The sequence below is a fragment of the Zingiber officinale genome, unplaced genomic scaffold (assembly GCF_018446385.1).
Source record: "Zingiber officinale cultivar Zhangliang unplaced genomic scaffold, Zo_v1.1 ctg131, whole genome shotgun sequence".
NCBI classification, from domain to species: domain Eukaryota; kingdom Viridiplantae; phylum Streptophyta; class Magnoliopsida; order Zingiberales; family Zingiberaceae; genus Zingiber; species Zingiber officinale.
This window is the reverse complement of record NW_024589827.1, coordinates 199,635-271,723: the sequence shown is the minus strand read 5'-3', so window position 1 is coordinate 271,723 and position 72,089 is coordinate 199,635. Positions and strand designations below refer to the sequence as shown.

Sequence of the window (72,089 nt, the reverse complement as noted above, 5' to 3'; positions counted from 1 at the left end):
CCGACATGATGATAAGGTTGAGTGATACTACTCTTGGACTAAGATATTAATTAAAGAGAGTTGTCAGTAACTCATTTAATTAGTGGACATTTAACATTTTAAACACAGGGAGATTAACACACTCATAATAAGATGTAGCCCAAAATGTAATTTGGGATTGGTGCAGTAGTTCAATAATAATTTTTTAGTGGTATGAATTATTATTAATGAAATTAAGTTGGGTGTTCGGGGCGAACACTGGAAGCTTAATTTCATCGGGAGACCAAAACCAATTCCTCCTCTCGGTCCCTATCGTAGCCTCTTGTATATAGAGAATTATACCCACCGCATACCCATCTTTTTACCTACCTTGAGGTGGTCGACCAAGTTAGCTTGGAGCCCAAGCTAGGGCCGACCAAGACCAAAAGGTGGAGTCAAGTAGGTGGCTGGCCAATGCTTGGAGCTCAAGCATGGTGTGGCCGGCCCTAATCAAATTAAAAGGATTTTTATTTTAAAATCTTTTCTTATGTAGAAGCATGGTTTTAAAAGAGAGTTTAAAATTTAAATCTTTCCTTTTATAGCTTTCTATAAAAGATTAAGTGAAAATTTTGATATCTTTCCTTATATGTAGTTGAAAGGAAGATTTTAATTTTTTGATAAAACTTTCCTTTTTTGTAACCATGTTCATGATTTAAAAAGAGAGTTTTAAAATTAAATATTTCCTTTTATAAGTTTCTACAAAAGATTAAGAAAAGATTTTATATCTTTCCTTATTTGTAGATTGAAAGGAAGATTTTAATTTTAGAGAAAACTTTCCTTTTTGGAAATCATCCACATGTTTTAATATAGAGATTTTAATTTATAAAATTTCCTTTTATAACCAACCATGAAGGGAAAAATTATTAGAGAAATTTTTATTTTAAAATTTCCGGAAACAAATTAGAAAGTTTTAATTTTGTTGTTTAAACTTTCCTTGTTTGGAGCTTTAAGGTGGCCGACCATATGATTTAAGAAAAGGAATTTGATTTTAATTAATTAAATATTCATTTTCATGGCAAAGAAATTAAGGAAGGTTTTATTTAAATTTTCCTTATTTGCCAAGACCAAGGATTATAAAAGAGAGGGTAGGGGTGCCTTCATGGCTAATAACTCTATTCTATTTTCCTCTCCTCTCTTCTTCCTTAGTGTGGCCGGCCATATCCTCCTCTTCTCTTCTTCTTTAGTGGCCGGTTCATCTATCTTTTGGAGCTCTTGTTGGTGGCCGGTTCTAGCTAGGAGAAGAAGGAGAGAAAGGAGGCTTTGCTCTTGCATCCCATGGAGCTTGAAGGTTGGTGGCCGGACCTCTACATCCTTAGAGGAGCTTTGGTGGCCGAAACTTGGTGAAGAAGAAAGAAGGGCTTGGGTGGTTCTCATCTCGGAAGATCGTTGCCCACACAATGTCCGAGATTAGAAGAGGAATACGGTAGAAGATCAAGAGGTTGTTTACTTGCAAAGAAAGGTATAACTAGTAATTATTTTCCGTATCATACTAGTTTTTCTTTGTATGAATTCCAAACACAAGAGGCTAGTGATTCTAGATTTTTGGATTAGATATTTGATGTTGTGTTTCTTTTGTTTTATTTTTCGATCTTGTGATTTGATTGTTCCTTTTGATTAAACCTAGAGTTATATAAGGAAATTAAATATTAAATTTCTTTAAAAGGCTTTGTCTATGAAGTGGTAGTTTCTCCCATATCCAAGAAGGCCTAGTGCCTCGCCATGTTTAACCTAGAAGCTGATTTCTGAAATTAATATTTAATTGAATTTATAACGTAGGTGGATTTGGATCAATAATGTTAAGCATCGTTTGCGATCCAAGTCTAAACCATTAAGAACAGATAAGTTAAATTTGGAATCAATAATGTTAAGTTCCATTTGCGATTCCTAATTTAATTTCTAAAAAACATAATAGGTTGTTAGGAAAGGTTCGACACTTGTATAAAATTTTTGTACAGTGGAACCGGTACGATCTTCCTAGGATCAACCAACAATTGGTATCAGAGCGAGGTTCCGATCCTTATACTATAATGTTATCATTTCCTTATAAATTATAAACAATAGCTCACGACTGAGATGGAAAGGAACAAACCATTGGAATAGTTGTAGTATAATTAGGTATTAGTTTATCTTGACTGATAAATTACACTAGTACACTCTGAGTGTATTGAGCAGGACCATTTAAGGTAAGTTCTTTTTATACTGACTTAATAAAAGAACAAGACCTTTGTTATTATGGAAGTGTGTGCTCTTAATCTCGATATAATAACAATCACGTGTACTTAGTATTTATTTCTTTGACTTATCAAAGGGTGAGATTTAGCTCGATAAATCAAAAGACCTGATAAGTTAGGAAATGATATTATTTATAGTGTGTGTTGTTGATTATAGAAGGAAACTGTGTCCTAGTAATCTAGGTTGATAATGTCCCCAAGGGGAGCTCATAAGGATTGTTATGTAAACCCTGCAGGTGGACTTAGTCCGGCATGACGATAAGGTTGAGTGGTACTACTCTTGGACTAAGATATTAATTAAAGAGAGTTGTCAGTAACTCATTTAATTAGTGGATATTTAACATCTTAACATAGGGAGATTAACATACTTATGATAAGAAGGAGCTCAAAATGTAATTTGTGATTGGTGCGGTAGTTCAATAATAATTCTTTAGTGGTATGAATTATTATTGATGAAATTAAGTTGGATGTTCGGAGCGAACACGGGAAGCTTAATTTTATCGGGAGACCAAAACCAATTCCTCCTCTTGGTCCCTATCGTAGCCTCTTAATTATAAAGTGTTATACCCACCTATACTCACTTTCCTACCCAACCTTAGGTGGTCGGCCAAGAAAGCTTGGAGTCTAAGCTTGGGTCGGCCAAGCCAAAGGTTGAGCCAAGTTAAGGTGGCCGGCCCTAGCTTGGAGCCCAAGCTTGGTGTGACCGACCACAAAAAGAATAAAAGGGATTTTATTTAAAATCTTTCCATATGTGGATACCATAGTTTTAAAAGAGAGTTTAAAATTTAAATATTTCCTTTTATAGCTTTCTACAAAAGATTAAGTGAAAGGTTTGATATCTTTCCTTATTTGTAGTTAAAAGGAATATTTTAATTTTTGATAAAACTTTCCTTTTTTGTAACCATCTTGATGATATAAAAAAGAGTTTTAAAATTAAATCTTTTATATTATAGTTTCTACAAAGATTAAGAAAAGATTTGATATCTTTCCTTATTTGTAGATTGAGAGAAAGATTTTAATTTTAAAGATAACTTTCCGTTTTGGAAATCATCCACATGTTTTAATAGAGATATTTTAATTTATAAAATTACCTTTTATAACCAACCATGAAGGGAAAAATTATTAGAGAAATTTTTATTTTAAAAATTTCTGGAAACAAATAAGGAAGTTTTAATTTTGTGTTTAAAATTTCCCTTATTTGGAGCACATGAGGTAGCCGGCCATGTAAAGGGTTACGTTAAAAGGAATTTTTAATTAAATTTTCCTTATTAACCAATGACAAGGAGAATAAGAGAATTTTAATTATAATTAAATTTCCTTATATGCTAAGACTAAGGAATATAAAAGAGGGGGTAGAGGTGTCTCACCTCACAACATATCTTCTATAGTTTCTCCTCTCTTACTTGGTGTGTGGTCGGCCCTATTCTTTTCTCTTCTTCTTTAGTGGCCGGTGCATCCCCTTCTTGGAGTTCTTGTGGTGGTCGGTTCTTGCTAGGAGAAGAAAGGGAGAAAGGAGACTTTGCTCTTGCATCCCTTGGAGCTTGGTTGGTGACCGAGACTTGCTATCTCTTTGAGAAAGGTGCTTGGCCGAAACTTGGAAGAAGGAAGAAGGAGGCTTGGTGGATTCTCATCTTGGTAGATCGTTGCTCATACAACGTGCGAGATAAGAAAAAGAAAACGATAGAAGAACAAGAGGTTGTTGCTTACAAAGAAAGGTATAACTAGTAATTATTTTCCGCATCATACTAGTTTTCTTTGTATGAATTCCAAATACAAGAGGCTAGTGATTCTAGGTTTCGGATTTGTTTCGAATTTGTGTTTTCTTTGTTTTTCGATCTTGTGATTCGATTATTTTTTTTGGTTAAACCTAGAGTTACTAAAAGGAAATTAAATATTAAATTTCGTTGAAAGACTTTGTCTAGAAAGTGGTGGTTACTCCCATATACAAGAAGGCCTAGTGTCTCGCCATGTTTAACCTGGAAGTCGATATCTGAAATTAATATTTAATTGAATTTATAACATGGGTGGATTTGGATCAATAATGTTAAGTTCCGTTTGTGATCCAAGTCTAAACCTAAAACAACATATAAGTTAAATTTGAAATCAATAATGTTAAGTTTCGTTTGCGATTCCGAATTTAATTTCTAAAGAACACAATAGGTTGTTAGGAAATGCTCGACATTTGTATAAAATTTTTGTACAATGGAACCAGTACGATATTCCGAGTAGCAACCAACATACGTGTCTAGGAACACAAGAGGAAAAAAGTAGAATGAACAAAATACCTTATGCTTCAACTATAGGGTCCATAATATATGCTATGATATGCACACAACTAGATGTCTCATATGCATTAAACATGACGAGTAGATATCAGTCAGATCCTGGAGAGAGTCATTGAACTACGGTAAAAACTATCCTCAAGTATCTTAGAAGAACAAAGAATATGTTCTTAGTTTTCGGAGGAGACGAGGAATTAGTCATCAGAGGATATACTGACGCAAGTTTTTAGATAGATCAGGATGATCTGAAATCGTAGCAAGGATATGTGTTTTATTTGAATGGTGTAATTGTTTGCTGGAGGAGTTCCAAGCAGAAGACAGTTGCAGATTCAACAGCTGAGTCCGAGTACATAGCAGCTTTAAAGGCAGCAAAGGAAACTGTGTGGATCAAGAATTTTATAGCAGAGCCTGAAGTGGTTCCTAGCATTGTTAATCCAGTTGTGTCATACTGTGATAATAATGTGGTCATTGCACATGCAAAGGAGCCAAGGTCTCACCAACGATCCAAGCATGTACTGAGAAAGTATCACCTCCTTAAAGAGATTATTTAGAGGGGTGATGTGTTGGCAAGAACATCGTAAACCCACTCACAAAGGTCTTACCTCTACAGAAACATGAGACACATGTGAGGAGCCTAGGACCGAAAGTCCATAGTATTTGGCAATAGTGCAAGTGGGAGATTGTTAGTGCGTGCACTTATGTGCCAAGACACTCCTTATGTATTTTATGGATAATTATTTTATAAAGGCAAGTATTTATCATTAATTATTTATTTTTCTGTACGTATATGATTAATGATAAAGTTCCACATATTAATGAATATATTAATTTGAAAATAATCCTTGATCGTCTAGATCAATGCTGAGTATGACTAGGTCGAGATAGACCGAGGGATGGATATCCAAGTTGTACTGGGATGTGCCTTGAGTTTAGAGTACACTGGACACGACCCGCTTAAAAGGAAACCACATATTAAGAATCATTGGTCATTCCTCTTATGAATGAGTGTAACTGATCTTTTGACTTAAGACCTTCATTTATTCTATGCGTGGAGTTATGTGCTTTGATGTCATCAAAAGCAGTCTTTAATCGGATTGTGATTAATACAGTAGTTGGGTGTATGGCAAAACATAGAAAGAATAGTGTTGAGTCAATAGAGGATTCATCGCTCTCTTGGATTAGGAGTTAACATCTTGGCCGCTTGATAGATATATTAGTGACTTAAAATCCATGGTCATAGGAGGAATGATTTATCATTCAAGAGGAGTCTATTATATCTTGAAAATCAAGTAAAATAATTAATTTGGTAATGATGCATAATGTACCGAATTAATTGGGATGTAGACTTAGATGAAGAGATTGAATTACACAGTAATCGGTTCATGGTGGTTTACAGTTTATGACTGATATTAATTTTATCACGTTGGATAGCTAAAAACTGTTGCTAGACAATTACTTTAGTTTGCGTATGGATTTACACTACCTTCGTGTATAAAACCTAGAGGGTCGCACGCATAGCATGTAGACATGAATAATGATATCGGAAGCTAGTCGAGATCAAGATTAAATATGGATTTATTTGATACAAAGAAGAGAGAATTCGAATTACCATAATCATAATGATTAATGAAGAATTCGAAGAGTTATCATAATAATAATTAATGGAGAAGTTGAAGAGTCATCATAATGAAAGTCATAAGTGAAGAATTTATAGAGACTATAACTCTTCATCTTCCTAATTAATGAAAACTATAAATGATGAATTAATTGAGACCTTAACTCTTTGTATTCCTTAGAGGCTATAAGTAGTCATCCTAGGAAAGATTCAAGATGAGAATTCCTTCTCTCGATTTCTCCCTTGTCAACTTCTTCTTCGCTTTGTTCCATCGGAAAAGATCGGTAGTGCTTCCAAGACTTTGTCGATCAAAGATGCTAGCACCTAACGGATCGTACCAAGTCCATGATCTAGTGCGCGTGGATATCGCGAGAGGAGTCACACGTGAGACTTTTCTGTAATATCATTCAAGCCTATCGAGGACTCGAGGTATGTTTTTATGTTATTATACATATATTAAATCATGGATATTATATATATATATATATATATATATATATATATATATATATATATATATATATATATATATATATATATATATATACCATGAAAATATCCATTATTTAATATATGTCTTCCGCTGTGCTCCGAATCTAACAATTTATCTCATAATTAGTGTTTTTAAATATTAATTCATGGATTGTGAATCTTTCAATTTTTTATTTTTTATTAATATTATTAATTTATTTTTAATTGGGTTAGTGAACCAAAATCTATGTCAGACGAAAAAGTAAGTAGTAAGTTTTGTTAGGGATTTGACATATTGCTTGCACTTTTCTTTAGTATAGTGTTTCAATTTTAGTAAATCGATAATTATTTGTATTTATTTTGTATTATATTATTATGTTATTGTAGTATTTATAAATTTTTGAGCTTTTAGGTTCCTGTAGAAACAAAATCATTCTTATAATTATCTTTCTTATTAGCTTTAATATGTTTTGTTTCTTTGTTTTGATGCAGGAAATTAAAAGAAGATTGGAGGGAGAAGACAGGTTTTGTGGAAGAAGAAGATGAGTTGATGCTTATGTAGTTTCTTTTAATTAATTAATTTTTCATAGTGTTGGATATTTTTAGATATAATGACTTGTATACATTTGTTATGTTTCTCTTGACTTTTTTTGTATGATTATATTTTGACAACTTTAGACTTGTATTATTATAGATTTGATTTCAAATATTAATAGGATGGGTATATATGTTAAATAAGATGTATAATATGATATGTGATAATATTAATTATGATGTGTAATAAGATGTGATAATATTACATAGGATGTGTTGGATCTATATGATGTGTTATTTGAATTTATCGTAAACAGGTTTATTATAAATGTATTGGATTGGACTATATTAACACGATAAATTCTAGAAATGAATTGGTTATGTTATTTTTATTATCTAGGGATAAATTTGATGACAAAAATAATTCGTCGTCAAATTATCATAAATTACTGTATATCGATAATCTTGCGACGAAAAATTTTTGTCCCATGTTTCGTCCCAAAATCTGGGACGAATCTACATATTCATCTCAAATTTTGGGACGAAACTGATTCGTTGCAAATAAGCAGATTAGCGACAAATTCGTATTCATTTCCAAATTTGGCCATCTCGACCAATATATTTTCATTGCCAAATCTACGACAAAAATCATTTTCGTCGTCAAATTTGAGATGAAATCTAAATTTCGTCGCAAAGTTGTTTATGAGAATTTTGCAATGATCTTTTTTTTTTTTTTGTAGAATTGGCAATGGAAATCTAATTCGTCGTCAAATTTGGCAATGAATGTGAATTTTTTTGTCGCAAAAGGAATTTTGGGACGAAAAATATTTCGTCGCAAAATTCGTCTAAAAAATTTTTTGCGATGATTTTTTTTTTAAAAAAAATCATTCCAGAATGACTGTTTTTTTAGTGAGGACTCATTGTTGATTTAGTGATGAATTAAGATTCGTCGCTGATTATTCGTCGCTAATTTAATGACAATTTCGTAATTCATCACAAAATTTATGAATTGAGACCGGGTTGAAATTTAAATTGTCAATGAACTCAAAATTTGTCATTGAATTTCGCTGCTAATTTGCAACGAACTCAAAATTAATCATAAAATAGTGACGAATTAAAAATTCATCACAAAATTTACGATGAATTCAAAATTCATCATAAAAATTTTTTTGTGTATAATTTTATGATGAAAATTTTTTTATTACTAATTTCGTTACTATTTTATAATATTTTTTTAGCTATTTTTATTATTGATTTGTGATGAATTATTTTCAAACCGATTTGTTCATTTCTTTTAAGATTAATAAAAAACTGGCCACGATCGGTCCAGCCATTTCCTTTCCTGAGCACGCTAAAGTTAATTTTATGTCTTAGGAACTAGTTCGTTAGAATGTACACACTTATAAAATTAGAATATATGACACTCATTAATTTACACTTATATAGATAGAGAAGAAAATCTACAGAAAATATTTATTCATTTCAAATCAACATCTGAAAGTACCAGTTAATTTCACTAATTTATATTCACAATTAGGTTGGGCTACTGTTTACAATTTAAAACACTATAAAAAAAAACTCCATTGGAGTCGCTTTAAAAGTATTAACTCAACACCTAACTTCATTGTTAAACAAACCGAAGGCAAAGAAGATAATAAAAACATCTATAATGCTGTTCATACCTTAATCATTAATGTTAATGTGACATGTTTTTTTGTTATTGTATCATTAACGCATTTAATTCTTTAAACACATTAATGAGTACAGATTAAAAAAATAAAAAATAAAAAAACAACATGTTGCCATTAATGCATGAACGGGCTAATGGCAATGCGGATGCTCTTGGGTTATTAATGAACCAAGCCGCTCGTGAGCTATTTGAAACTCGATTCGATAAAAGTATGTTTAATAAAATTCGTTAAAGTTATGTTTACTCTCAAGCGCAGATAAAGAAAGGAAAGAAATCTATGGTGGAAAATTATTCTCGAAGGAAAAGAAGATAAAGGGTAAAGAAATCTTTTCCTTTGTATTCTTGTTTATCTTCATTGAGGAAGATGGATACATGCAACGTAATTTTATAAACAAAAAAGGGTATACACGTCCAGAGACAAAGGGAGGTTAGGGCTATCCTAGGCTATAGCCCACTCCAATTTTTTAAAGTTTTATTAAATATTAAAATTTTGTTAAATAGAAAACTTAATTCAAATAGCGAGTTTGTCAATTTCTCACTGTGAGGCCCACAACACCAAGTCCAAACATAGTGATGGTGGATCCTAGGTAACATTTGTGGTGTTTCATGCTGCATCAACTCATGTATTTATGGAAAAAAAATAATCAAGTATGTGCAACTCCTCTGTTTTGTTAAATATTAATTTTTTTTATTAAAATAAATTATTGAATTAAAATTAAATTGAGGTCGAACAAAATCTAGAAACTGATATTGATTTAATTTGATCATATTATTACCGAATCAAATTTAATTATATTAAATCGGTTCAATCAATTCAAAAAGTCAGAGAGTTTTTTTAAAAATATATTCTCTCATCTCTTTTCTTTTTTATTTTTCCGGCTCCCACCGCCTTGCCTCCATACGTCGACTTAGCTTCTTCTTCTTATGTTCTTTTGTTTCTTGTATTTTTCTTCCCATGTCCTTTCCCTATCGCCACTCGTGGTCACGACCACTCTCTTCATGGCCAAGCCCTCGCCTACAGAGATGTAGTCGTCGACATGGTCATCCTCGGTCCCAATTACCACGACCGGATCAACGTGTCCTCCATATTAGCATACCCTTATACCTATGCCAACGCAAGAGGCGAGCAACTATATATTGAGGTCTTAAATGAGATATAATGCTCAAGAATGTTCACATGACAAGCTCGTGGACTGACTACTTCTACTTCACCGTCGACGACACGCTCTAGCATCAACAACTAGGTCTTCCGCCATGGCGTCCAAATTTTCAACGTCTACAAATTAGATATTAAATTTTAAAAAAAAATCATTCAATAAAAATTTAAAATTTGGTGAAAATATTAGGGGAAATGAGTTGGTAGTGTGCTCATGCAAAGTGAAGTTGGACCTCTTCTATAGTGAACTAGACCAACTCAGGATTAGCACAGCCCACTTCTAATTTCTGGATCCGTCCCTGCACACGTCATTTTTTTGGTACATGGTGTTATTCTGTAAGTTAAAAAGGGTACATGCATCATTATTTTTTGGTATATGGTGTAATTTTGTGAACAACAAGGAGTACACGCGTCATTTTTTTTCCATCCGCTGCTTTCTGTCCAATTTTAAGGTGATAGATTTTGGCTCCAAAACCATCCGTGGATGGATTACGTTTTTCTTCCATTTGAAAATTTCAATGAAATAAACGGTGGGAACTTTTCTACTGCAGAAACTTTTTCTTAGTTTTATTTTCCACTTTTCAAAGTAAACAGAGCATAACATAAATAAATCAAGCTCAAGTTTCACAATACTCAGCTCGTTAATTCGTGAACATGTTCGTTAGTAAGCTTATCAATAAACTTTTAAATAAAAAAATAATAATTTTGATATTAAATTTATCGATTTTACACTTTATTTATGAAAAATATAGACAAATATATTATATTTATTTATTAGAATAAAATTATAAATTTTAATAAGAATATTATAATTTTCTAGTTTTAATGAATATTTAAATTTATAATTTATATTTATTAGACTCATTCAATCTCGATAAAAGTTTGAATAAGCTCGCGAGCCATGAATATATTCGTTAAATAAAGCTTAAACTCAGCTCGATTATAAATGAGCCAAACTCAAACATTCAAAAGTTTGACTTATCTTGACTTAATTACACCCCTAGATATCGCTATATATATATCCTATTTATCTTATGAGAGCTGCTCCGTGTCAACGCACACCCCCTCCACCTCCCCTCTCTCTCCCTGCCAAAAGACGCATGTAGCCTCCTATTTGATTTTTTTTATTTCATTTAATTCTCATTTAGTTTTAATTTTTTTAATTAATTTTATTTAAAAATAACTCTCATACAATTATATTTTTAATTTTATTTAGTTTTATTTTTTAATTAATTTAATTTATTATTTTTTATCAATACTTTATTTTTCAATTTTATATAAATTTTATTTAATTTTTATTTTTTAATTAATTTAATTAATTATTTTTTTTCATAATACTTATATTTTTTCAATTGATTTTTTTAAATTTTATTTTTTTATTAATTTTTTTAATCAATTTCTTTATCAATTTTTTATTAGTTTTATTTTTTTCAATAATTTTTTTATATGTTTATAATCTTTTATTTATTTTTAGTTTATATTTAAAACTAAAAAAAATACTACCAATTAATAATGAACACATTCATAACTTAGGAACAAACATATTTTTTCCAAATGAAAAGTACATGTAATAATACAAAAAAAAACATAAAAACATATAAAAATATAAATCTTAATCAATATTGCCTCCAAATTCTGCTCCCGATGCATTTGGTGGTGGTGCACCTATTACTTCGTACCACAAATGAGCGCGTGTCCTGTAACGAGTGACCCATCCTTTAGCTTCATACGATGAATGTTGCCACTACCAAGTTGGAATGGGTGGTACAGGATAATGAGGATATAAGAAAACTTGTATGAAGTGATTGCCAATATGAACAATAGCTATTTCTCGACGCTCTTGGTTTGGAACTGGAGGAGTTCTTAATGGCAAGTGAGTAAAGCAACTCCCAATATTCTCACCAAATGTATGAAGTACAAGATTGTACCTTGATGCGATGACAATTCCCAAAGGCATAGCGTCCATCCAATATATTTCTGGTGCCCACTGCTCGAAATAATTTAATGAGAATAATAGATTGGTTACCAAATTTGGATCTGGATAAAGTTGATCATATAGATCCTTATTTTGTTGAATCTCTTCTATAAGCTCAAATCGTACTTGAACCCAACCTTCTTCACCATACCCAATTAGTGCAGCTATTGCCCTGAATCCACAATGACCATCAGGTTGAACATCAACAGTGTGAGAAATATAACGCTGCAGAGGCACAGGTAATTTCTCAATATAAGTATCACGGATGGGTGGAACTGGAGAGTGATCATGGGTCGTTTGAGTATTGCGAACCTTCGACCCTCTTCCACGTCTTCCTCTCCCTTGAGATGTTGCAATCGGTTGAGAGACCCTAGATCCTGAAGTGGATGCTTCTCCGAAAGAAGATATGCGGCGTCCACTTTGCTCATCTCTACCCGTAGGTCGACCTCTATGTTCTGTGTTGTATGAAGGAGCTCGCAATGTACTTTGAGATGGATCAATCATATCAAGAAACTTGTTTATCATATGCTCTCGCATATATGGATCCATCCCATCTAATATCTCAACAACGTGGGATGTCCTGTTAGGTTCTGCTCCCTCGTCATTAAACTGATGTGCGTGCATCGACAATCTCCTCCAATGAGCGTTGATACTCTGAAGCGGAATTGGAATGGAAAAGTAATGGTAATGTGCAAGATCATGCTCGCATGGCAATCCGTATACAATTTTGATAGAACAGTTGCATCTACCGGATAGCTGGTGAGATGCTTCCTCAATACATTTTAGCTGACCAGAAATCAACTTCATTGCCTCTAATGAAATCCGACACCTTATTTGACTGAAAATATCATCATGTAAATGTTGATAGCGTGGAATGTTCAGAGATTTTTCGAACGACTTCTTAATATCTCCGAACTGAATTCTCAACATCTTATGTATTTTTTCAAAAGATGTCTGTAGGGATGACATGATATCTCCCAAATATAACTTCAATCTCGCATGTGCAGATTCTGCCTTGTAATAAAAAAAATGCATTGTGTTTAAATACTGAAAAGAATTAAAATACTACAATAATAAACAAAATTTAAATAATAAAACTATAAAATGAATATATCTTTGATTTGAATTGCTCCCGAGGTGCATACATGTATCAACCTATGCTGAAACAAACCGCTCTTTGTAAGGGTGTAACAATGTATCCCAAAGATAATTTAGAGCACCCTCGAATCGTTGATACTCTTTGCGCATGACATCCCACTTATGCTGATAAAACCATTGTGTCGATGAATTAATGAGTGAGTGTCATGATGTATAAAAATGTTGCCACTCCAGACCAAGCATAGGGGCGCAATTCTTCATTACGCACTGGTTTATGTGCCAAATACAAAGGATGTGGCGTGCATTGGGAAAACATGTTTCAATTGCATTAATAAGCGACAAATTCCGATATGAAACAAATATCAATGGCAACGATGCCTTCTTTTCAACCATCCACTTCTTTAAGGTACCTAATGCCCATGCTTGTCTTCTCATTACTAAGATATGCAAACATAAGTGAGTAAGTTCGCATTGTGGATGTGATACCCACAACCTCCAATAGTGGTATCCGATACTCATTGGTCTTGTATGTGACATCAATGATCAACACAGATGAAAAGTTGACAGACAGCTCTAGACTTTTTGGATGAATCCAAATAATATCTGTGATTTCGTTGGTGTCTGGATTTGTACGGTATTTATGGAGGTATTCTTTCTTGATTAATTGGTCCAAGACATACTGAATAGAATTTAGGCCGCCCCGTTTAGCGGATTTATTTATGAAAATAGCATTATAAATGGTTTTGATCCCCGTAGTATTTGATGAGTCTCTTTCCTTCAAAATACTAAGAATTTCACGAGGTGTGGTGCTGTTGGCCATGTCAAGAACAAATTCTTTTTCTTTTGGTTTTAACCTACTCGGGTACTCATGTCCATCAATATATTCTGCTAATTGATGATTATGAAAACCACAAACAACCCTTAAACCCCACATCACACCATCTGGAGGTATTGGTATACCTCGCAACTCAAATGGGCATTCACATTTTTTAGTCCCAATATTTCTTTTTAAGGATTGCCCATCAACTAGATATCGTGGCGGTTTATACTTTCCACCTCTTTCACACATAAGATGGCACTTTGGTAGCTTGCCACCTTTTAAATTAGCAGAATTTTTAATAACCACTACAATACCATTCTTCAAACCAACTGTCTTTACCCAATTTATCATATCTTCTCTACTTTTAAATATCTATATAAAAAAATATAACAAAGATGTATAAGTATGACATTACCAATCTTAATATAGTTTCTCTACTTATAAAATAAATAATGAATATACATAAAACAATGATAATAACTAACCTGATCTGTGGTAAATTCGATTGTATAATCGCGACTGTTGTTGGAGATATATTGACTAGGAACATCATTCTCAATTGACCAACTATCTGAAAATAAACCCAAATAGTCATCCATATTTTCAGGAAGAGAGAAGGAGAGGCTGAGAGGGAGATAGCAGTGAAGGGAGGTGTGAATGAAGAGTGACTAAAAATGAAGTGTGAGAGGAGGATTTAAAGGGAGAGGTTTTGACACGTGTCAAGAGTTGAAGGGTGGGTAATTTAAGGGGAGGGGAGGTTCTGACATGTGTTAAGAGTTTAAGGGTGAGTAATTTAAGGGGAGGGGAGGTTCTGACATGTGTCAAGAGTTTAAGGGTGGGTAATTTAAGAGGAGGGGAGGTTCTGACATGTGTCAAGAATTGAATGATGAGTAATTTAAAGAAAGTGAGAAGTTCTGACATGTGTCAAGAGTTGGAAGTGGAGTAATTTAAAGGGATGAGAGATTTTAACATATGTCAAGGGTTGAAAGGGGGGTCATTTAAAGTGATGAGAGATTTTGACATGTGTCAAGGGTTGGAAGGGGGTTATTTAAAGGGATAAAAGATTTTGACATATGTCAAGGGTTAGAAGTATGGTAATTTAAAGGGAGGGGAGGTTCTGACATATGTCAAGCATTGAAGAGGGTAATTTAAAGGGAGGGGGGTGTTTTGACAGGTGTCAATGGTTGGAGAATGACGAATTTAAATGGAGGGAGTGTTTTGACAGGTATCAATGGTTGGAGGATCGGTATTTTAAAGAGGGTGAGAGATTCTGACATGTGTTATATGTCAATGGTTGGAGGAAGGGATGATTTAAAGGGAGAGAAGATTATGACATGTGTTAATAGTTGGATGCGGGTAATTTAAAGGAAGGGAGTAATTTAAAAATTATATAAAATAAAATTTTTTTAAAAAATTGATAAAAAAATAATAAACAAAATTGATTAAAGAAATAAAACTAAATAAATATTAAAAAATTTAAAAAATAATAAATAAATTAAATTAAAAATAAAACTAAATAAAAATTATATAAAATAAAAAAAATTAAAAAATTTGATAAAAAATAATAAACAAAATTGATTAAAGAAATAAAACTACATAAATATTAAAAAATTAAAAAAATAATAAATAAAATTAATTAAAAATAAAATTAAATAAGAATTAAATAAAATTTAAAAAATATAAGTATTAATGAAAAAATAATAAACAAAATTAATTAAAAAATAAAACTAAATAAAATTAAAAATATATATAAGTATTAATGAAAAATAATAAATAAAATTGATTAAAAAATTAAACTAAATAAAAATTTTAAAATATATAAACTAAATAAAATTTTTAAAATATTTAAGTATGAATGAAAAAAATTAAAAATAAAATTAATTTTAAAAATTAAACTAAATAAAATTAAACTATATAAAAATTTAAAATATATAAGTATGAATAAAAAAAATTAAAAATAAAATTAATTTAAAAAAATTAAAATTAATTAAAAATAAAAAATAAAAATTAAAAATATATAAGTATGAATTAAAAAAATTTAAAAAAAAACAAAAAGAGATAGAGGGTAGAATGGTCATTTGCAGGGGGGCGGGGAGGGGGAAAGCAATTTGCTTATCTTATAATGCAAGTATATTTTTTTTTCTTTATTGTTTTAGGGCTTAGAATTTATAGTTTAGATTTTAATCTTCCATCTCCTCGATGCCGTCCTCGCCCCTCGCCGCGACACTGTCCTCTCCTCGAGACCAAAGCCAATGTCCTCTCCGTGAGGCCAAAGCCAACGTCAACGCCACTCTATCCTAACTTCTGCTTTATATGAGTGCAGATATCCTGAGTCCTCCACTCCCGTCGGCGGTGCTGCCCAGCTGGAGGAACACCCGCGGAGGAAGTTCTGATACGTACCGGTAACTGCTCCTTTTCTTCCTTGAATTACTATTGGGTTCTTTCCAAGATACGAGCAGTAATTCTCGTTTCAAGTCCCCTCTTTCTATTGACTGTGAACTTTGATTCATATATCAAGTTTGGTTCTTTCTCGAATTGTTCTCTAAAGTCAAGGATCATTTCATGTCGGTAAAGAAATTTATTCTGATTTTCTTCCTGTTCTCTCAACTCAAAGAAGTTAGTTGATGACGCTCATTCAGTGCGGGTTTTATACAAGTTTCGGACCTTAATCAACCTGTATGGCGGGTCATTCCAACTTTCACCTTTTTAATTTGCCTGTTTTGGCGTTGACCGAGTTCTCATATGCATTATTTATGTGTTTGAGATGCCTCCAACTGCAGTTGCTCACCACATTAATGCCTACCCACTGACTATACAGGACTACAATGGGTATATGATCATGTCCGGAATCTGAATTAGACGAAGGTCGGCTGAGGTGTTATCGGAGAGGCAACTCGGGGACACTTGATGTATGTGCACCGAAAAATAGACTCCTACGTGGAACTGAAGGACGGCGGTGAACTACCCGGCGGTACTTAGGCTCTGCGCACACTCAGACAAGCACCCGAAACGTTAGAGACCAGAAATCAGGGAAAAAGTCCCCGACGCAGACCCTCCGACGCTCAAGTCTGGTACATTTTTCCCATAAGAACAGTGTACGAAGGAAAAGAACTGTAGAAGACAAGTGCAAATGTGTGAGAGAGTGTATCTGCTCAAGAGAGAGGACACCCCTTTTTATATGACCGTGCGTACCTCTGGAGACTGATCGATGTCAGAGAATGTCGGGTGTCAGGGGTTGTCGGGTGATGGAGGACGCGTGACACCCTCTTATAGATTGAAAATAGGTTTTATTCACAAATGACAACATACCATTGGAATATTCTCTGACATATGACAGTTATTCTCTGACAGACGGTTACGATTCCATGATATTGTTGTCACCTAGTGCCTTCTGTTCCGCCCAAGTTTAGTTATGGGTCGCTTAGGATGGCTATTAGGATGTGATGCCTGGCTCGAGTCTTGCTGAAGGAGATAAGCTGCGATTAGGGCCCCCCCCCCCCCCCACGCTTGGAGTACGGGAAGGTCGGCTGGGGGTTATCTTACCGAAAGTACCAGGCCTGTCTCTATACAGATCGGGTTGAGAAAACTAGACCAGTCGAGGAAGGTCAGGCCTTACTTCAGGCTGTATCTCATGTCTCTGATCTGGGATCCTGATCTGTCAATACCCGATCGGGAATTATGTAGTTAATGACGTCAGACGGTCTAACTCCTTCTCCCTAACTTCTGACTGCCACATCCCCTTGACTTCCGACCGTCGCATCCCCTTGACTTTTGACTACCACGTCCTCTTGACTTCTGACTGTCATGTTCCCTTGACTTCTGACAACCATGCCCCCTTGACTTCCTACTACATGACCTTATCAGACCCCATCATTATGCACCGTATCACAAGCCTCCCCTCCAAGTCTAGTTGAAGGAGACCCAGGTCCAACTAACTAGACCCAAGCCCTGATTTCATTTACTTCACCATCATGACTATAAATAATGCTCCTTTTCCCAGACCCTCGGCATTGTAACATGTTTAATTGCTCAATCAACTTTGGGGAAAGGATCACTTTAACTTCTGCATGAGTTGCCTTTTCTTCCTCCTCCCCTTTAAAAGGGGCTAATCTCCAGCCATGGAGATGTACTCTCCTTCAACTGACATCCCTAAATCATGGATTCAAATTCCAAATTAGATGGATTGCAACACCTCCGTCAACAGTTTGATCATGTGACTCAGCTGCTTACCCAGAAGATTACGGCCTTAGATGAGATAACGTAAGAGAGAGACCTTCAATCTTCCCTTCGTATGGAAATGGAAGAACTTTAGCTAACTACTAAATCGCGAGCCCGGGCTAAAGTAGAGCTAAAATAGAAAGCTTATTCAGACCTGGAAAGTCAAGCCCAATTCCTAATTTATTTGAAAGAGAAACATGCCTATTCCATATCCCTTCTTCAAGAAGAAGCCCAGATCAAAGAGGAAACCATTGCTCAACAATGACATATCTTTCAGTCGACTAAGGCTGAGCTGACACAGGCTCGAATCCATCTGGAGCAGGTAGGTCACGCGGAACACTTTTGCCCAATTTGCCAATCGGCGGCTGGTACTGAGAGAGAACTTTGATCGCTTAGATATCCTATTTGCCTTTACAGATGTGAAAATGAGATTTTGAGGGATGCCCCCTATACTTTATTAAATAAATGTGGATCTAATTGGGTTTCAGTCTTTATTCATGTCTCTTTCTCCCTTTCCCCTCTGTCACTTTCTTACTTTGTGCACACTCGGAGAGGTAGTTGATGAAGACTCTGCTTGTTGATAACTCGCGCGCGAGCGAGAGTGTAGAAAGCTGACCTATGGGTCGTTGAATGCAAGAGTATGCTCGCTTACAACTCGCACTGGGGCGAGAGTTTGGAGTCCCAACTGAGAGGTCGTTGGTCGTGAGAGCATGCTCACTTATAACTCATGTTGGGGCGAGAGTCTGGAGCTCTACCAAGAGGTCGTTGGTCGTGAGAGCATGTTCACTTATAACTCACGCTGGGTGAGAGTCTGGAGCTCGATCTAGAGGTCATTGGTCGTGAGAGCATGCTCATTTATAACTCGCGCTGGGGCGAGAGTCTGGAATTCGATCGAGAGGTCGTTGGTCACGAGAACATGCTCACTTATAACTCATGCTAGGGTGAGAGTCTGGAGCCCGACCGAGAGGTCGTTGGTAGTGAGAGCATACTCACTTATAACTCGCGTTGAGGCGAGAGTCTCCAGCCCGACAGGGAGGTCGTTGGTCGTGAGAGCATGCTTACTTATAAATTACGTTGGGACGAGAGTCTGGAATCCTGACCGAGAGGTCGTTGGTCGTGAGAGCATGCCCACTTATAACTCGTGCTAGGGCGAGAATCTGAAATCCCTACCGAGATGTCGTTGGTCGTAAGAGCATGCTCACTTATAACTCGCGCTGGCGCGAGAGTTTGCCATCTCGACTGAGAGATCGTTGGTCGTGAGAGCATGCTCACTTATAACTCGTGTTGGGGCGAGAGTCTGGAGCTTGACCGAGAGGTCGTTGGTCGTGAGAGCATGCTCACTTATAACTAGCGTTGGGGCGAGAGTCTGGAGCTCAATCGAGAGGTCGTTGGTCGTGAGAGCATGCTCACTTATATCTCATGCTGGAGCGAGAGTCTGAAATCCCGACCGAGAGGTCGTTGGTCGTGAGAGCATGCTCACTTATAACTCGCGCTGGGACGAGATTCTGACATCCTGACCGAGAGGTCGTGAGAGCATGCTCACTTATAACTCGTGCTAGGGCGAGAGTTTGGAATTCCGATCTAAAATTGGTCCAGAGGCCCGACTGGGAGGTTGTCTGGAAGGGAAGCGGTTGTGGATTGAAGGAGCTGTGCCCCGGGGACTTAGCCTAATCCACCTGCGATCATGAACCACATTACATAAGGCTTTAGTCCAATTTGAACCTTACTTTGATGCCGAGGATAGGTAGCTACGCCAATTTGAATCTTCTACCCATCTTCTACTTCATTTCCCGAGGCAGCCGCATGAAATTTTTGGTCCTCGAGGCATGGTCTTCGTGAGGTAGGGTGCTACTGTTTGCATATCACCTCCATGAATTTTCTATCATTTCCATCATAAATGCCCTTTTATAAGGAGCTGAAACGTGCCCCACGAACTTTCCTTATTATGATGTCTTGACGCACACTTTCTGCACGTGACCCTAGGGCGCCACTATCTCTTGATCTGATGGTCATTGTGTGCTCTGCCGTTTCGATTGTCCAGTTCGAATCCCGATACTCCTTAAGGGTTTTAGTTTAAAAACCCTAAAGGCCTCTAACAATTGTTCATCAGCGCTTCGCCTTCCTCCGACCTTCCTTCCTTTGCTTATTTTTGCTCGCTCATCTTCCCTTTCGCATAAGTCATTTTCCTTCTTCATCCTTTATACCTTTGTTTGCTGATTAGATAATGACCAGAGAGACGGTGGTGCCCTGGTATGCATACTTTCGCTCAGATTTTGATAGGAGTGACCTTAAGTCTGTACGATCCAGCTAATGAATGCCAGCTACCTGCCCTAACTAAGTTACCCTAATTTGTTATGTGTTCACCCAAGTGTTTTTATAAGTTAATTTGTTTTTACTTGACTCAGTTGCCCTAATATGTTCACCATGTTGAAATGGAATTTGTTATACCCAAATACCAAGTTTTAGTTTGGAATATAATTCTTATTTGAAACAGAATTTATAGGTTTCTATTAAATATTATTAGTTTTTTTGGACTTTTAACTTTCTTGTTCTATCTCCTATTTTGAGATTTTCCACCTTACTAATTTACTATTTGGTTCATTGCCCTATTTATATGATAGGCTGATATGGCTCGATTAGGTAAGACAGGATATAAAGCTAATTTTTGTACTCATTATGCGCATGAAGATGATAAAAAACAAGTTATTTATACTTTTATTGTTGACAATTGTCTTAGCTATCAAGAAAAGGAGTACTATGTTCGGGAAGAGCATATCATATGCTTATCATGCATTGTATAAACATAATATTAGGTCTATAAACTTAAATGAGATGATTTTTCATAATATTGATAACTATAGGATTGATAGAAGGTCTTTAGGCAAACTATATTGTTTGCTAACGACTCATGGAAAATCGAAAGAAAACAGAGATATATTAGTTAGTGAACTTGTAATATTTTTTCTTCACATTATTGCACATAATGTGAAAAGTAGAATTACACGAATGATAGGTGGAATAAGGGTAAAAAAGGATAAAAACTAACCAAACATTAGTTCTAACTTTCTCTCACATCTAATTTTTTCTCTTATTTTCCTTTAAGGGTAAAAAAGGAAACTTTGATTTATTCCGATAGAAGATATACAACTAACCAAACATTGCTTTTAAGAGTGATATCCATGCTCATACCCATTCTCATTCCAAATACAATGATTCCCATTCCGATTCCTATTCATAGGAAAGAACCAAACTTTGCATGAAGTCTTTATGTTAAAAAAACTATTTTCATTCCCTAACCAAACGTAATGGACACTAATTTACCTAATTACCACTTACATTTTTTAGGACAAAAAATTTAAAATAAAATATAATTTCTCCTAAATTCAGCACATTAGAATCTAGTATATTTTTCACAAATTGAGCATGACTTAGGTGAAAAAAGGGTCGTATTCAATTGATAGAAAATATAATAGATTCTCTTTAAATGATGCTCAATTGGATGAAAAATATATTAGATTATTTTTAAATGATGTTGAATTTAGGATGAATTATATTAAGTGAAAAAAAATCGTATTTAATTTGATAAAAAATATATTAGATTTGAATTTGAATGGGCTAAATTTAGAATAAATCATACTGTCGTCTAAATTTAATTAAAAACTGAAGATTTATTTTAATTAAAAAAATTATAGATAGAATATTATTTTAATAAATTTAAAAGACAGGTTCAATGATATGAATAAAAATAACGTTCTTTTGATTTTCTAACATATTTTTTTATTGGTGTCTAAATAAAAACAACTCGGGAGATCAAACCCAGATTTTTTAATTCCAAGTTCCAACCCTAGGCCGCGCTGCCCACCTCCCCTGTGTATCTTCCCCTCGTCCCAACGTCATCACGAGGACCCTTTTCTTGTCGCGTCAATCCTTCAACCGTGGTCGACTTCTCCAATTGCGAGGACCACCCGTTCGCTGTGTACCGCGCCGGCGGGCATCCTCTTGCCAATCGCTAGAAGCGAAATCGCTTCCTGCTTCTCTTCGGGCACCGAGAGACGCCTTCTTATCCTCTTCACCGCGACATCCCACAATTTTTGCTCGCGTAACCTTGGTAACCATCGAGAGCGGGTATTAACAACAGTACGGATTCTCAGCTACGACTTCACCAACAGGTAGATTGCTAGTTTTCCTTGGTTGGAGTTTCTTCCTTAAGGTGAAGTTGCCACTATGTCAGATATCAAATCTTTTATGTAAAACACATCAAAAAGAGGTAGATCACTTCCTATCGCAGAACTCTTCGTCATTCAAAAAGGTGAAAGAGACTGTTTAAGACATACAGATGTAAACTAAATAGACTCACAAAGTTGAGAGCACATTATTTCGAGCTCCATAGTTATCAGCCACAAGTTCAACACCTATTAGTAATACATAGGATTTTAATTTCATTGCGATCATAGCTTGATTATGCACTAGATATAATGACAATTTTACATTAGATGATTGGTAATGAAGATCTTTAACCCAATTGCTATGGTAAATTAGCAAATTTTATCAAGTTAAATTTCATGCTTTTTCTGATTTACATTATTCATACCTTATTACACTAAGTCATATTGAAGCTTATTCTTTTCTCACGTTTGTGCAGATTATTGTTCATTTTAGCTCGATGGCTTGGAGAGTACTTAGGAAAAAGGTTTATCAACAAGTACGCATCAGACATGTTATTTTAAAATATTTTTTATTTCTTTTAGCATTGCATAGCAGAGTTTTACTTTTATTATTATTATTATTATTATTATTATTAGAAACTTTAGTGATTAATTTCTTCTGTTTATCCCCCGTGTGGTTCTTTCTTCAGAAATTGGTTTATTTTTCTGAAAAATAATTCAGACAAATGACTTTACCTAGTAACCATACCAGTCAAATATCTAAGCGTATCGAGTCTGTGTGCATCATGTTGGACATCGATCTGAAACCATCTTTAGCAAACATTTGATTATGCGCAATACATATTGGCCCAATACATGAAAATTATTTGTTCAATTTTGGTATTCATAGCAAATATATTTTATATACTCTGCAATGTAGGCTATTGATATTGATCTTGTATTGTTTATTTTTTTGCTTCTGATATATGCTTAATCTGTGACCTTTTTTTTTGTAGGGTCTCAATGCTAGCTTTTTAAATGCATTTGTATCTAAACATTCAAAAAGTGGTGTACATTTTTTCTTTGGCTCACACGGACGGATGCTAGGTAATCTTAGTGGTTTTAGTTGATTCATGTTGTTCTTTTAACTTGATAAGTCAAAGACTGCATTTATTTATACTCAGCCGAAGAAAAAATCTATGTTATACCTTTCCCATGAGTTATCTTCCAAGAAGGATGATTTTAATGCATCATGCATGGAAAAGATAATTTGATTTACTGGGCACGCTAAATTCGGCGATACAACATCAACATTCCGGGAGAGATAGGCTAGACTAGCTTGATTAGACTGCATATACTGATTCTTTCTATATGAGTTGATGCACTCTTTTTTGTTTTGTTTTCATCCTTGCCAAATTGTTTCAAAGGTTTAGGTGATTATTTATTATTGGCACTTGAAAGCTTGATTATTTATTGTTTTGTTGTCCACTTGGTTGTAATTAGCTTCTTATGCTGCTATACTTGTCATCCATGACTTTTGATAATCATCGAATTTGCTGGTGACTTCCTGATCTTCTCTCTTCCTCTTCTTCCTTCTTCTATGCTCACATAAATCATATGGTTGGAATGGTGATTCAAAATCATCATGAATTTAGTTGTCAACATTTGGGACCATTTGTGTACCCATTAGGCTGTGTTATGGTGTCAAATTTTGATAAAGATCATGAATAATATTGTTGGTCTCATTTCTCACATGTTAAATGAAGGTATATAAGTAAATATGAATCCTAAATATCAACTTAAGGAGTTTAGAAGACTTTCTTGGTGTCTCTTTCGAGATTGAGCATTCTCATCTTGCAAGGGGACTTCTTGGGGAAAAAGGAATAGTAGAGAGTAGAGACTACTTTTAGAATCTCTTTGGGGCTTGACAAAGTTTTTGCATGTTGTGCTCTCTTCTGTTCTCTTAGATTCTAGGATTCTAACCTTGACAATTGGGGTGTTTTAATGTTTGAGCTTCTTTCAAGCATTATTTTTAGAGAAATTTGCCTTTACTTTGGACTATTTTAAATTGCTGAATAGTGGACTCTTTTTCTCCTTAGACATGACTCATTCTGTTGAACCACATAAAACTTGTGTACGTGGTTACTCGACTTTGTCTATTTTCTTCTCAATTTGCATAAGGTCTTGGGATCTTTTTTGTGTTGTTTTAGCTTGATAAAGGTGTTGCTATTGGTTTTTTCTGAACAGATACAACATAGCTCATATATATTATTATCTTTCACTATAATAGACCCTTATAATTATTTATGTAATAATATTTAGAGACTTATGGAGTTATCTTGGTGTATATCTATAATTTTTTATATGGATTTATCTCTATAAATTAATTGGGATAGACACAGCTTGACGATTATGTCTATAAACAATTTGTGAAATAACAAATGGTAAGACACTAGTGACTGCTTTAAATAATGTTGGTGTAATTTCCCTGATCAAGGTTGGCTAGTTTGACTAAGCTTGAGTTGACTCAAGTTTGAGTCTTGATGTTTGAGTTTTGATATTTGACAATGTATGAAGATTGCAGGTGTAATTGTCTGTTTGAGGAGATTGTTGGTCTAATTTTCCTCTGGTCAAAGTTTGACTAGTTTGATGTGAAGAAGAGTGTAGATGAAAATCCAAGTGGGTTGACGGGACACTTGGTGTGGAAAGCCCCGGTGAGTGAAGCCGGGTAGATGGAAATTCTAGTGAATGAAGTTAGGTGCTGAAAATCCTGGTGAGTGAACCTAGGTGAAAAGTCCTGGTAAGTGAAGCCAGGCAGTGGAAATCCAGGTGGGTGAAAGTTGATCGGACACCTGATGTTTGGAAGTCTAAGTGGGTAATGGAGGACCGGACACTTGACATGAGACGTTAAGTCCAAGTGAGTCAAGGTTGACTGGACACTTGGTATGAGGGGAAAAGTCCAAGTGGGTTAAAGGATTGACCGGACACTTAGCACGAGGAGAAAAGATCAAGTGGGTCAAAGGATTGATCGGACACTTGGTGACGAAGTCCCAGTAGGTCAATGTTGACCAGATGCTAGGTATTAGGGGGTCTCAATAGGTCACGCTTGAGCATAGTGTGCTTCCCAAGTGATTAGCTGATCGATTGGGCTGCTCCAATTGATCAGGCAATTGATTGAGGATTATTTTCTCGCATGAGGAAACCAGAATCGATTGGTCAATCGATTCCAAGGTCTTCTATGAGAACACAGAAGCGCATTGGATCGATCAACTGATCGATCTAGATGCTCCAAATCGATTAGTCGATCGATTGGGAGATGATCATTACACAGGTTGTGACTTTTGGACAGTTGGGATTGCTCAGATCTTATATGATAATCGATTGGGAGTAAGCTCAATCGAGTGAAAACCCTAGATCGCATATTATAAAGGCGACGACATGGTTCAAACGCAACAGCGCTTACACAAATACACAATTTCTTCTCCACTACTATTCGCTGGACTTTGAGCTTAGAAGATAAGTGTTGTTGCACTTTCCAACTGATCGAGACATCTTCATCAACAAGAGATCAAGTAAGAAGAGGTTTTTCGTTTGTATTCCTGTATTTACTTCTTGTTTCGAGTTGTGTCTTGTTGTTTGAGTTGTACGAGGTTTCTCCACCGCCGGATTGTTCCGAGAAGGAGTGTTTTTAATAGTGGAGAGTGTGCTCGTGTGTGGATCCTTGGATTAGTCACCTTATCTTGAGATGGATACCAAGTAAATCATCTTGTTAGCATTGGGAGCTTGCTTGGAGTTTATTTGCTGCAAAATCAACATCTATGAAGCAAACGAGCGAGCGAGACAAGCTATTCACCCCCCTCTAGCTCCGGAGTGTCCCAACAAATGGTGTCAGAGCGAGATCACTCTTCACCAGACTCAGCGTCAGAAGGGCAAAGAGCTAGAGGAAGAAGAAGTTGAACCCCTAAAGTCAAAGACTTCATCAAAAGGGAGCTCAACTTTAAGATGGATTTCCGAGATGGACTCGGATATGATACAAGGGCACCTCCACCATTTATAGCATCAAGCTTCGATTCTTGGAAGTCAAGGATCGAAAATTTTTTCATGATGGAGATAAAGTAATGGTTTGCTCTAATGTGAGGCTCCAACAGATATAAAGGCAAAATTCTCAAGAAAAGTAAATTGTGCAAAGAGCAAATCTAAAGATGCGAGACAAATGATAAGGTAACCAAAATTTTGGTTAATTTATTGCCAAGCACAATCATGTGCAAAATTATAGACTATAATGTTAAGGAGCTTTGGAGCAAATTGACAAAACTCCATGAGGATCTCTCCACTACACTAAATCAATAAGAATCTAAAGAGGGCAATTCATTGGATCAAGAGGAAGAGGACTCCGAGGTTGAGAGGTGCTCAACATCAAACGAAGAGGAGATTCAAGAAGATTTATCCTCAATGGAGTGCAATGGTAAAGGCAAAGAGGGAGCATACTCTTTGTTTTATGTGCATGAGGATGAAGATAAAGATGCCTCCACCTCTAGGATTGAGGGGGAGCGTCATTCGTTGACAGCGGAGCAAGAAGAGGCTTCTACCTCCAGGTTAAATAGAGAGGAAGATGGTGCCACCTCCATAAGTCAAGAAAAATTAAATGGAGGATCATGAGCTACCCCTACAAGTAAAGGTATAATTGTAAATAATAAAACTCATATTATTTGCTTTGAGTATAGGGAGCATGGACATTGTAAGAGTAAGTGTCGTAAGTTGACCGAGAAGAAGGGACAAGTGACACTCAAGGCTAAAGAGAAGCCAAAGGAGGTCGGTCCCGTGATACGCAAAGGCAAAGAGCACATTGTGTGCTTCTCTTGCAATCAAAGAGGACATTATCAGAGCCAATGTCCAAAGGGGAAGAATCCGGCCAAGAACAAAAGAGGAAGCTCAAGTCAAGGGGAGCCTCCAAGAATAACACTAAGGTACCATTAGGAATGATACTTATGTAATTCATGATAAAAAGCATACTAGTTCAAATTTATATCACTTTAATGTTATTTATCATGAAAATAGGAAGCATGATAGAGTTAAAAAAAAACTTGTAGCGTATCATGCTAAAACTATCGTACTTAAGGCTAGGAAGGTAGATAATAAATTAGGCAATAACTCTAAGGACTTTAGATATATGTCTAAGAAAAAGAAAATTCAAGGATTTAAGGAAAAATCTAAATGTTAGGACTTATGGAAGGAAAATCAAGTCTTAAGGTCAAGACTTGAAAAATTGAAGAGGACCCTAGAAAAATTGACAATTAGTGCCAAAGGATCAAAGGAGTCAAACCTAGGTTTAGCGAAGCAAGAGCCATTCAATGATCATAGAGGTTTGGAATATAAACCTAAAGTCAAGAAGGATGTGACTTCATATAATAGGGTTCCATATTATTATGGAAGTAGCCCTAGGTCTAGGGGTCAAGCCAAGGTTATAAAGGAGGTTATCCCTAGAACTAATCTTGCAAAGACCAATGTGACTAAGGATTCAAAGAAGTCTAAGAAAGCCACTAGGAAGGTCACAAGGGAAGCTATCTCTAGAGTTGACCTAGAGGAATTGAGCGTGACCAATGCTTCTAAGAAGCCTAGGAAGGTCATTAGGAAGGTATCAAGGGAAGTTATCCCTATTGAATACCTAGAATACTTAAGGAGCACCAATCGGTTTTGGGTTCCTAGGAATGTGTTCTTTACACCCTATATGGGTTTAGAGAGTGTCAACTCTAATTGAAAGGGTAGTTAAACTACCTTGGTGAAGTTGACACTTGGAGGCATTTTCAAGGTTTTGTTAACTTTGAAAATGTAGGTTTATTTGTTTACTCTTTGGAAGAGTAAAACATGCCAAAATTTGAGGAATTGAACTTAATTAAAATTGATACAAATAGGAAGAGTAAAGGAAATGCTAAGTTGGGATTTTGGCTTTTTCTTGGGAGAAGGGCAATTTAGAATTATTTTTTTGGCTTAGCGAATGATTTAAGGATAGAAACACTTAGATAGATAATCTAAGTATTTTATTTATGCTAAATTGTCATGATTGTTTGCCCATCATATGTCATGACATCATATGTTGCATTCATTTTTGTTATGAAAAACAAAATAAAAATACCATATAATGACATACATACATCATATACTAGAGTATGTTTTCTTTTGAAACTTATTCATTTTAATGTATGCCATAAATCATTATGTATTACTGTAAATTCCTTGTAATTAAGGACAATACATTAATCAACAAGTGATATCCTAGGTGGATGATTAATTTTTAATATGCCTTGATAGATATGCATGGACTCTTTGATTTGGGAAAACCAATATCTACATCTCACAAAGACCGTAAGTTGACTTGTATGTGTTTTAGTATACATTAGATACAAGTGAGATGTTAGGAGGATGAACAAAACTCAAGATGTTGATTTAGTGCATTTATTTGAGTTCTAGCTTCATCAAAACACATAGATTATGTGTTATCCAATCATTGGGAAAGCTAGTGTACACATCATGTGTATTTAGCCTAAAAAACATGATTGAAAATTAATTTTGAAAATCATTTCAAAATACTCTCAGAAAACTTTGTTAAAGATTATCTTTTGAAAAATATTGAAATTTTTAATGGTTTTGAGTTTTGTGTTAATCTTTGAAATAGGGGTTATTTTCTTAGAAAATTATTTTTTTCATGATAGTATGACATATATAATGTCTACATGAATTTTTGTAACTTTTGAAATTTTGTAGAATTATTTATGTATTTTTGAATTTCGGCTGAAATTGATTTCAGAGAAATCAGAAACTCCAATCGATCAGTTGATCGATCGGGGAGTTCAATCGATCGGTTGATCGATTGAAATGAGTTTTTCCGTGAGCAGAAGCTCACGGAATTGATTAGTTGATCGATTCAACCCTTGTCTGGATCGATCAGTTGATCGATTCAAGTGCTTTTCTGCGAACAGAGCCTTGCTGGATCAGTTGATCGATTGGAAGACTTCAATTGATTGAGTCCCAACTTCAATCTATTGGAAAAATTGACTTTAGTTGTAAATGTCTAATTTCATTCATTTAAGCCACTTTTAGTCATGTTAACCATTCTTCACCCTATGAAACTCATTTACAAATTTTTAAGGGTAGTTTTCTGGATGAAAACAAGAAGGGAATAGTTAAGAAGACTAAGTTGAAGTTTTAGGATGAGGTTAGTTTTAAAGTTGAATTTTGAATCTCAAAATTTCAAATTTTGGGTTTCCTAAAGTTTTAGGAATTTCAAGTCATTGTTGATGCAATGATAGAAATTTGGAGCATGTTTTGAGGTGAAGCTACTCCTTAAAGACATGGTTTCAATTTTATTTGTCAAAACAACAAAACAATGGAAAGTTGGAAACTTTTATTGTGATGAATGCTCAAGATTGAGCATTAGAAAACACTGGAAGATTGGATATCTTCAGGAGTGTGAATGCTCTGGGATGAGCATTGTATGATGGAAATATGATTTAGGATGGGCATGTGGGTACAATGAAGGGTATGAGACTTTGTTGTAATGTTGTGAACAATAAGTGAGCATTGGAGACAATGAAGGGTTTGAGACCTTCATTGTGCTATAGGGAACAACATCTGGATAACTCTTCAGGGGGAGAGTTTTTGATGCATGCCACAGGAGAGAATGTAGGGTTTAAGTTAGGCCTTCATTACCAAAAGGTGAGGTTACTCTTGGAAAGGGGGAGAATAAAGGAAATCCTCATTTATGTTTTGACATGAAGAAGTTGAGGCTATGAGATTAGCCTAACTTAAATGTATTGTCAAACATCAAAAAGAGAGAGATTGTTGGTGCAATTTTCTCGGGTTAATCAGTTTGACTAAGCTTGAGTTGGCTCAAGCTTGAGTCTTAATGTTTGGATTTTGATGTTTGACAATGTATGGAGATTGCAGGTGCAATTGTCCGTTTGGGGAGATTGTTGGTGAAATTCCTCTCTGATCAAGGTTTGACCAGTTTGATGGGAAGAAGAGTCAAATAGGTCAAGGTTGACCAAATATTTGATTGGAAAGTTCTAACTGTTGGTCCCTTTGGAGGCCGGCAAGAGGGGAGGGGTGAATTGCCCTACAAAGTAAAACTCGAACCTTTCTCGGATTTCAACTATATAATGAACACTTGTAATAAATAAATAAAAGAGACTAAGTAAAGAAAAACAGACACCAGATTTTTACTTGGTTTGCAATCAGGGGATTGCTAATCCAAGGAATGTAAGCGCACTATCTGATTTTCCTCTGGGCGGAGTAGCCTCTTTACAACGTTGACAGCACAAATGAAAAGAACAGAATTGGAAGCACAGAAAGAATTGATTACAAGTGAGTTGTTCTGAATGTGCAGACCAGTACTATATTTATAGTACTGGTCCGGACGCCTCCCTGGAGGGGATAAAATTCTATCCCCAACGATCGGATCGCGTTGACGCGATCTTGTCAATCCACTCCCGGACCTCGATAGCGCCAGGCGCCGGACCTCAATGGCGCCAGGCGCCGGACCTCTTAAGTCAACTTTGTTGACTTTTGGGTCCGGTTCCACCGCTCCGGTTTAGCTCGTTTCGGTCCGGGTCCGCTCTGGCTCAGTTAGCTTGGGTGATCTCGGCCTTCCGGAATAGGGCCCAACTCCGGTCTTCTCCTCGAGCAGCCTTCCTTCCCGGTTTCTCGTCCCTCGAACGCCGCGCACGTTCTTCTCGTCCACCGGTGTACTCTTCCGCGGACACCTCGTCTCTCGGACGCACCGAGCCCGTCGGCTCTCTCCCGTGCCGTCCTTCTCATTAGCCGCGTCTTCCGCTCGACTTCCTGTGTTCCTAAGCTCCTGCACACTTAGACACAAGGGTTAAACAAACGCAGGACCTAACTTAGCTTGCTTGATCACATCAAAACACCTTGGGGTTCCAACAATCTCCCCCTTTTTGATGTGAACAACCCAAGTTAAGTTAGGGTAAACATATGCAATAAAAACAATTTATATTCAAATAAGTCCAAGTATTTTTCAAATGAAAAATTATATTACCTCCCCCTAGACTTAACATATATTTCTCCCCCTTTGATCACATAAAAAATTGGGGTTATAAACAAGTCTAAGGTAAAAAAAACTTTGAGTGTAAAAAAAATGTCTAAGTCAGTTTAAAGACACTCTTCAGAATTTTTCTTTCGAGAAAAATTTAAGTAAAACATTTTTCAGGTAAAAACAGTCATAAGTGTTAAAAAAAATTAAGTTTGAAACTTATCTCAGCATTCAAAAAAAATTTGTAATTAAAAAATTTTAAGTTAATATTCATAAGAAACAATTTTAAGTCAATTTTAAGAAAAATGATAAGGCAATAAAAAAAATTCTAAGTTAATTTTCATAAAAATTTCTAAAAAAAATTTCTAAGTAGTTAAAATTTTTAAATATTTTCTAACACAAATTGAATAACTCTTTTAAGGTATTAAATTAATACTTTTTCAGTTAGTCAATTAAACTTTTCATATCGATACTTGGCTTCCAGGTCGTGGCGAGGCACTAGGCCTTCTTGGTTATTGGAGCAACAACCGCTTCCTTAGACAAAGCTTCATAAAGAAATTAGTTGTTTAATTTCCTTGCTGAAAATGCTAAGTCTGACTTTAATTTTAAGTTAAACAGGTTTTTGGAACCCAGTAGAGGTTCCTACCTACAGGATTAACTAAGTATTTTTCTAGGTATATAGATTTTTGATATATTTCTAATTTGACTTTGATGAAATCTATAATACCAATTTAAAACTCTATAATTTCTAAAAGTAGGAATATTTGAACCATTAGATTTTTTCAATCTTTCTATTTCTTCTTTTAGTTTTTCATTTTCAATTTTTAATTTTTCAAAATCCTCTATAAAACATGATTTTGCCAAAATTCTCTTTGTTTCTAAAATTTCATTTTCTAATTTGGCATTTTTATTTTCTAATTTATACATGGATTTAGTCATAGCTTTGATACCAAAGTAAAGTTCATCAGGAGGTAAGAGGCATACCTCACTTACCATATCAGACTTGAAGCTGCTTCGCTACTTCCATCCGAGGTCGCTCCCCTTCATCAATGCTAGGTTCCGATGTACTTTGTCCTTCGTAGCTTGCCATCGTGCTATCCGTATTCTTGAGCTTCGATTCGGATGAAGAAGTGTCGTCCCAAGTCGCTTTTAGGTCAGGTTTCTTAGGTGCCTTCATTTGACCTTCTTGAGTTCGGGCACTCTTCCCTTAGTGTCCCTCCTTCCGACCGTAGCACCGTACCTTTCTTCTACCTTTTGATTCTTTTGATTCTGCATTTTAAATTTATTAGATCTAAAAACTTTTAAAATTTCTTACCACGTATGCTTCTTGATCGTCTTGAGTCCGATTCGAGTTCATCCTTCCGGGTTGCGTTCACGCCATAGTCCGGGTCAGTATCCTTTGTCGTTCCTGCACACCTGGTTTCATGCAATTCAAGAGTAGAAACAACTCTTCTAAAGTATTTACCTCCGGTCTTTTGAGATGTAGTAGGCGTCGACGATTGATGTCCACTCCGGAGTTCTTGACGCGTTGAGCGCGTAGCGTATAGTGTCCCGGTTTATTACTGTTTCACCAAGGTTTTCGAGACAAGTAACTAGTTCTTTTACCTTCGTAGACCAGCTACTTTCTCACCTTTATCCAGACGGATGTTCATCAGTTTGTTGCGGAGGATGTCCCTTCTAGCGAGTTTTGCTTCGGACGTGCCTTCGTGGAGTTCCAAGAACTTCTCCCAAAGTTCTTTAGCAGATAAATAGTTTCCGATGCGGTTGACCTCTTGAGGCGGTAACACGCTCAGCAGGTGATGTTCCGCACGGCTGTTTGCTACCGACTCATTCTGCTCCTTCTTTGTCCAATCGCTCTCTTCTTTTTCTTTTCCATCTTTATCTATTGGAGCTACAAAACCATATTTCATAATAAACCAAATTTCAAAATCTGTTTTTAGGAATACCTCCATACGACGCTTCCAGTCTGCGAAGTTCCCCTCGAATTTTGGTGGAACAATGCTTGGTCCGGCCATCTTTGTTGCTTCGATCGGCGGTTAGTCCTCCTGAAGCGCCTTGCTCTGATACCACTTGTTGGTCCCTTTGGAGGCCGGCAAGAGGGGAGGGGTGAATTGCCCTACAAAATAAAACTCGAACCTTTCTCGGATTTCAACTATATAATGAACACTTGTAATAAATAAATAAAAGAGACTAAGTAAAGAAAAGCAGACACCAGAGTTTTACTTGGTTTGCAATCAGGGGATTGCTAATCCAAGGAATGTAAGCGCACTATCTGATTCTCCTCTGGGCGGAGTAGCCTCTTTACAACGTTGACAGCACAAATGAAAGCACAGAAGGAATTGATTACAAGTGAGTTGTTCTGAATGTGCAGACCAGTACTATATTTATAGTACTGGTCCGGGCGCCTGGAAGGAGTTCCGGGCGCCCTGGAGGGGATAAAATTCTATCCCCAACGATCAGATCGCGTTTGACGCGATCCTGGTCAAAATCCAGCTCCGGGCGCCCGGACCCTCAATAGCGCCCAGGGCGCCCGGACCTCTTAAGTCAACTTTGTTGACTTTTTGTGGTCCGGTTCCACTGCTCCGGTTTAGCTCGTTTCGGTCCGGGTCTGTTCGCTCCGGCTCCGTTAGCTTGGGTGATCTCGGCCTTCCGGAATAGGGCTCACCCGAACCCATGTTCCGGCCTTCTCCTCGAGCAGCCTTCCTTCCCGGTTTCTCGTCCCTCGAACGCCGCGCACGTTCTTCTCGTCCACCGGTGTACTCTTCCGCGGACACCTCGTCCCTCGGACGCACCGAGCCCGTCGGCTCTCTCCCGTGCAGTCCTTCTCGCTAGCCGCGTCTTCCGCTCGACTTCCTGTGTTCCTAAGCTCCTGCACACTTAGACACAATGGTTAAACAAACGCAGGACCTAACTTAGCTTGCTTGATCACATCAAAACACCTTGGGGTTCCAACACTAACTAGAGGTGAGGCAAGGCAAGTCCAATGTGAAGGTTCGTAGAAGATGAAAATTCAAGTGGGTGAATGTTGACCGGAATCTTGGTGTGGAAAGACCGTGTGAGTGAAGCCGGGCAGATGGAAAATCCTAGTGAGTGAAGTTAGGTGTTGGAAATCTTGGTGAGTGAAGCCAAGTAAAAAGTCCTAGTGAGTGAAGCCGGGTAGTGGAAATTCAGGTAGGTCAAGGTTGACCAGACACCTGGTGTTTGGAAGTCCAAGTGGATCACCTGGTGTTTAGAAGTCTAAGTGTGGAGGACCAGACACTTGACACGAGATGGTAAATCCAAGTGGGTCAAGGTTGATCGTACACTTGGCACGAGGAGAAAAGTCCAAGTGAGTCAAAGGATTGTTCGGACGTTTGGTGACAAAATCCCAGCAGGTCAAGGTTGATCAGATACTAGGTATTAGGGGGTCCCACCAGGTATGTTGGGATTCGAAACCCTAACTTGAGTTTAGGGTTGGTCAATCGATCAGTCGATCGATTGAACCAGAGTCCAATCGATCAGTTGATCGATTGGGAGGTTTGCGCGAGCAATAATAGCCTAATCGATTAACTTGGGCTATGCCAATCGATCAACTGATCGATTGGTGGCCATTTGTGCAAAGAGCATCATTGGCTACTCCAATTGATCAGACGATCGATTAGGATTGGTTTTCTTATGATAACGCGAGGAAGTCAGAATCGATTTCGGGGTCTTCTAATCAGTCGATTGATCCAGATGCTCCCAATCGATTGATTGGGAGATGACTATTATACAGGTTGCGAATTTTGGGCAGCTGGGATTGCTCAGATCTTACATGGCAATCACCCAATCGATTGGGAATCCTAGATCGGGGAGTATAAAGGCGACGACGAGGTTCAAACGCAACAGTGCTTACACGATTTCTTCTCCACTACTGTTCGCCGGACTTCGAGCTTGGAAGATAAGTGTTGTTGCACTTTCCAACTAGTCCAGAGGTATCTTCATCAACAAGAGATCAAGCAAGAAGAGGTTTTTCATTTGTATTCCTGTATTTACTTCTTGTTTCAAGTTGTGTCTTGTTGTTTGAGTTGTACGAGGTTTCTCCACCTTCGGATTGTTCCGAGAAGGAGTGTTTTTGATAGTGGAGAGTGTGCTCGTGTGTGGATCCTTGGATTAGTCACCTCATCTTGAGGTGGATACCAAGTAAATCCTCTTGTTAGCATTGGGAGCTTGCTTGGAATTTATTCGCTGCAAAATCAACATCTATGAAGCAAATGAGCGAGCGAGCGAGACGAGCTATTCATCCTCCTCTAGCTCTGGAGTGTTCCAACAAATAAAAGGAAAGTGATTGCATATATCTCATTTATATTAGTGAGATGTAGAAAAGGAAGAGGAACAAGGAGAGAGTAATGAAGAGTGGTTTAAGAAATCACTCGAGTATTGAAGAAAATATGTAAATTCAAGTTAAAATCTTGAGCTTTGTAGTGTTTCAGTCTTTGAATGGAATGATACCACGAATTATTATAAAATCTTGCGCACCATCTGTTGTGCATTGGTTCCATATGATATCAACCCTATAGTTTTTTAAGACTTAAATTAAATTATTCTCCAAGACATGATACTAATATTAAGTTCTTTTCCTATCCATCAAATATGTCTTGCTTCACTTTTGGGAATTGGAGTTGGATTTGTATCATTGGAATTGGTATAGGCACAAAATTCGGATACATATGTATGATGCATTAGAGTTATAATAAGAAGTCTAAGACTATAATTACCTTGATAAGAACTAATCTCATTTAAACTCTCCCATATATCTTGATACACCTTTATATCAAGTTTATTGTTATTGGCTCTTAATAGGTCTAGCGCTATGGTCATCATCTTTGATAGTTTGTGTAATCTTTCTCATATTATTCTTATTGGCTCTTAATAGGTCTAGCGCTATGGTGATCATCTTGGATAGTTTGTGTAACCTTTCTCATTTTTTTTAGGGCGCAAGTGTTGAATTTGATGGAATGTATATTTCACCACCACCCGGTATATCTCTACTATCAGTGTTGAATTTGATGGAATGTATATTTCACCACCACCCGGTATATCTGTACTATCATTACCTTTATTAGTAGTTCTATTGTTATTGATATTGTTATTATCATTTCGAACTTCTCTCACATTCTATTATCAGAGAAGTTGGTGATGTTTCTTGACTCTCATCAACCTCTGTGACCAATTATCAATTTATCCTTTTTCTTATTAGTTTTTGTAGGATAGATTTGGTAGATTTATCCTTCTCTTTATTAGAGATTGTAGGAGCTCTCCCTTCCTCGTTACCTGTGTTGGGGTTGTTTAAGAATGGTGCGGTTGAGATTTAGATAATAAAAAGTCTTAGTCAAAGTAGCATTATCATTATCTTCCTTAACAACTTCTCCTTTAGTTTGTGCTTTTTCTATTTATTGGGTAAAAGACTGAGATAGCCGTTGTGGATCACCTTCTTTATCAAGAAATAATTTTCTTGACCTCTGCAACATTCCATTGATCCATTATTATATTGTATTTATTTCGGATGAAGTCAATATTAGATGAGTTTACATTCACATAACTGTTCACTCAAATTCTATTATCATTGAAATCAATATTGCGATATCATTTCGAACTTCTCTCAGATTCTATTATTAGAGAAGTTGATGATACTTTGTAACTCTCATCCAGTTCTTACTCATTGGTTGCTTAGAGTGGATTGTGACCAATTATCAATGTCCTTTTTCTTATTAGTTTTTGTAGGATGGATTTGGTAGATTTATCTCTCTATTAGAGATTGCAGGAGCTTTGCCTTTCTCTTTAGTTGTGTCTGGGGTTGAGATGTTTAAGAACGGTTAGGTTGAGATTTAGATAATAAAATATCTTAGTCAAAAGTAACATTATCATTATCTTCCATACCAACATCTCCTTTAGTTTGTGCTTTTCCTGTTTATTGGGTAAAAGATTGAGATAGTTGTTGTGGATTCCCTTCTTTATCAAGAAATAAATTTCTCCACCTCTACAACATTCCATCAATCTATGATCAGATTGTCCTTATTTGGATGAAATCAATATTAAATGAGTTTATATCCACTGAACTGAACTCTTGTTTTTCCTTCTCTTTTATTTTGTCTTTTCTGTTATGAGTTCTAATTGAAGACCTATATTATGATGAACATAGACCACTATCTTCTCTCTAAATGATGACAAGAAAGGTGATTTCACACTTAAATATAAATAAGTGCACTGATTTCTTTCAGAGTTACTTAAAGACGTTTTCTCCAAAAACATTTATACCCTAATCTTATCTAGGGTCTATCCTCCTCCATATTGTAATCATCACCCAACCATAAGATACATAAGTAAATAGAATTAAAATACTTTTTATAATAATAGAAAATGACTATTAACAGATTATTTATGTTTACCACAATATCTAGTTTATATCTCTATCTCACTGTGAATCAACAAAAGAGATATATGCTTTTCAAATTCCATATTCTGTTGTAGTCTTGATATTCACTTTTGTGGGTCACTAGGAGAGAATCATTTATGGCTAAGGTATATCAATATTAATATGGCTGAATAAGATAAAAAATGACAGCCTAGTGCACAAAGCTTCCGGTAATACGGGTCCCGAGGAAGGGCCATACTACATTGGGTCTATTGTACGCAACTTTACCATGCATTGTAAGAGGTCGATTTCATGACTCGAACTCGTGACCACAAGGTCACACGATGATAACTTTACCATTATACTAAGGTTCCCTTTCAATATGCCTTAATAAGATAGCAACCTAAAATAATCAAATGTATAATTTTATCATTATCAATTGACAATACAATTTATTTATTATTTAAAATTTATATAGCTGCTAAATTGAATATCTTTTATCATTTGATTGCACTATCTTTTGATGATTAATATTTGGTTGGCAATTATAAGAGAGCGTTTGATTTTTATTTTCATTTTTTGAAAAACGCACGTTTTTTTCTTTTATTAGAAAATGACTTTTAGACCTTCTCTATTTTCTTACAAAATGATATCTTTTTTTCTAGGAAACAAATGTGGAAATTACCTACCAAACAATGTTTCTTATTTTCTCATAAAATGAAAATAGAAAATTTACAAACCAAATGCGGCTTAAGTTTGTCTTGATTTTCTTAGTTACTTCGTGAATGAAGTGCTTGTCCATGTTGATCTTGTGCCAAATAATGTACAAGGGTTATATTGCTATAAGAATATTTTCAATATAGTTTCAAAATTAGTAGATATCTACTGATTTTTTATTTTTTTTTATATTTTGATTCCCTTAGTAATTCAAGTACAAACACACTTCTTAACACGACCTTCAACCAAACTTTTTTTCACAATGACTTCAATAGGAAGAATTGAGTAGCAAATCTAATTGCTTCTAGTCTTAGGAATTTCTTGTCAATAAATTTCCTCAACTCATGAACTTATGATCATTGTAAAGGAATCGACTGACTCTTTTCATTACTTTCTTTTGTACATCATCGCCGTCCATTATCATCAATGGATATAGTGTGTATGGTATCTGGAACAATGATAGATAGTCTTGCTTTAATAGCTTTCCAACCTTCTTAAAGTTGACACCATTGTTGACAACTATATGTTTTACACTTATCTGTCAAATTATATTATCCATTAAATGATATATGTAATATGCATTATGCTATTGTATAGTTATATCTGTACATTTGTGAAACATTGCTATTGTAGTATAGTTGGAAGTTAGTGATGCTATCCTGTCCAACTATCACACATTAGCGTAATCCTATATATGCCCCATTGTTGTTTACATGACAAAAATCATGTCTTGGAATCCTTCACTTACTCGTATAGGTGTGGACCAATAGTTTCATATATAGTAGGAGGTTGAATATCGGGATTAGACTTTTAGATGTTAGATAATGCTCTGAGCATATGTATTATTTACTATAGTAGTTGGAATTTAATTGAGGTGAAAAAATTGGTAATGCTTTGATTGATAAATTTCTTCTCGTTTATGTAGGTATTATCAATCCTAGTATACTTGTTAGTCTGGTCTGGGAAGAATCAATATCAACTATATTTTATCACATGCCTTCATCTCATGCAATGAAAAAAATGACCAAAGCAACCATGTGATGAATGAACACTTGCACTTACCTCTAACGTTGGTATAGTGGTTGACTCACTTTCACTAGTACTAGTTGAATCCCTTCCACTAGCACTAGTCGGGACACAAACTGTATTTGTTGCTCAGTCATATTCTACTTGGGAGGCATGAAGAGTAGCTAAAAATTCTGAGTCATTTGAGCTCGTATATCAAACTCTTCATATTATTGTTTGTATTTGCTATTGTTTTGCAATCAAGAAGGATTCCTTCTTTATTGCATGACAGATTTCTCATGGAGCTCTCGAGCACTTTAAAACTCTACTAACAAAATGTTGCTTGAGGCATGTGACCTCACAATCATGTTCAATCATATCAGTGTAAACACTGCTAGTGGAATTGGCTTTTCTCTAATCAATTTGTGTCTCAAAGCAAGATTATCTATTTGTTGTTTTAGCATTATTAAAAAAAAGTTAGATAATTATCAAATAAACACAAATACAATATTAAATATGGAATTATTTAATTAATGATCAAAATACAAAGTTATGTATTGCATTAATTAATTGATAATATGTAAATAATTAATATGTTTAATATACAATATTATTACAATATATAATTAATATTGTATTAATACAGTATGTATAATATACAACATTAATAACTAATTCTATTGAGACAATATTAGCTTTAAAAATATACATGTAAATACATACTATAATCATACTATAATAGTTGATAATTTTGTGCAGGGTTGCCCCTCCATCACCGTTGCTTTGCTTGCGACTCGTGACAGCTAAATCAGGAGACCTTACTTGGGTTCTATGTGACAAGATTCTATGGTCGATCTACCAGGAGCCTTCCTCTTTTATCGAGGCTTCTTCAATTCTTTTTTATATGCTTTCTCCTCTTTAGTTCGAGTCTATTTATAACCTCTTGATCTTGTCTTCTTGGTGACCAACAAAATCCTTCCTCGCTTCATAGGTTGAATCCATGTTAATTGAGATAAAGCTTGGTACCATATAGTTCTACACAACGCGGGTGACATTGTTATGGCATAGACAGCTTGGTGTTTTGACCCTATGCCAACCTTTAGATGGAATGATACATTTCAATCGTGCTAGGTGGCATGACATAATTTTAATCCATGCATGTCTACCTTTATTCTTGGCTAACTTATCTTTTTTTTTGTTAATAAGATAAACCCTGAGTACTTAACTTCAAAAAGCTGACACATATTTCATGTAATTTGGTACAAATATGGATGTTGAAGATCAATAGGACTTGAAGTCTTGGTGAAAATTTAAGATTTAGGCTTTTTTTTCCATGTGGAGGAGAGGTAATGGAATGAAGGGGTTTTTTTAGAAGGAAAAAAATATAGAAGAGAAAGAGAAAATTTTCTCACACTTTCCTCCATTTGGCTTCAGCCCAAATTAGATAGAAACTCACTACAATTTATAAAGGCTAAAATTTTAAATTATTGTTAATAGTTATTTTCATATTATCATTATTTATTTTTTAATTAGAAAACATGATTACTAAAATCACTTTCTTTACTCTAAGGCGTGGGAATCTAAATTGTCGAAACTTTTCCTTGTAATAATGATTTTCATTGTTAATTTCATCAAAATATTAGGCGGGATGGCAAAAGTGATCAATTAATGGATGATTTTGAATCGGAAATCTGTCATTGGCAAATTAGGCAGGGGAAGGAAGGAGTTGGTACGAAAATGGTGCAAAACTACTTCACTAATTGTAAAATTACTCCCATTTTATCTCTCTCTCTTTTGTCCCTTTAGTTGCGAGCTTTGATCCCTCCGATCCCAACCTTGTCAGCCGCACAACTCTCCGAAGCTGACAAGCAAAGTCCTTCAGTAGGGTGTTGTGGGTTCTTTGACAGAAGATGACCGAGTCACCTGTCAGCTGCAGTCCTTATCCAACGTAGTGTTGGCAGAGTTCACAGTTATGCTTCTCTCTGACAGGAATCAGGCTTCGTTAGTCAACCAGTGTGTTCTCAATGAAGTTTGAAGGACTTATTGTAGCTTGGAAGAGTTGTTGGGATCTTGAAGCTGGATGGAATCTTGATGGAGTTGCTGAAAGCTTGAAGCATGAAAACTTGATGGATGCTTGATGGAGTTGCTGGAATCTTGAGGCTTGATAGAATTGTCGGAGGTTTCATGCAGAAACTAAAATAGGAAGTGATGTTCAATAAGGGATCATCATGCATCAAAAGATACTAAAAAATGGTGAGTGTATGGAGACGGGAGGAGATGTGATCAGATGGTTGACGGTGGCACAAAGAGATATTTTGGCACTTGTAAGTTGAATGATAAACGTGGTCTCCATTCCAAGTATACATGTCCGATATCCCAACAGGCCTATATTCATTGGTAAACATGGCTGATGGATCTCTCATCATCTTCCCTTCCTCTCCCCTTCTATGCCCCGAGGTATAATACATCCCTCTACCTTCCACTTTTCTGGGTAAATAGAACACCAATTCAAGGAACAAGGGAAAATTTTACAAGTTTCTTTGCCCTCCAAACAAACAATAGGGAATCACCTTATCATTTCTCTTCCACCACTTTCCTTCGCCAAAATACTTTTTTTTTTTGTATTACTTCTCTCCCAAGAAAATAGAGTTAATAGACTTTGCAAATATATTGACTGCCACTTTTGATCAACTGTTGTCAACCTTTGCATGTGTCCTGCAAACCTGCATATATCCAGTGGAAGGCCTCACACAAATAGGAAGTTCAACATATGCTGTACAAATTAATTGTTGATGACAAGATAAAAACCATTTAAGTATGGGATTAGGATGAATCTAACCTTGCATTTCTGAGTTGGAAAAATTCAACATGAGGATGCCATGATAATATAAGTCTAAAACTCATTCAAAAAAAGAAACTACATGGAACTATGGTTTATATTTCTGATATTATCAATATTTGTTTTTTTTATCAATTTGATGTACCATATTCAACAGTTGTTTTTTCTTCTGCAGATTCTTATATTGGTCTGTCACCAGGAGCTTCTATTAATGGTAGAATTTCCAGCAATATCTTGAATATCAGGTCTGTATACCTATTCATTTTCCCTACAATTGTTCTACACGTGTACTTGTATTGAAAATTACCTGTTTATTTTCTTTCAATTGTTCTACACGTGTTTCTGTATTGCAAAAGGTGTTAAAACATTTGGGTACACACTTTGGGCTCTTGAAAATTAGATCTTTTTTGCAAGTAGGAAAAGTTCCAGTTATCTGCAAATTATTTGGTTCAAAGTTGAAAATATAGCTTCACTATGATGGTAAGACTATAATTATTTAAATATTTATAATTGGATAAATAAAAACAAATAATGATAAATACTATATAAAAATTAAAAAAAACAAAGATTTTATAAAAATGACAATAAAATGGTTAAATTTTTTGAAACTAATATAGATAAAAATATTTTAATTGAATGAAAAAAATATCATCATACTCTATTTCTTATTTCTCGTAAAATTCTTGTTCTCAAATCAAATGAAAACTTAGTTATTATTGAAATTTTCTGCAAACCTCAGGCCAGATATCGAGGGGTTTTTTTTTTTTTAATTGTACCTGTATCCTGCTACATTGTGACATCCTTCACTAATCTTTATTCTTTGAGGGATTTGTCTTTATTTTTCAATGCAATGAACTGTTGGCATCAAAGTTGTATTGATAATTACTACTTGGATTTAATGCTTGCTAAATCTGAAACTCCAAATTTTTGTATGACTTGCATCATGGTTCTGTTACATTCTGTCCGTGACCATGTTTTTGCCATAACTATCAATTCTGATTTTGTACTTAAATTGTTCTACTGCTTCATGTACTATGCCATTAGGTGATTATTTTTTGTTTGCCTTTTTATGTATCTCCCATAATTATACTAGTATATGTTTATTAATGGTATTTTAAAGATATACCTACTATACAGTATATATCAGACTCATCATAAAATTCTATTCCTAAAATTCTCAATATGATACTAAATCCACAACAATGACTCAGCTCTAGCACTCTGCCTTATGTTGGAGCAAGGATATTAGCTATAAGCCCAAATTGCTACATAAACTAGAAAGGATCAGACAAAACTAAGATGTGCCCATGTTAAAAGAAAATGAAAATACAATACTTGTGTGCAACATCAATTACCTCAAATTGAGATCAATGCAGTAACATAGAAAGGATGGGGTGAGACTCCAAGAGAATCTTTTGCATAGATTTCTTGTGGCCGTGTTTATGCCTTACTAATGAAAGGGGAGAAGGAACACACTTGATATTGTCGGCTTTGAGCAGAATGACATCTTGCATGACATAAGAGCGAGAAAATCAGAACTGTGCATTAAAGAATTTTGAGGAAGCAGCAGAATTGGAGGAAGAAAATAATAATCACTCTTCATTGGTGTGAAAATTAAAATAGCTGAAATGACTCACATAGGCTATGGCGATAAAGGAAACTGTTGAAACTCAAAGAATGGCAATGTGTGATAGGTAAGTGGGAATGACAGACAACAAGAACACACAGAATGGAAACTAAAGAATACGATACCAAAAGAGATAGAGAGAGATAAGGCTCATGACAGAAAGAATGCTTGCATGGCATAGACACTGTTGTCAGCAAGATGAAGCTTTAAGTGAACAATGTGCTTTATTGAGAGAGGTAGAGTTGCCTCCGCAACCATACTAACCACCCAGGGTTTAACAAATCATGATATGTAGCTTGGCTTGATCCAAATTAAGTAGAGAAGTTCAATAGAGGAGACCATGAATCCAAAGGTGCTCGTATGGAAGCTGAAGTGCATCACTTAACTTTTCTTGAACATGCCCCGGTAGCTCTTCGACAGTTCATGGTAATGGATTCAAAGTCTACTTAAACTTGGTGATTGAGCAGAAAGTAAGTGCAACAGAGACATATAGGGCAAGGTGATAGAGGGAGAAATACCATTACAATCTTTGGCATCACTGTTGCATGTCAGTAAAGCTTGTTGGCATCACCATTACTAGGGGAGGTGTGTAGACTAGGATCAAGTCTTTTACATGGGATTTTTGTGGCATTGCTAACAACATGCAATTAATGAAAGGGGATGAATGACACACTTCACACTTGGTGAAGGTTTTGGGGTTGAGAAAATAAGGTCTTGCATGACATAGGTAGGAGGGAGGGGAGAGGGGGGGGTTGCATGGCATAACACAACATTGTGGCCAAGAAACAAGAGGCGAATGAAAAGTTGTGTAATAAGAGGAAGAGTTGTTCCCCAAATATACTAACCTCCCATGGTTGGGCAAGTTATACCTAGTAACATGGCTTGATCTAAATTTAGAAGTACAATAGAAGGGGAGACAACGAATTTGAAGTCACACATGGAAGTCGATGTGCATTAGTCAACTTGACTTAAACACGTGTAGTAGTTATCTGACAATCTCGGTAGTCGATTTCAAAAATCAACTAATTGGATCTGAGGTGAAACCATAGTTATTAAAAACGCTCACCTCACTGCGCCTAGGCACAAGGCGTAGCTAGGTGAACCTCTTGCGCATCGTCGCTTTAAGCGTGCACCTTGTGAGAGGCACTAAGCGCGCTTAAGGCGCTTGGTCTTAGGAAACCGATGAAGATTTAGCTATACAAATTTGAAACATCCGGTGATGATGATAATGATATGACCGAGAAAAATGATGAAGATTCTGATAATTTAGATATTTGAAGTTTTTTATAATTTGAATTATGTGTATAACGTATTTATTTACTAGTGAATTTTATATTTTCTTTATTGTTATCCATTATTGTTTTGTTAGTGAAATATTTTAGTAGAAATTCCCTATCTATATATTTGAATTGTAAAAATTTATATCGGGAGCGCCTTACTTTGGTAAGGTGTGCACCTCACCTTGTGCATTGTGCCTCAAGCGCCATAGCACTTATGTGCTTTTAGGCGCCTCACGTCTTTAAATAACTATGGGCGAAACGATGCTAGCAAATTTGGAGGTGAGACTCACACCATGGTGAGCTATAAGCAAGTAGTGGCAAATGTGAGGGCTGTCTTACTGGTGTTGCTGGTACTTGAAAGTGGAGGGTTTGTGCGACAATGACATAGAATATGAATGCATTCCTTAGTATCGCCATAGCATGTTAGCATAGCCTGCCATCCTTGTGATTTCTAGAGGAAGTGAGAGCGGTGCAACAGAAGAACACGAGGTCATCCATTTTGCCATGATCAGGTTACTTAATAATATTCAGAGATAGAACCAATGAGGCCAAAATGAAGACTAAATGCAATATGGGTCTAAACCCACAATTTTGATGGCTTATAATTCTAATGCAATATATTCAAGCAGCAGTTAGGCAAAATACTGTAATTTAATTATACTAGCGTTTCTCTTTATAGATAGTCCCCAAGTGACTAGATTTTGTGACTTCAAATCTGGCTATTTTGCTCTTTATATATTAGTTTATTAATTATTATTTGAAAATGTTTTTGTTAGGTATTTTCATGCAACTGCTTTCATGCTGGCATGGAGAAGAAAACAGGATGAAGTACCTGGCCTAAAACTTCAAAGAAAAGAGAAGCAAATAAGAAGAGAAAACAAAAACCAAGCACCTGTTGAAGCACCTTATGTACCTCCTAGAAAACTTAATCTGAAGCCTTCTCAGGATAAAATTATAGAAATTTTTGAAGGCATGACAATCCATGAGCTTGCCAAGAGAACTAGTTCCAGTATTGGTGCATTGCTAGAGATACTAAGTAATGTCGGCGAGAAAGTTGATTCTGAATTTGAACCAATCAGTGTTGACATTGCTGAGCTGATTGCAATGGTATGAAGTCTAATATTTACCCTCCCGTGTAACTCATCTAATTATTGACGATATTGTTTCTTAGAGGAGAATATATACCATTGTAAAACTTTGATATTGCATATACATCATTTTTTCTACAAATCTTTTACAAATGTTATTAGCATGAATTAGCTCAGGTTCATGATGCTTGGTTAAAATGTTTACTCATAGAATACTAAAAGATGAGGGGTATTGCTATCATTTATGATTAATGTTCATCATTTTACTATTCTATCAGGATAAACGTTTTTCAGTTTCATCTTCATCTTCCTTAAACTTTCTTGGTTTTCAAATGTCACCCTAATACGTATAATAAAACAAGTTCATAGATGGTTGATTAAATGAAAAGGTAAAGGGTGTCGTATCATTGTCTATTATGATTAATGGTCATTATAATACTATTCTACGAGGATAAACTTTTCATGACATGTTTGCAAGATTTTAAATTTTCCAGAAAAATTAAAATTTGAAATTGCAAAATTGCAAATTAGTGTAGATGTAAGGATATATGCAACATTGCCAATTTTTTTGTCAGGGAAGGCAATAAAATAGATTAAGATGCCTGAGCTGTAGCACAGTGTGACTTGCCCTAGTTGGGCATGGCAGCCTTGCCCCTTGCTGGAGATTGGTACATCCTATTCAGCAACAGTGACCAAGATCTGACTCCTTGTTGGGTTAGCAAATGATGTGTCCATTTTTACAAAGTTGACTTCAAGAAATGCATTAATTAGATATAACTCACCCAAATTGCTTTGTAATTGAAGATTCTTTTTGCTATTTTATATGTTTTAAAGCATAGTGTCTATGTAACAAGTTGAAATTGTCATTGCTCCCTGCTATCATTCCTTGTTGGGTTAGCAAATGATGTGTCCATTTGCAAAGTTAACTTCAAGAAGTGCATTATCTTTATCTGTTTTCATTTTTGTGAATTACCACTAAGTTGTGTTAGGTGCTGGTGACTTTTATTAATTATTGAATTTGTGACTTTAGGAAGATTCCATCTCTGTTACAAACTGTGGTCTGTGTGTGCTTTATTTAGTGGTTTTTCTTTTGAATCATTTTCCAAGATTTGTTGAATTACATCATCATGGAGAAGAAGAGAGGTCGAGGATATAATTCATTTACTTAATCTTGTTTCATATTAACATTGAATGATTGAACTGACATTTGAGGCTTGTGTTCAACCAGGGTGGCTTGATGCATTTTCTTTTCACTTCTTATACCATACACTATTAGAAATTTTATGTGCAATGATTCTATGTAGTTTGAGTATTTGATCAGGACTTAGATGCTACTGGTGCCTTTTGTCCTAGTGGTGCATTGTCATTATGTTGTTCGTGTGTCCACGCTGTACTACATGTAGGATGAGTGAAACTCCTTGCTCTTGGCTTAGTCAGAGAATCATCAGGGATACAATGCTTAATATGTGAACTAGAGAGCTAGACATTGTGCAATTGTATGCGAATGGTTGTAACACTTTCCATATTGTAAAATGAATGAGTTTCAGGGATCATATTATTGTTGACAAGTGAATTTAAAGAATATTTTATTTTGTGCTCTGCAGCTTGTGTGTAGATACTCATATCCATATCAATGTGTTTTAGTATTCAAATTATTGTTATTGCAAATTGTGCAGATATATCACTCTAATGGGAATATCTATAATGACACTAATTGGTAAAGTTTTTAACATTTATGGGTAGGGTTTTTCCTGCCATTTAATAAAACTGTGGCTTGAGGTGCTCTTTAGTTTTAATATATGATATACTTCACTATTTTTTATTCTGTAATGATATACTATGCCTGGATTATTTATTTTAATGCTTTCTATTGCTTCAGGAAGTTGGTGTGAATGTGAGAAGATTACATTCTGATAAAAGTGGAGTTCTTCAACCACGGCCTCCAGTTGTGACAGTCATGGGTCATGTGGACCATGGCAAAACATCCCTTTTGGATGCTCTGCGCCAAACTTCAGTTGCAGCTAGGGAAGTTGGTGGGATTACCCAGCACTTGGGTGCTTTTGTTGTAGAGATGCCTTCAGGAGCCTCAATAACATTCCTTGACACCCCAGGGCATGCTGCCTTCAGTGCTATGCGTGCTAGAGGTGCTGCTGTTACTGACATTGTTGTGCTTGTAGTAGCAGCAGATGATGGTGTTATGCCACAAACGCTTGAAGCTATTTCCCATGCAAAAGCAGCCAATGTCCCAATTGTTGTAGCTATAAATAAGTGTGATAAACCATCAGCTGATCCTGAGAGAGTGAAAATTCAACTTGGATCTGAAGGATTACAATTGGAAGATATGGGTGGTGATGTGCAAGTTGTTGAAGTTTCTGCTACTACTAAAGCAGGATTAGATAGGTTGGAGGAGGCTTTGCTACTTCAGGCTGAGATGATGGAGCTGAAGGCTAGAATTGATGGGCCTGCTCAGGCTTATGTAGTTGAAGCCAGACTTGACAGGGGCAGGGGACCCTTGGCTACTGCCATAGTCAAGTGTGGAACCTTGTCTTGCAGTCAACACATTGTTGTTGGGGCAGAGTGGGGGAGAATAAGGGCTATAAGGGACATGTTTGGAAAGGTAATAGAATCAGGTCAACCTGCATTGCCAGTTGAGATTGAAGGACTACGGGGGCTTCCAATGGCTGGAGATGACATTATTGCGGTGCATTCAGAAGAGAGAGCACGCATGCTTAGTGCTGGAAGGAAGAAGAAAGTTGAAAAAGATAGACTTCTCAAGGTCAGTGAAGTGCACATAGACACTCCTGATACTGAAGAAGAGGTATCAAAAAGGGTAGAGTTGCCTGTCATTGTCAAAGCTGATGTCCAAGGCACTGTTCAAGCTGTTACAGATGCATTAAGGAGTTTGAATAGTCCACAGGTAAGCATCTTTTAGCAACTTAAATAGTCCATGTCAAAGATTTTTTTTAATCAAGTTATGATAAGACTCTAAATTGGTAAATAAATTTTGATGGCAAGCTTCTCTAGTTTCTTTCTAATATGTGGTGAGACTTTGTTTCATGGAGGGTGTATGAGAATTTTCTTGTTCAGCAATGGATGTATTTATTTGAAAAAATTCCATTAATAAAAAAATTTATAGATCAGTGGTACTCAGTTCAAGTTGTAAAGGATTATGACTGCTATTATTACCCTTCACATGCACAATTGAATAGGATCAACTTGTTTCTCTCATTAGTCTCAGCTAAATGCGAATCGATAGAATAAGAAATGAGAGCATTAAAGAGAAAGTTGAAGTTGCATCTATTTAGGGAAAACTCCGAGAGACACGTTTAAGATGATACGAGCATGTACTTAGACGACCAATAAATGTTCCAGTTAGGCAATTTGAAACTATGACATCAAACAAGGAAGAGGAAGACCAAAAGACTTGGTTAGTAGCAATAAAACAAGATAAAATTTATTTAAGTATAGTTGATGATATAGTAGGAGATAGAGTTCAATGCATAAAAGGATCCATATAGCCGACCCCACCTAGTGGGATAAGGATTGGTTGTTGTTGTTGTTGTAGTATTAGTCTTAGCTAAATGCCACTGCTGAGTCCTAGTTTTTACAATAAAACATGGCTCAATATTGCTTCTCTATTTTTACTGAATTTTTTGTTCTCTTTTCAGGTTTTTGTTAATGTTGTTCATGTTGGTGTTGGCCCCATATCCCAGTCAGATATTGATTTGGCAGTCGCTTGTGGAGCTTGCATTGTTGGGTTTAATATACGGAATCCACCAAGCTCCATTACTCTTGCAACAAACAAAGCTAACATCAAGGTAATTACTTGCTGCTTGATATTTGTTCCTTCAATCTGTCACTCCTTTCATTTCATAGGTCGTCGCTATGGTCACAACTAGTTGTGGTTGCAACATGAATCTTATATATTCCATTGAACTCAGAGTAAGACTATAATTTATATCATTTCATGCTTAATTCTAACATCAATCATCAACTCTGCAGTCAAATATTATAAACTTTAGTCATTGTAAATCGGTTGTCAACCATCTAAACAATGTTGTGTGGTTCAAAGTAATTGTAGATAAAAGTAACAAATACCAAAAAGTTTGTAATACAAATAAAATATATCAATCTAAAATAATTGATTCAAATAATCTGGTCTGTTATTTTTTTTCTACTTTTATTATTTTAATTACAGTTAAGTAGTTTTTTTTTTTTTAAGGGGAGCCTTGGCGCAACGGTAAAGTTGTTGCTTTGTGACTAAAAGGTCACGGGTTCAAATTCTTAAAACAGCCTCTTGTAAAAAGCAGGGTAAGACTGCATATAATAGATCCTTTCCCGGGACCCCACATAGCGGAAGCTTCGTGTGCATCGGACTGTCCTTTTTTTTAAGTAGTTTAATTTTTAACTCTTAATGGCATTGAGTTATTATAAAAGTTGGGCATTGATTTATTATAAAAGCCTATATCACAGGCTAGGCTCTACCAGATTCTAATCATTCAATTTTTAACACACTTTTTAGCCCCACTCTCGTCTCTTGTCACGTGCTAACTGATCACAGACTGAGGTATACAACTAAAATTTTATCAATTAGTGTAGTATATGAGAAATTATTTGACCAAATAGTTGTAGATCAAAATATGAAATGTGGAAGAGTTGTTTAATACGTCGTGGACATGTTCAAGATGATGAGTAGTTGCGTTAGTCTTAACTATTTGGTATCAACTATCTGTATGCAAGCTTATATCTAATTAGATTAATCAAAGGTTTTTTTTGCCTACCTCTTTCCTTCAACTCTAATCAATTGAAAAGAAACTCAAATTAAAAGAGATCTAGATGACATATACATTATCATCAGTACGTATGACCTTATGCCAAGTGAAATTGAAGATGAGATCCATACAACTCTTCCTAGGTATTTGTATCTTCTATAAATGTAATATTCTAGTCACCTAGAATGAGCAAGATGTTCCACGCGTGTTGAGACTTGAGGCATGGATGTCGAAACACTTGCTCCCGTTCAAACACTGCCAAAAGCATGTCAAAGGGCAATCATAGGCGGTAATTGAAGTAGGTAATCATCGAGGAAGCATGTGCAAGCTCCTATATGGATTATTGAATATACATGCTTTGAAATTTTTGGTTCTTTCAATGTTTTATTTGTATATAACAAATAGAAGAAAATTGAGTTAATTGTAGTAAAAGGTGATTACGTTCATCCCAGGCGTCCCTTACAGTCCGTTCCAAATTATGTGAAGAGAGGTAAATTACGGTATCAACTTATAGTCAACCCCCAAGTTGGCTAGGGGGTGGGAGGGATTATTTTTCCCGAGGACATGTGTTCAGTAGGAATTGATCTTTGTTCCATTGTAACAAGTCTATCATCCTCTAGTTGAGCAGGGACGAAGAAAAAAAAATTGAGTTAATGAACTTAAAGTTGGTGCACTAATAAAATTAGGCTCTTAAATCAATTCTTGCAAATAAAATAAATTTGATCTTTGCTGATGTGCTCTTGTTTTTAGATCTGCTTGCATCGAATTATATACCATCTCTTGGAAGAAATGGGGAAGGTAATTGTTGAGAAAGCACCAGGCACTTGTGAGACAAAGGTTGGTGGAGAAGCTGAAGTACTGGGTATCTTTGAGCTCAAAGGCAGGAGTAAATCAAAGGGTCCAGATGTCAAAATTGCTGGGTGTCGTGTGGTTGATGGCCGCTTCACTAAGTCTTCAACATTGAGGTTGCTGAGGAGTGGAGAAGTTATTTTTGAAGGTTCTTGTGCTTCGCTAAAACGGGGAAAGCAGGATGTGGATGTTGTCGGTAAAGGCACCGAGTGTGGATTAGTCATTCAGGATTGTGATGACTTTCAGGTGGGAGATGTCATCCAATGCCTAGAACATGTTATTAGAAAGCCCAAGTTTATTTCATCTGAGAGTGGCGCAGTCCATATCGAGTGCTGATAATTTGCATTGAAAGGAATAGCTAAAACTTCGCTGCCTCCTTTTGCTACATTAGTTGCTCCTTGTGAATCCAAATTATTGACCAGACAGAGATACTATGCTTCTGGTAGCAGTAAGATTTGCCGGAGAAAACATACAGGGTTGCAAATTTTCTGGGAGTTGATACTTACCTGCAAATTTTCTAGGAGTTGCATACTTACCTTCAAGATTGAGAGACTTACCACTGTAATTTATTGTTCCAACTTTATTTCTTCTTTACACTGCAAATCTTGGTTAACCTTTTGTAGCCTCTCTATTAATATAAGCTGCTGGAGAATTGGAAATTTTACTAGCTCGTTCAGCTTTGTATAATGGACGAAACACATGTATTTACTTTCTTCAAGAAAATAAGGTTCCATTCATATACCAAACCTACAATTCTGTTAAACAGTGCTTATACTTGATGGTGATTCTAGTTTGCGCTCTTGTTCTTTTGTTTATAATCTAGCTGTGTTCTTGCACATTGTTACCCCAAAAAATATACTCAAAATTGGATCGGCTCAATTGAAAAATGAGGATACATGCAAACGGCAGAGTTTTAATTCGTCCCGGCCGGGATTAGCCTGATGATCATGTGTTAGAAAAACTTGACAAAATTGATCTCATTAGTTCATTTCTTTTCTGATTAATTAGTATTTATTTTCTCCTTTGATACCGTGAAGGAATTAAACAATATCTGAAAGAAGAATTCGGCACCATCGATCCCTTATCTTTAATTTATTTAATTTAAAAAGTTGCTAGCCATTAATTATATATTAATCATGTGAACAACAACGAGCTTTTCTCAAATCAACAGTTTATTTTTTCATTTTGAGAGATATTATATGTATTTAAGGTTTAAAATTTTAAGATTTGAGAGTTGAGTTATAATTAATTTGAGCCAATAAAATTTCTTTTAGGGTTCAGGTTTTTTTCTTGAGTCATAGTGTTCAAAATTAAAAATTTTAAATTCTCACGGGGTATATTATATGTATTTAAGATTTAAGATTTTAAGATTTAAAGATTGATTATAATAAGTTTAGCTAATAAAATTTTTCCTCTAGAATTCAGATTTCCTTTTTAGATTATAATATTTAAGATAAAAAGTATAATATAGATGTTTTAAAGAATTTTTAATTTTTAAAAAATTAAAAAAATAAAGTGAGGCACTTGGATTTGATCCAAGCGCCCCAACTAAAAATTAATAATTTAAAAAATGAATCGAGGTATCTAAATTAATTTCAGACATCCTAAAATTTTTATTATAGATCGTTGTTGTAGTATATCATTACATTATAGTTAGTTGGGTTCCACTGACCCTTTATTGCATAGTCAGGATCGAATCAATCCTAAATGCATAGTTGAAGTTCTCTCATCAATAATGATTGCACTTAGTTTATCAATGCTAGTGAGTAAAATTTGGATTCAATTGAAATAATCGACCGAATCAAATGTAGTCTGTTCGATTTTTATTAAATCAATTTAATTTTGTTTTTGAATTTTAAATTTAGATTAAATCAGTTAAATCATTTTTTATTAATAATAAAAAATTAAGATTTTTTCATTTTTTATTACATCGACTGTTTTTATTAAAATAATATATTTTTAAATTTTAAAAAATAATTAATTTGATTATCGATCAAGTTAATTAATTTTTTATTGATTGATCGAAAAAATTATAAGTTTAATTTAAAATTAATTTACTGGGATCGGGTCGATTCAATTTTAGTGGGATGTTCACTTCTAGAGAGGTTCCTCTCCTCGGTGAGATTTTTTTTTTTAAAAAATAAATTAATTTAAGCCAAATGTATAATATTTCTTTAGAGAATTTCTGGATTCCATATATGAGGTGGTGGTAAGATGGCTCATAAAAAAAAAATAAAAAAAAAATGATAATTCCAGTTAGCCTCATTGACTATCTCTGGGGTGACGGACCCAGTCCTATGGAAGTTTTCCACCGGTCACCACGGGTGCCTGGGAGACAACCTGGATGTCCTACCGCGACACTATGGCCTCGGGGACGGTAAGATGACTCATCAAAAACGAGTAAAAGGTGAGAAAAATAATTAATTCGGAGGTCAAAATTAATGTGATCAAAGATATAGAATCATTTGATCATCAAAGTTGGCCGAGCGGAAAAGTAGCATCCCGATCAAATATTCCAGCTTGTTTGACAAAAGGAGGGCCCGAACAGCCCGACCGAAGAGAGGGCAGCAGGCATGCGCAACGGTGATTTCATGTCCGATCGGACTATGAATGGACAAATGTGTCGGTCGGTCGTGAAGAGGGATAACCTCGAACGATCGAGCAGGGAATCCCGGCCCAGCGGCTTTGTCACTTAGCCAAACAGTGGGACCCCTTGCTCAGTTCATCATATCCTTCTTGGAGTTAGTGCCGTTGACAACAGGGCATGGTTCGCCGGTAAATTAAACGGCGGAAGCTTTTAATATCATGTCAGAGATATGCACGTTCTATAAAGGGAATGTGTCAATGATACTTTTCAAACATGTCTTTTTATAGGATAGTTGGGGAGATGTGCTCGCACATTGAGAAACGTGCACATCCGTTACAGGGCTATATAAAAAGGGGTCCATACATCGATGGATGCATGTGTTATTTACGATTACGCTCATGTTGTTGCTATAGTTCTCTGTTGCTCTTCTACTATTCTGATAACTGACTTGAGCGTCGGAGGGTCAACGTTGGGGACCCCTCCCCTGACCCGACATTGACATTCTTTATTTTATAGAGTGGAGTGTAGCAAAGTCTTCACAGAGTCAATAGTAAAATCACATCCCCAACTAACTGTCTTCATCAATTGTGGACAAGATCAACATATATCTAAATTATTAATATGAGGTAAGGTGAGTGAACATGTGCAGTAAATTTTGTGAGATATCTTATAATTAAATATTATGTGTATATATATAGGATTTACTCTGTTGGGACTAAATGTCACACAACTGTGTGGATTTGGAACGTCAGGAGTCAATCCAGGCGCCGAGATTCACTCCAGGTGCCATGAGTTTGAAGTAGTTTTTTTTTAAAAATAAATTTGTAGGATATTATATGTATTTAGCATTTAAGATTTTAAAATTTAAGAGTTGAGTTATAATATCTTTGAGCCAATAAAATTTTCTCCCTAGGGTTTATGATTCTCTCTTAGGTTATAGTATTAAAAATTATAAATTTTAAATACTCACAGGGTATATTAAATATATTTAGAGTTTATAATTTTTAAATTTAGGAATTCGATTATAATAAATTTAAACTAATAAAATTTTTAATTTTTAATTAGTGTTTAAGATTAAAAACATTAAGTGGCATGTAGTATAATATTTCTTTTAAGAAAATATTATTTTTTTTAAAAAAAAATAATAAATCCAGACACCTCAATGCAGGCGTTCAGTGCTGCAGCGCATACCATTCCGCGTGGAGATCAGTCCTTTTGTCCCGAGATTTTCATGTCCTCGTGTCCCTTTATCGATCGGACGGTCCTGATAATCTCATGATGTGCATTACATCCTTGAGATATGATCTAACCCGTCCGATCGACGAAAAGACACGGAGACATGAAAATCTCGAGATAGAGGATCTGATCTCTTCCGTGTGCTACAGTCCGGCTACAGTAATCACTCAGCCAAACTCTTCTATAAAGTTAAAACCAAATTAATTGAAATTAGAAGACTCCGTTTAAGATTTCCGCCCCGCACTGCACTATAAATAGTAGAATGCATAATATTTTTTGATAAAGTCTTTGGATTAGATATAAATCCAAATTATTAATAGGAGCTAAGGTGAAGGAACATGAGCCCTAAATCTCGTGACATCTCTTATGCGCATTAGTTTAATATTTTTTTAAAATATATATATATATAGATATATATAAAGTTAAAACTAGAATGTGGATAAAAAATCATGATTAATCGTATGTTCCTTTTTTTTTTTAAAAAAAATTTACTTTAAAAAATATGAAAAATTCAAATTGGAAGATTCTTAATGCAAAAAAAGAATTGGAAGATTCCGTTAAGTATTTCCTCCCTGAGCTATAAATAATAGAATGCATAATATTTCTTGATAAAATCTTTGGATTTCATATATATCCAAATTATTAATAGGAGATAAGGTGAGTAAATATAAGCAGTACATCTCTGAGATCTCTTATAGTTAACTAATGTGTGCATTAGTTTAATAATTTTTTAATGAAATATATATATTGGGTCGACCCATCTGGAATAAAATTAACTTGATTATTATTTTCATCTCCATTCTAGTTTTAACTTTTTATATATATATATAAAAAGTTAAAACTAGAATGGAGATGAAAATAATAATCAAGTTAATTTTATTCAAGATGGGTCGATCTAAAATGATGTTGTAGGCCGATGACACATCCATGACTATGAAAGTCAATCGACGTGTCCTCATTAGGGGCTCATACCCTAAGTATATGGCTAACTTTATTTAGCTGAGCGGGTGGACCTCATTACTCATGATACCCTTATAGAGGTAAGGTCATAGGTTGGAGCTCGCTCGAGTCTATTTGCAGTTGATGAAATGCATGTTTGAAGATAATGTTGATTGACCTGCCTGTGTCAACAAAAGTATGTTGAATATTATAATTGACTATAACATCCTAAATTATTAAAGCATCATCACGAGGGACTTCCACCCCCTCTCAGTCTTTGGGTCTGAAGCTGATTTTAGGCCCAGCCGCCTACTCTGTACTGCAGCCAACCGAGCCAACCACATGAATATCCAAGCCATGAGCGGGTGACTTTCTAGCTCGATTAAAGTCTCCATCAATTGGACCCTTGGCGATCATGCTAATATCGCCTCGGGTGGTATTATTGTGATTCTCCTCCTGCCAGGTTGGGAGTTTTGGCTGGACTCGGGCGGGAGCTTGCGCTCGGTTTGCTGGCGATGGAGGTGTTCTTTGGTGCTGCTCGACCTCTCGCCAATCTCTTCTAGGCGAGTCGTTCGACCGTTGATAAGGGCAGCGATTTGGTGAAGCAAAGCGTCGGTGGAATCTTTGATTGTTGTTCTAGTGATTTGCTAGATTATAACAATATTGGGTGTCATGCGTGGCTGACCGGTGAAATGTGCACCATCGTCGTGGAGCTCCCCGGGGCAACTCAGGATATTGTTCTCATTCGACCTCAACATGTTACATAGATTGAGGCCGTGGTTTTTGATGATGAGGTTGAGGATTCGTTCGGGGTCCCCTAGGTGGAGAAGTGGGTAATGCTCAACACTTGGGCTGTGGAGCTATAGCTGGGGTGGTGACCTCCTTCCTCCGAGCAGCCTCCACCTCCTCAACATTGATAAACTTGATCACTCGGTCTAGCAGATGATCGAAGTTCCTTGGAGGTTTCCTAACCAAGGAGCGGAATAAGTCATTTTCGGCAAGCCCTTGGGAGAAGACACTCACCAAAATATCGGTGGACATCCATAGCCATTTGATTGAATTTTTTTGATATAGGCCCTACGAGTCTCTTTGAACCCCTGTTTGAGTAATAAGACCCTGCTTGAATAATAAGAGGCTCAGGGTTTCTTATGATAACAGTGACTATTAGTGAAATGATGAAAGAAAACCTTACATAAATGCTTAAAACTACGAATAGATTTGGATGGTAATCGCTTAAACCATCTTTGTGCTGAGCCAGCTAGTGCTGTGAGGAACACCCTGTACTTCACACTGTCAGTATATTGATGTAGGAGGGCGGCGTGCTCAAATTTGAGGAGATGATTCTCATGGTCAGCTGACCCTGAGTATTCCCTTATCACCAGGGTTTGGTAATGTTTTGACAGTTTATCTTCTAGTACCCTCTGGGAGAAATGGGTGCTAATCTGCTCAGGAGAGCTGCAATTTGCTGGAGCTTTTCCCTTGCACCCATCTTGAACAGGCGCTTCTCTAGAAGATTCCTAGTTTATCCCTTCTTGGCCCATGTATTTGGCTAGTGTGCGGAATAGTGCTCGATGATGCGGGATTGGAGAATGAGGCATGGGAGGTAGATGAGCGGGGCCCTCCTCCAAAACTCCTCTTTCCTTTTGATGGGTCGTTGTTGATGCTACAGGATGGGGCGACGGCAGCATGCCACCAGTAGCTACTTGTTGTTGCTGTTGTAATAATTTTTGTGCTCGGGCGTTGATGAGCAAATCCAAATCTTCTTGCCTTAAAGTAACGGTGATGAGTCGTCCAACTTCTTTCATCTCTGATCTAAAAATTCAGGCGAAAGTTTCCATACACAGCGCCAAATTTGATCATGTCTGAAAGCTATACAGAGATGGCACACTAGGTGTGGTGGTTTGATGACTGATTGGCAGAAGATTTTTTACTCCACAGAAAAGCTTCTTCGTGATCTTGCGCACATGAAGACGGTCCAACAAAATGTCAATGCTTAGAAACCAAAGGGGAATCCTAGGCTAAGGCCCTCCGACGCTCAAGTCAGTACAAGTTTAGACAGGTGAACAGTAGAGAACGTTCGCATAAGAGTAAGTTGCAGATGTTCAGAGAACGTGCTTCGTCCACAGAGAGGACTCCGCTTTATATACGACTCCCCTTTATATACCACCTCTCATAACTTCCACGATCATAGGGTGGAAAAGTATGTAAGAAGTTGTTAGATAAAGGAGAGTATACAACCTGGACAATATGCAATAATTGTTCGAAAAATCTTCTATTCACTCATATGTATACCTCTTTTGTCATTTATAGCTTATGCCTTTGCTGAAGTTGTTCAAGGAATATGCTGTTATAAGTGGACGACTGATGGGAGACACAATAGGCCTTGCAGAAGGTCCCAGTGGAATATTCTTTGACAAGTTATTAAGATTCTCTGCTCATGTTATCGGTTGAGTATATTCTGGCCGGTCTATAAGACCGACCGTTTTTATGCCAGATCATGCCTTAAGCTGATTAGTTATGTAATGAAGGATGCTATTGTTAGAGTGTATACTAAAAGCCTAGTTTTTTGTAAATATTTATTTTGAAATAAAGAATCACATTGGTCAAATGTCTACATTTATATGCTAAGTGTAGTTATTCAATTAATTTATATTGCAGATAACATGGTGTGTGGTGTCACATGCAGAAGATCATGTTATCAGTTCCTTATAAGTTATAAAAAGTAGCTCACGACTAAGATGGAAAGGAACAAACTATTGGAATAGTCGTAGTGTAATTTGATATTAGTTTATCTTGACTATAAAATTACACTAGTACACTTTGAGTGTATTGAGCAGGACCATTTGAGGTAGTTTCTTTTTATACTGACTATATAAAAGAACAATACCTTTGTTATTATCGAAGCGTATACTCTTAATCATGATATAATAACAAGCACATATACTTGATACTTATTTCTTTAATTTATCAAAGGGTGTGATTTAGCTCGTTAAATCAATAGGTCCGATAAGTTGGGAAATAATATTATTTATATGGTGTGTTGTTGATTATAGAATGAAACTGTGTCCTAGTAATGTAGGTTGATGATGTCCCCTTGAGGAGCTCATAAGGATTGTCATGTAAACCCTGCAGGTGGACTTAGTCCAACATGACGATAAGGTTGAGTGGTACTACTCTTGGAGCTAGATATTAATTAAGTGAGTTGTCAGTAACTCATTTAATTAGTGGGCATACAATATCTTAAACACAGGGAGATCAACACACTCATGATAAAAGGAGCCCATATAGAAATATGGGATTGGTGCGGTAGTCAATAATAATTCTTTAATGGAATGAGATATTATTGATGAATTCGAGTTGGGTGTTCGGTGCGAACACGGGAAGCTCAAGTTCATCGGGAGATCAAAACCAATTCCTCCTCTCGGTCCCTGTCGTAACCTCTTATTTATAAAGTTTTATATACCCACCTAAACCCACTTTCTTACCCATCCATAGGTGGCCGGCCAAGCCAAGCTTGGAGCCCAAGCAAGGGCCGGCTAAGATAAGCCTTGGATGGATCAAGTGGTGGTCGGCCCTAGCTTGGAGCCCAAGCTTAGGTGGTTGGCCACAATAAAAATAAAAATAAAAATGATTTTATTTTAAAATCTTTCCTAATGTGGAAGACATGATTTTAAAAGAGAGTTTTAAAATTAAATTTTACCTTTTATAGTTTCTATGAAGGATTAAGAGAAAAGTTTGATATCTTTCCTTATTTGTAGTTAAAAGGAATATTTTAATTTTAAAGAAAACTTTCTTTTTGTAATCATCCACATGTTTTAATAGAGAGATTTTAATTTATAAAAGTTTCCTTTTATAAGCAACCATGAAGGGAATTTTTAAAAGAAAAATTTTTATTTTAAAAATTTCCGGAAATAAATTAGGAAGTTTTAATTTTATGTTTAAAACTTTGCTTGTTTGGAGGATTTGAGGTGGCCGACCATTAATAGAATAAAAGGAATTTTTTAAATTAAAATTTCCTATCATTGGCAAGGAAATTAAGGAAGTTTTAATTAAAACTTTCCTTATTTGCCAAGTCCAAAGAATATAAAAAAGAGGGTAGAGGTGCCTCACCATAGAACACATCTATTATTCCTCTCCTCTCTTCCTTGGTGGTGGCCGACGCTCATCTATTATTCCTCTCCTTCTTTGGTGGCCGGCGGCATCAACCCTTGGAGCTTGGTTGGTGGCCGGATTTTGCTTGGAGAAGAAGTAGAGAAAGGAGGCTTTGTTTCTTAGCATCCCTTGGAGCTTGGTTGGTGGTCGGATTTTTCTTGGAGAAGAAGTAGAGAAAGGAGGCTTTGTTTCTTAGCATCCCTTGGAGCTTGGTTGGTGGCCGAAGTTCTTCATCTCAACGAGATTGTTGGTGGCCAAAACTTGCAAGGAGAAGAAGGAGGCTTGGGTGGATTCTCATCTCGGTAGATCGTCGCCCACACGACGTCCGAGATAAGAAGAGGAATACGATAGAAGATCGTGAGGTCTATAAGCTACAAAAGGTATAACTAGTTATTAGTTTCTGCATCATAACTAGTTTATTCTTTTGTTTAGATCTTGAAATACCAAACACAAGAAGCTAATGATTCTAGGCTATCGAATTTATGTTTCCATTTTGTGTTTCTTTTGTTTTTCGATCTTGTGATTCGATTGTTCTTAATGGTTAAACCTAGGGTTACTATAAAGAGATTAAATATTGAATTTCGTTGAAAGGCTTTGTCTAGGAAGTGGTGGATGATCTCATACCTAAGAAGACCTAGTGCCTCGCCATGTTTAACCTAGAAGCCGATCTCTGAAATAAATATTTAATCGAATTTGTAACATAGGTGGATTTGGATTAATAATGTTAAGCATCATTTGCGATTCAAGTCTAAACTTCTAAGAATAGATAAGTTGAATTTGGAATCAATAATGTTAAGTTCTGTTTGCGATTCCAAATTTAATTTTTAAAGAACACAATAAGTTGTTAGGAAAGGTTCAGGACTTGTACAAAATATTTGTACAGGGGAACCGATACGATATTCCGAGTAGCAACCAACAACTATCAGGATTATCTGCTTCTGTTGTATGCAGAATATATCTTGGTCGACCAATAAGGCCGGTCGTCTTTATGTCTGTTCTTATATTGAACTGCTTAGTTATGTTCTGCATAGTATTAGCATTCTGCTCTACAAATAATATGATACATTGGGCGTGCCGGAAATCTGTTCAAGAAGCCATATGACGAACTATATATGCATGTTGGAAATCCATTCGGGAATCAATATGGAGTTGAGTGCCTTAGACCCGACCAACCTTTTAGCTAACCGAGCTTGCATAGAGAGATTTATGAGGCTAAGTGCCTGAAGCTCCGCTGGTCTATATTTGGCCGAGTATGCGTAGAGAAATGTATGAGGCTAAGTGCCTTAAGCCTGACTAACCTTTATTTGGCTGGCATGTGTAGAGAAATGTATGAGGCTGAGTGCTTAAGTCCTATCGGTCTTTATTTGACCGCCTGGGCATATAATGAGCCGCTTGGAGAAATGAAGCTATGTTCTGGGAGGCGCAATTGGTTCTTTAAGCTGAAGTGCCTTAGGTCCGGTTGGCCTTTTGGTCAGCCAAGCATTTAATAACTCACAAGTAAGATGCCTCTAGAATTCTAGCCGGATTTATGAAGGGAACTATCTTACCTTTGTTTATATAAGGTACAAGTATATAACCATATGAATCCGTCCGGTGCTATTATCGATCAGCTACATAAGCATATCATCATTTGGAAACCAATATGGGGTGATCAGTAATAGGATCGACCAGGTGTGCATATAATGGTTAGTATGGAATGAGTTATAAGGTCGGTCGCCCTTAGCTTGGTCGGCCATTGAATAATTGGATATGTTGTCTTTCCATCTCAAGAGTAAAGTACCAAACTCCTTAGGTTCGACCAGCTTAAGGGCCCGTCGACCCTTTTTCGCATGGCTCGGAATCCGACCAGGCTGGTCTGGCGAGACTTAGCGCTTGGCAAACAATCAGAGCCAGGTGGGGAAATGTTCTCCTTTATTAACTTTGACCACTATGTCATTTTGACTTTGACCATCATGTCATCTTTTAGGTCTGCTCGGTATATCCCGTATCACATATATATCCAAACGATTATATATATATATATATATATATATATATATGCTGCGCGTCACACAGTGCACGACTGTGCGCGCGCAGCGTATCAAATTTTTCTTATTTTTTTAAAATTTGAATTAAAAAAATCAATATTTCTATATATAAATCCCTAATATATCCCCTAAACATATTATAATACTCCATAAATATTTAAATTTATTTTATTTTTAATTTTTCTTTTTACTAAACACTATAACCCGATTGAGATGCCTAAACCCTAGAGATAAAATCTTTAAAAAAAAATAGCTTGAAAATTATAACCCAAGTATATAAAGTTAAAACTAGAATGTGGAGGAAAAAAATTAACCAGATTAATTGTATGTTCCTTTATATTAAATTTTATTTTTAAAAATATGAAAAAATCAAATTGGAAGATTCTTAATGCGCAAAAAAAAAAAATAAATAAATAAATAAATTGGAAGATTTCATTTAGGATTTCCTCCCCTAGCTATAAATAGTAGAATGCATAATATATTTTGACAAAATCTTTAGATTCCATATATATATCCAAATTATTAATAGTACATCTCGTGAGATCTCGTATAGTTAACTAATATGTGCATTAGTTTAATATTTTTTTTTTGTAAAAAATATATATACATATATATAAAGTTAAAACTAGAATGTTAATGAAAAAACTAATCAGGTTAATTGTACTTGTATGTTCGTTTATATTAAATTTTATTTTTTTAAAAATGGAAATCCAAATTGAAAGATTTTTAAGGCACAATAAAAGCTGAAGAAGATTCCGTTTAAGATTTCCTCCACGCACTATAAATATAAGGGATCATCACAATCTTTTAAATATTCTACCGAACTAGTTTTTAAGAAACAAAAACCTTGGCTTGCTCAGGAAAGAAGGAAATGGCTTCCAAGCACTACTGTTTTCTCTTTTTCATCGTCGCCCTCCTTCTCTCCTCCTTCGTTGTCGCCAAATCTGATATTGTCCCCAATGACCAAACTGCCGGTACGTGTAGCGCATGCATTGATTAGTTATTAGATTAATTTCTAAACTAATTAAAAGTAGATCGATATCGTTTAATTTAATTCATGTTGAGTTGCACTATGTACGTGAAATTTAATTTGCAGGTGATCATGTTTGCTTGTCTGAAAGCTTTTGCAACGTAATTGAAGATTGCATCGTTGTGTGCGGTGCTCCTCAAGTGAGGGCTCCTAGCTGCTATGAGCATATCTGCTGTTGCCCAAGTTATTAATAATTAATGGCTAGCTTGTTAAATAAAGAAGGGATATATATGCCGAATCCTTTTCTAAGATGTTGTTTAATTCCTTTGTGGAAAAATGAATATTAATCTGAAAAGAAATGAAGGAATGGGTTTGATTTTGTCCAGTTTTTCTAACACATGATCATCTGGCTATTTTTATATATATATATTTTTAATTAAATTAAAATTTTTAAGATGAAAATTAAAGGTAAATGGATTGAATTTCTAAATGAAAGATCATGAATTTTAAGTAAACACTAAAATGAAAGAGCACAATTACAAATAATTAATTTAAAAATATTTTAAAGAAATTTAAAATATATTTTTGCTGTTAATTATAGCTAGTCATATTAAATAGTTTAATTAAAATTGGGCTTCCCGCTTCCTTCACTAACATATAAGGAATACTTTTATAGCCATATATATTATTTTATCTCATTCAATTATGATAAATTTCTTCACTTTAGGATGTACAGTTGGTTAGTTATAATAGGCGCGTTAGTTTAATATATTTTTTTTAAAATATAAAACTAATATGGATGGAAAAAATAGCCACGTAGTAAATATAATACCAAATGTGTTCTTTTACCATAAATTTTATTTCTAAAAACTGAAAATCCAAATTGAAAGCAAATTATTCTCCCCCACATTATAAAATATAATTAATCATCACTGATATGGTGCATAAAGGTAGTACCTAGTCAAAGAGATGCGACAGTCAGAAGTCAAGGGGACGTGACAGTCAGGAGTCAAGGGGACGTGGTAGCTAGGAGTCAAGGAGACGTGTCAGTCAGGAGTCAAGGGGACGTGACAGTAAGAAGTCAAGGGAACGTGGTAGTGAGTCAAGGGGGCCGTGATCCAACTAACACTGGGTCTGGAGTTCCAGGCCAGAAACTAAGATAGGTTACTTGGGCAAAAGGCCCAGATCAAGAGTTTACTCTGAATGTTCTGTCGGAATGTCCAGGTCAAGGGCTCAAAAAGACTGTTCGAGTAAGAGATCCAGGTCGGGAGTGTGAATGGCGCGCTGGTTGAGGTGCTCTGGTCAAAAAGCTGGGAAAATAATATCAGGAATAAGGAAGAAGGGGAAGGAACCAGTCCGGTCAGGATTTACAGAATAGGGCTTCTGGGTCAGGATTTACAGAGCAGGACTTACCAGTCAGGCTATGCAGGTAAGGATTTACAGAATAGGGCTTCCGGGTGCAGGTCAGGATTTATAGAACAGAACTTACCAGTCAGGCTATGCGGGTCAGTATTTATAGAACGAAGCTTCCAGGACAGGCTGTACATGTCAGGATTCACAGACCAGGGCTTACAGGTCAGGATATGTTGGTCTGGATAGATCGGTCAACCAAAGCTTCTCCCTTAAAGTCGATAGGTCACTACACGACAATTAAGCTAAAGAATCACAATCACCTATCAGAGAATAATCGCTGTGTGTTAGGGTATATTCTAATGGTCCATGACTCATTACCAGAAGAACCTTCCTGTAACCTATGGTAGGATACCACGTGGCACTTATCCCCAGATAAGGTCTGACACCCGACATTCCTTGACATTTGCCAGAAACCAGAAGTATACATTGTCATATAAAAAAAGGGGTTCTCTCTCTTACGCAGGTACGCTCTCTCACTTTTCGCATTTGTCTTTTACTTTCTACAATTTTACTATTCTTCTGGGGAAAAAGTACCTGACTTGAGCGTCGGAGGATCTGCTCTGGGGACTTTTTTCCTGGTTCTTGGTCCCTAACATGAGGGGGGCTTATCTGAATGTGCGCAGGGAACTCCCGCTTCTGGACCCTCGTCATCACCCCCTAATGTGAGGGAGGCTTTGTTGAGGTCTCTGAAGTCGATGCAGACCCTTCACTTGTTTCCTGGCTTAGACACCAGGACCATGTTGGCCAACCGGCTGGGGAACTGTACCTCTCGGATATAGCTGGCCTCCAGTAACTTATCTACTTCTGTGCAGATAATCTTGTTTTGATAAGCTCCATAGTATTTTTTTCTTTCCTTGACCGGTCAAGCTTTAGAAAAGACAATGGAGGACATGCTCCATGATCATGGGTGAGACGCTTATGATTTCCTTGGGCTCCTAAGCAAAAACATCATTGTTATATGTTAAACACGCAACAAGTACTTCTTTGAGCTCTAGAGGTAGGTCGCAACTACTTGGGTGGTGGCTTCCGGTCGGTCTGGCTGAATTTGAACCTCCTCCTCTTCATAGACTAGTGTGGGCGGTGCCTCCTGGATAATGTTGACTTCTATTCATTGCATCTTCCGGGCAGAATTGGCCTCGGTCTTGATAATTTCTACGTAGAACTTGCGTGATACTAGTTGATTCCCATTGACTTCATCCACCTGGTCATCCATAGAGAATTTCACTTTCAGGAAGAAGGTTGAGACGATCGCTCGAAATTCATTCATGGTTGGCTAGCCCAAAATTATGTTATAGGCTGAGGGCGCATCCACGACTATGAAAGTCGATCGGCGTGTCCTCAATATAGGTTCCGCCCTAAGGATATGACCAACTTTATTTGACCAAGCGATTGGACCTCATTACCCATGAACCCATACAGAGGTGTGACCATGGGTTGGAGCTCGCTCGGGTCTATTTGTAGCTGCTCAAATGCTTGTTTAAAGAAAATATTGATTGAGCTGTCTGTGTCAACAAAAGTACGATGAGTATTATAATTGACTATAATAGCCTTGATTATTAAAGCATCGTCATAGGGGGCTTCCACCACCGCTAGGTCATTAGGTCCAAAGCTGACTTCAGGCTCGACCGCTTGGTCTGACTGGAGCTGACCGAGCCAATAAAGTGAATATCCAAGCGACGAGCGTGTGACTTTCTCGCTCTATTAGAGTCTCCATCAGTTGGACCCTCAGCGATCATGCCAATATCGCCTCGGGCGGCGTTTTTGTGATTCTCCTCTTGCTGGGTTGGGAGCTCTAGCTGGACTCAAACAAGAACTTGTACTTGGTCTGTTGGTGGTGGAGGTGTTCTTTAGCGCTACTCGACCTCAAGTCGGTCTCTTCTAGGCGAGCTGTTCAACCATTGATAAGGGTGGCGATTGAGTTAAGGAGAGCGTCAACAGAATCTTTGATTATTGTTCTGGCGATTTGCTAGATTTTAACAATTTTGGGTGTCATGTGTGGCTGATTAGTGAATTGTACACCACCGTCGTAGAAATCCCTGAGGAGGCTCAGATTATCATTCTCATTCAACCTCTACATGCTGCACGCCCTAGAGCTGTGGTTCTTGATGATGAGGTTGAGGACCCGTTTGAGGTCCCCTACGTGGAGGAGCGGGTAATGCTCAACGTTTGGGCGCCGGAGTTGTAGCTGTGGCAGTGACTTCCTGCCTCTGGGCAGCCTGCGCCTCCTCGACATTGATAAACTCGATCGCTAGGTCTAGCAGATGATCAAAGTTCTTTGGAGGTCTCCTAACCAAAGAGCGGAAGAAGTCATTATCGGTGAGCCCTTTGGAGAAGGCACTCACCAGAATCTCGGTGGTGGCCATGGGTTCATCCATAGCTATTTGATTCAATTTTTTGATATATGCCCTAAGTATCTCTTTGGGCTCCTACCAGAGTGAGAAGAGGCTCAGGGGTGTTTTCTGATAGCGACCTCTATTGACAAAATGATGAAGGAAAACCTTGCGAAAATCCTTAAAATTGCAAATAGATTCGGCTGGTAGTCGCTTAAACTATCTTTCTGCCAAGACGACAAGTGTAGTGAGGAACACCTTGTATTTCACACCGTCAGTATATTGATGCAAGAGGGTGGCGTGCTCAAATTTGAGGAGATGATCCTCTGGGTCAATTGACCCTGAGTATTCCCCTATCGCCAGGGTTTGGTAATATTATGGTAGTTTATCTTCTGGTTATCAGCCTCTAGGAGAAAGGTATGCAAATCTACTTAGGGAGTTGCAAGTTGCTAGAGCTTTTCTCTTGCGCCCGTCTTGAATAGGCGCTTCTCAAGAAGATTCCTAGTGAGCCTTTCTTAGCCCATGTATTTGGGCGACATATAGAATAGTGCTCGATGACACGGGATTAGAGAATGAGGCGTAGGAGATAGATGAGCAGGACCCTCCTCCCGAACTCCTCTTTTCCTTTGATGGGTCATCGTCGATGTTACAGGATGGGGTGACGGTAGCATGCCACCAATACTGCTTGTTATTGTTATTGCTGTTGCAATAATTTTTGTGCTCGGGTGTTGATGAGCAAATCTACATTTTCTTGTGTTAAACTAATAGTGGTGAGTCGTCCAGCTTCTTCCATCTCTGATCTTTAGATTTAAGAAAAAGTTCCCACAAACAACGACAAATTTGATCATGTTTAAAAGCTGCAGAGATGGCGCACTAGGTGCGGTGGCTTGATTGTTGACCGATAGAAGACTTTTTACTCTATGGAAAAGCTTCTTTGCAATCCTATGCATATGAAGACGATCCAATAAAATATCAATGCCTAGAAAATAGGGGGAGTCCCTGGCGAAGGCCCTCTGACGCTCAATTCAGTACAAGTCCAAACGGGTGAACAACAGAGAATGTGCGTGCGAGAGTAATTTACAAATGTTCAGAGAATGTACCTAACCGACGGAGAGGATTTCTCCTTTATATACCACTTCTCATAACCTCCGCGATCATGAGGTGGAAAAGTGTGTTAAAGGTTGTTAGGTAAAGGAGAGTGTACAACCTCGACAATATGCAACAAATTGTCTGAGGAATCTTCCATTCACCAATATATACCTCTTTTGTCGTTTATAACTTATGACTTTGTTGAGGTTGTTGAAGGAATATGCTGTCATAAGTGGTTGGCTGATGGGAGAAGCAATAGTCCTTGCAGAAGGTTTTAGTGGAATATTCTCTGACAAGTTGTTAGGATTCTCTACTCATGTTATCGACTGACTATATTCTAGCCGGTCTATCAGATCAGCCGTTTTTATGGCTGACCATGCCTTAAGCTGATCGGTTATGTAATAAAGGATGCTATCAGGATTATCTACTCTTGTTGTATGCAGAATATATCTTGTCCGACCAATAAGTCTGATTGTCTTTAATTATGCCTATCCTTGCATTGTACTACTTAGTTATGTTCTGCACAGTATTAGCGTTCTGCTCGGCAAATAATATGATGCATTGGACGTGTTGAAAATCTATTCAAGAAGCCATATGACGAGCTGTACATGTTTGAAATCTATTCGGGAATTAATATGGAGCTGAGTGCCTTAGACCCGACCGACCTTTTGTTAGAGTATATACTAAAAGCCTAGCTTTTGTATAAACATTTATTTAGAAATAAGAATCATATTAGTCAAGTATCTACATTTATATATACTAAGTGTAGTCGTTCAATTAATTTATATTGTAGATAACACGATGTGTGGTGTCACATACAGGAGATCATGTTATCGGTTCTTTATAAATTATAAACAGTAGCTCACGACTAAGATGGAAAGAAACAAACCATTGGAATAGTCGTAGTGTAATTAGGTTTTAGTTTATCTTGACTAATAAATTACACTAGTATACTCTAAGTATATTGAGCAGGATCATTTAAGAAAAGTTCTTTTTTATACTGACTTAATAAAAGAACAAGTCCTTAGTTATTATAGAAGTGTGTGCTCTTAATCCTAAAATAATAACAAGCACATATATTTAGTATTCATTTCTTTAACTTATCAAAGGGTGAGATTTACCTTGATAAATCAAAAGGCCCGATAAGTTGGGAAACGATATTACTTATAGTGTGTGGTGTTGATTATAGAAGGAAACTGTGTCCTAGTAATCTAGGTTGATAATATCCCCAAGAGGAGCTCATAAGGATTGTCATGTTAAACCATGCAGGTAGACTTAGTCCGACATGACGATAAGGTTGAGTGGTACTACTCTTGGACTGAGATATTAATTAAAATGAGTTGTCAGTAACTTAATTAATTAGTGGACATCTGACATCTTAAACATAGGGAGACTAACACACTCATAATAAGAAAGAAGCCCAAAATGTAATTTGGGATTGGTGCGGTAGTTCAATAATAATTCTTTAGTGGTATGAATTATTATTGATGAAATTAAGTTGTGTGTTCGGGGCGAACACGGGAAGATTAATTTTATCAGGAGACCAAAACCAATTTCTCCTCTCGGTCCCTATTGTAGCCTCTTGTATATAGAGAATTATACCTACCTATACCCACCTTCTTACCCACTCTTTAGTGGTCGGCCAAGCTAGCTTGGAACCCAAGCTAGGGCCGGCCAAGACCCAAGGATTGAGCCAAGATGAGTGGTCGACCCTAGCTTGGAGTCCAAGCTAGGTGTGGCCAGCCACATTTAATATAAAAAGGGATTTTTATTAAAATTATTTCTTATGTGGATAACATGATTTTTAAAAGAGAGTTTAAAATTTAAATCTTTCCTTTTATAGCTTTCTACAAAAGATTAAGAAAAGATTTGAAATCTTTCGTTATTTGTAGATTGAAAGATGAATTTTAATTTTAAGAAAACTTTCCTTTTTTAACCATGTTCATGATTTAAAAGAGAGTTTAAAAATTAAATATTTCTTTAATAAGTTTCTACAAAAGATTAAGAAAAGATTTGATATCTTTCCTTATTTGTAGATTGAAAGGAGATTTTAATTTTTAGAGATAACTTTCCTTTTTGGAAATATCCATATGTTTAAAAGAAAGATTTTAATTTATAAAATTTTCTTTTTACAAACCACCATGAAGGGAAAAATTATTGGAGAAATTTTTTATAAATTTCCGGAAACAAATTAGGAAGTTTTAATTCTTGTGTTAATTAAAACTCTCCTTATTTTGGAGTTTAAAATGGTCGGCCATTATAATTAAGAAAAGGATTTTAATTTTAATTAATTAAAATTTTCCTTTTCATGGCAAAAGAATTAAAGAAGTTTTTATTTAAATTCCCTTATTTGCCAAAACTAAGGATTATAAAAGAGGGGGTAGAGGTGCCTTCATGGGTAACAACTCTATTCTTTTTCTTCCTCTCTTTTCCTCCTTGGTGTGGCCGGCCCTAGAGGTTCTCCCTCTCCTCTCCTCTTCTTCTTTAGTGGCCGGTTTCATCTTTCTTTTGGAGTTGGTTATGGTGGCCGGTTCTAGCTAGGAGAAGAAGGAGAGAAAGGAGGCTTTGTTTCTTGCATCCCTTGGAGCTTGGTGGTGGTGGCCGGACCTCTGCTTCTCTTGGAGAATTGATGGTTGCCGAATCTGGCTTGGAGAAGAAGGAGCTTGGTGGTTCTCGTCTCGGAAGATCGTTGCCCACACAACGCCCGAGATTAGAAGAGGAATACGGTAGAAGATCAAGAGGTTATTTGCTTACAAAGAAAGGTATAACTAGTAATTATTTTCCGCATCATACTAGTTTTCTTTGTATAGTTATTTTTGGAAATACCAAACACAAGAGGCATATGATTCTAGAGTTTCGAATTTGTTTCAAATTTATGTTTTTGTTTTTGTTTTTTAAATTTGTGATTCGATTATTTTTTTTGGTTAAACCTAATGTTATTTTAGGAAATTAAATATTGAATTTCTATTAAAGGCTTTGTCGAGGCAGTGGTGGATGATCCCATACCCAAGAAGGCCTAGTTCCACACCATGTTTGACCTGGGAGCCGATTTTAGAAATAAATATTTAATTAACTTTGTAACATAGGTTGGACTTGCATCAATAGTGTTAAGTTCTGCTTGCGATCTAAGTCTAAACCATTAAGAACAGATAAGTTAAATTTGGAATCAATAATGTTAAGTTCCGTTTGCGATTCCTAATTTAATTTCTAAAGAACACAATAGGTTGTTTAGGAAAGGTTTGACACTTGTATAAAATTTTTGTACAGTGGAACCGGTACGATATTCTTAGGACTAACCAACAATTGGTATCAGAGCTAGTGTTTGCCTCTGTGTGTTTGGTTTTCAAATAGATTATGCACATGTCATACATAATTTAGGCATGATAATAGTAGGATATGCTAACTTTGTGGTTGTAGGCTCCAACTATTATGACATATAGATATTATGTGTGATTGGACCGTTGGACATGTCAAGGACATTATTTTGTGTGTGCATG

The 72,089-nt window shown here is 36.2% G+C and overlaps 1 protein-coding gene across 5 annotated transcripts; it reads left to right on the top strand.

Annotated features, from left to right (window-relative positions):
• The first annotated feature begins 21,929 nt into the window (after nucleotides 1-21,929).
• Nucleotides 21,930-52,513, top strand: LOC122036033 (translation initiation factor IF-2-like). 5 transcript variants are annotated; one of them, XM_042595203.1, is made up of 9 exons: nucleotides 21,930-22,277; nucleotides 22,751-22,810; nucleotides 23,270-23,360; nucleotides 36,252-36,297; nucleotides 42,409-42,478; nucleotides 45,917-46,247; nucleotides 48,108-49,145; nucleotides 49,897-50,046; nucleotides 51,751-52,513. In XM_042595203.1, exons 4-9 carry the CDS (start codon nucleotides 36,276-36,278, stop codon nucleotides 52,183-52,185), a joined length of 2,046 nt encoding a protein of 681 aa, XP_042451137.1. In that variant the 5' UTR covers nucleotides 21,930-22,277; nucleotides 22,751-22,810; nucleotides 23,270-23,360; nucleotides 36,252-36,275; the 3' UTR covers nucleotides 52,186-52,513. The 5 variants fall into 5 exon arrangements, with proteins under 5 accessions (XP_042451137.1, XP_042451136.1, XP_042451135.1 ...); XM_042595202.1 differs by having other exon boundaries at nucleotides 36,252-36,353; XM_042595201.1 differs by lacking the exon at nucleotides 36,252-36,297.
• The last annotated feature ends 19,576 nt before the right edge of the window (nucleotides 52,514-72,089 follow it).

Bases quoted from the DNA above. Each gene is read 5' to 3' on its own strand.
- LOC122036033 (XM_042595201.1), top strand. From the start codon at position 22,772: ATGGCTTGGAGAGTACTTAGGAAAAAGGTTTATCAACAA. The intron at 42,479-45,916 runs GTCTGTATACCT...TGTTTTTGTTAG, and splicing joins AGCAATATCTTGAATATCAG to GTATTTTCATGCAACTGCTT. The intron at 50,047-51,750 runs GTAATTACTTGC...TCTTGTTTTTAG, and splicing joins CAAACAAAGCTAACATCAAG to ATCTGCTTGCATCGAATTAT.